Genomic DNA, 64,478 nt, shown 5'->3' with positions numbered 1-64,478 from the left:
GTGTCATGTGTTAGTGTACGCGTAGTGTGTGTCCGCGAGTGTTGTAAGTGTGTGCGTACGTATGTGTATGTCCCTCTACATTCGTGTACACGGTGTGTCGCTGTACGCGTGTGTGTGGGTGTGCCGCTAGGCGACCGACGTACGCCGCCTTGACGAACACTTATTTGTTGTGTGGTCCGAATTCGCCACGAAAACGTTAGCGCGTGCATGACACGAAAGTGTGCACGCGCGCACGCTCTCGCGAGCTATTCGAGCTGAGTTTTTCTTTTTGGTGTTTGCCGAAAAACGGAATTTTTTTGCTCTCTGTCGCGATGAAACGTCCTGCTTTCGTTCTCCACGCTTTTCACGACATCCATGCGGATTTCGAACGCGCGTTCTCGATCCTGCGTCAATCGTTAAGTGCGAACGATAGGGACGTTCCTCCACGCCACGTCTCTGTGTGTCGTCTTGTGCGCAACCTAGGACAGCAATGAATCAATCCGAAACTTCTCGTGTCGAAAGCGAACTTAGTAAAACGCCGGTAAAATGTACGAAAGGAATGTCCTCGTGTCGAAAGTGGTATAGACATTAAATATCGTAATGCGTGAAAGTAGGCAGGTTGGCGAGCTAAGACCTCTGTCTCAAGTTCTCCGGAATATCTGTGATTTCTGCGATTCGCCAAGTCGGAGTCTGCACGACTATCAGCGATGCTATTGTAACGAAAACCGTCTCTGTAACGGCGATCGAGCGACCTAATCGAGTCTTAATTTTATATTTGTCCGTAATCGATGCGCGATACAACCAAGATATTAATTATCGAATTTACTGTTGGCTGGATTTCGAACGAATCTGCCGAAAATCAAAGAATTGCTCGAAATTTCTCTTTAATTCTTTTATATTATCAACCATCGTCGTCTTTTGCTTAAGACGTTTCGTAACCAATTATCGATCGAACATTTCTACTAATCTTTCGCTAACGAAGCCTAATGTTCGTCGGAACTTTGTTTTAAAGGTATCTCGCGATTAAATCGCTCGACGTCAAACGAAATTTCCTGAAGATCTTGCAAGTGATGTTGAAAGGAGAGGAGACCAGTGATCTGTGTTATCTGTAAAGAACGTGACATTGCGTGGGATTCTTGAGAAGAGAACAGAGACAGAGGTACGAAGCATAAAATGTACTTGCGTGAGCAGGTTGCCTCGACTCGGCTCGATAAGCTCGAGCTCGGGCCGGAGCGCAGAAAAACAATTCCCACAATATTCTTTACAAGACGTTCCAGCTGACCGGGCATGATCGGCGTCGTCGTTCGTCGTCCCGCGTTTTCGTTTATTCTTTTTTTTTTTCCCTGTTGTCGACTATCGGATACACCTTTCGAAAAAAATATTTCTGCTCGAAAGTTTGTTTCCTCCGGGCCGCGCGTGCCGCTTCCACGATCGATCAGGCTTCGACGAAATTTAACGACTAACATTTATTTTTATCAAAGTATTGTCTGTCTTTGGCGTGATACTTTAAACACTATATAAACCCCTGATGCAAATCCCGGATCGACGAACGATGGCCGACTCGATGCCCAGTTTCGCGTCCCATTGTTTCACCTCAATCTGCGGAGGGTCTGCGCTTCTATAATATCTCTGAGGACTTCATTGGACTCAACGCGGCGATCTAGCTCACATCCTCACACATCAACGTAGGTATTTTTCTTTATATTTCGCTTTGTTTACTTGTTGTTTCGCTGCTACTGCTTGTATTCTGCTTCTGTTTCATTACTAAATAAGAGTTTCACCTCTTTCTTATTTCATCTTTTTTCTATTTTTTTTCTTCCTTCGCTTCTGTTTCTTTTCATTCCCTTCTATTAATTCATCTCCTTCATTTGTTCATGGTTCTGTTTTTCACACTTTTGTTCTGTTAGTTTTGTATTGTTTATTTGTTTTGTTATGTTTATGTTAATGTTTAGCTTAATAAACCTACGATTCCCTACTACGATAATACGTATAACCTAACACGACTTGCCGGTTGAGACGTATGCGCAAGTAATACATGCCAGGAATTACAGATATATTTAAACACAATTTCTCATCTATTCATCTCGTGTGTGTTCTTCTCGGGTACACGCACGTATCATTCAACCACCCTCTTCCGGTTCCTTGACTCATTCATAGACGAAGGATATCAGACGCAACGATAAATTAGAAGTTTCGGGACGTAACGTCGGTTTTTATATTCTCTTCCTTATTCTCCCTTTCTTCTTTTCTTCCCTTTCCTTTCGTTTCGTTGCCGTCAGATCGCCAGATAAGAATGATAAAACTCGGCAAAATCAGCGATGAAAGTCGGGGAAAGAATTTTCGCAACGGAATCGCCTGTTTGAAACCGCCTCTATCGGCGTTTCTTCTTTTTCCACTCGAAAATTCCAAGTTGTACGTTGCAACTGTAGACGACGAATCATATTCTTTCGAATAATTTCCCTGGTTCAATTTTTTTCCTCCCATTTTTCTCTTCCTTCGGACGATTTAATATATGACAGTTAGACGATAAGACAGAAGAAATAAAACAGAACGATTTATATATTCCGTTGCTGATCAACGCTTGTATAACAGAGGGATATAATTGACAGTTTGAAAAATACGTCGCAACGCGAAAACATCGACGAATGACGTTTCGCGAATGAAATTAAAACGGAGGGGTCGGAATGCGTTCCACTGGCAAGCAAGATCCGGTTAAGATTCACACTTTTCCGCTAGTCATTCGTTGCTCTCACACTCGGTGGCTGAAGGGTTGGATGGATCGTGACACTTTTAGTACCTGCCATTCTTGGTGCTTTGTGTGTATTGCCTGCCTCTTTGCAATCGATTATATCCTCCTCGATAGCGCTACTGAGTCGGACGACGGATCTGTAATGGGCCATTTAATCCCGTCCTCTCTCATTCCACTTTTACCTTTTTTCCATCCTTTTCTCTTATTTCATTCCTTTTTGTTTCCTCTTCCTTTTTTTCTTTTAAATAGATCTCTCTATCACTCGCACTCTCACCGTTGCTCTTTCTCTCCTTCTCTCGTTTCATCTATTCGCACGTAAACGCATGTAATTTCACATATTCACACGTAACAAGGCTTTTTCACGATCGCACTCTCGCTAGCGAAAGAATTGCCAAAAGTATCGTGCACGAAAAGGGTGGGGGGGAGAAAATTCCTCGTTTAACTTACACTTACAACTGGTCTAATAATTTCTTCTCTTTCCTCTCCTCTATTCTCGTCTTCTCTCCTAATTTTCTCTCTTCTTTCCGCTTTATCATTTACTAGTCTTTTTTTTTTTTTTTATATATATGCGGACCTCCCGGTAGGCAAGGAGGTCGGCTCTCTCTGTATAATTTTTTCTCATTTCTTTTTCTCTTTTCAATTTTTCTTCAACGCATTCATTCGAGTCATCCCGATCACCCCTCGCATCCGCTCGATTCTCCTTTCGTTCGCTGTCCTGTCGCCCGTCACCATTCTCTCGCTTTTTCTTTCTGTTACTCATCCGCTCTCACTCGTTCTCCCTTTCTCTTGCTCAACTAGGATCGGTTTGCGCCGAACGTCTATCGCCCGTGGCTCCGAACTCAGTTCCGAAATCGCAATTCGCTTGGATTTCTTCTCAGGCGTGACTTTTTTTCTCTCTGATTCCCCTTGATCTTTTACCGTTTCTAGACGCCTGTTGTCAGTCCTGATCGTACCTTTCCCCTTTCTATCTCATCTTATCTCCCTTTCACCTTCTCTCTTTATCTGTTCGAACCTTCCCGAAAAAAATCACCTGTTGAGATCGCGAGATTTCGTGGCTTCAACGACGGTCGCATCAAGGACACTTGGCTCCCTACACGCTTCTACACCATTCCCAAATTTCGTCGGTTTCCATCTCTATCCCCTTAAACCCCATCCCTTACATCCCTGACCCCACCCACCCACCCACCCTCCCGCCCAGATTCCCGACTTGAACGGATCCTCGATCGCGCGACGAATTCCGAGAGGTTCGGTTTGTTCGAGGCCTAACAGTATCCTACGTATATAGCCAGGCCTCGAGTCTCGTCGATTTAGAGTTCGAGAAACTGATCGATTCGAGGCGACGTGGAAATTTTTCGTTCATCGACTAGACGAGATCCGAAACTGGCGAGGAATCGCGTAACCGTGGGATCTAATCGTGCAGTTTGAGACATTTCGAGAGCTGGAGTATCAACAGCCTCTCGTTCTTCGTAATCTGTGTGCCTACTGAAAGGTGCGCGCTTGTTCCGTAGGAAAAGAAGGGAAGAAGGGATGGCGTAGGGGCGAGTCAACCCCTTGCAGGCGGTTTTAGGTCGCTGGGGGAGTGCCGTCAGTGGTTTTTATAATTCGAGGTAGTTCAACGGCAATTGATGTGGTCGTGTGGGACGGAGGGTTGTTTATTTAAAGCTGCTGGTCGACGTTCAGGCTAGAAGGCGAAGCGATAGGAACTTTAATTTAGAATTTTCGCTACCTCTACGAATTTTTTTCATATCACACTTGCTCGTTCTCTCTTTCGCGCGTCCTCTCGTCCCTTTCGCACCTTTAATCTTTCATTCTCTCCCTCCCTTTCACGCTTGTCCACGAAATAGATTTTTCAAAAATTGCGCCAAAGACATTAGAAACTAATTCTCTCGATCTTAGTCCCTTTTCATTTTTCCTTGTTCTTTTTTGCAAAATTTCTCACGTTGAATCTGTTCGTCGTCGCCCTTTAAACAAACAACCCCTGATCGAAAACGAGCGAAACGTTCTTCCGCGGTGAAACGCAAGCTATTGCACGATTAACGCGAAATCATGAACCGAGGAACGCGAAACGATTTACATCGACACAGAACCGAATCACGTGTTTTAATACTGCAGCCTGCAAGGGATCGAGTCTCTGTGCTCGAGGCAGGAGTATCCACTGCCTTTTCTACCGTTCTGTAAATGAAATCGAGAAAGATACAGTCTCGCATCTCGCTGTCCGGAACGAACAATTTTCCACGGTATATGTGACGCGTATTTACTCGCTAAATCAAAGAACTAATTGCTTAAGGTTAATTCGACGGCACCGGAGTAATCCACGGCATCGTCGAGTTCCCTGTAACCAATCGCAAAACGGAGAATCGATATTACGATACACGCGATGATATGTCCATTGTCGATAGTTGGATACCTTGTGTTTCCACCACCGACGAATTTTTCTCTTTCTCCTTTTTCTTATCCTTTTTTATTCTTCGGAAAGAAGTTCACCAAAATTCGGAAGTACCCGACACCTCTCGAAATTCTCGACCGTAGGGCTCGACGTTATCGTCTCCTTCGCCTCGCGTTAATTTCTCATTTCGTCCGACTTTTCATGTTTTTATGTTGATTTTTTAAATTTTTCTTAAAAAAGTTTTAGTCGCTCTCACCTAAAAATCCTCTACCGAAACGTATTGTAGACTTAACGTGCTACGTGTACTACGAGATTATCACACAGAAAGTTTGCTCACTCGGTGTCAACAATCAGTAATTTCTTCTCCTCTACCATCTTCTCCTCTAATCTTCTTCAATTATCTCTTTCCTTTGTTTCTTTTTACTTTTTTCTTTTTCTTTTTTTTTTTTTTAGTTTCCTTACGCACGCGCTCCCTTGCATTTAAAAACATAGCTTCTCGCACCGTTCTCTCGCGTCGCTAAATAATCTATCACTCTGTCCGCGTTTTCACTCGCTGTCTCTCTCCCCCTTCCTCCGTATGCTCTCCCACGTTCTCTCCCTCTCTTGCTCTCGCATTAACTTCAGTCGTACGCAACTCTTCTCGAAAAAACAAAAAACAAAAAAAAAAAAAAATAGAAAAAAGAAAAAAAACGAAGAAAGAAAGACAACACGAAATTTTCGTTTTCTTTCGTTCCTAGACTAATTTTTAATATCGCGCGCGTACTCCATATCCGCGGGAGGCGCGATTCGCGTGTTCGCGATATCGGACTCTACGGAGATAAAGAAAAAAAAGACACGATTTTATATATCTTCCCTACTTTATCTTTTTTCTCTTTGCTCTCTTACTCTCGCTCTATGCATTCTTTCGATCTATGTGTCGCGTGCGTTGCATTACGTCACGTAAATCTTTCGTAAACGCGTATTTCGTTATAATAAATATACCCTAATTACGCTCCTAATAGTTTGAGGAATTATTATTCTCGATGAACATACTTCGAAGTATTCACAGCTTCCCTCTCTCTCTCTCTCTCTCTCGATCTCTCTCTCTCTCTCTCTCTCTCTTTGCCTCTCTCTCTGTCTCTCTTTCTTTCTCTCGTCCCCACTGTCGTTCTAACTCTCTCGAGGTGTTCATTTCTCACTAACGTTCTCTCTTGCAACACGCACACCCAACGTTCTCGTTGTGCTCATTCTCTCTTACGCTCGGATTTAGCCCGCACTCTCTCACAGCTATTTCCTAATTTCTTACATTTTTTTTCCACATTTTTTATCACGACGATTCTCGAACTCGATAGTAATAATCGTAATAATAATATATAATCATATAATAATAATTAGTTTATTAGTGTGTGTGTGTAATCTGTTTTTTTAAGTATTTTTTTCGCTTCGCCCGCCCATTTCACGGAGCGGCTCACAATCCTCTTCCTCTGCAGCGTGATACGACCTTCCGCTCGGCTTGTCTTTTAGTATATTTACGTTTTCTTATTTTTCGCATTAATTACCGTTAGTTTAATCGTTTATATAATAATTAATAACTTGCAAGTGTTAACGTTAAATACTATTACTTAATTCTGCTTACACGTGTTCCTTAAAACTTACGCGTTTAGGTATGTGTACGTATGCTTATTATTCCATTTCCATCCTTTTACTTTTCATTTCATTAAAAACAATTCACTCGTTTCCTTCTCGCTTATTTATCTCTCGTATCTCGCACTTTCTCTTTCTCCTGCTTCAAGTCATCTCGTTTCGTCTCGTCTACTCGTTCTCCGTGCTACGGCCCCGCTGCACAAAACGTAATAACGGCGAGTCGATCGGCTTTCTTCTTTTTCTCCTCCGTTTCTCTTCCTTTTCTCACAGTCTCGCCATCCACATATTCGTACCTCGAACAGGAATCGCGCGGACTCTTTTGCCCGTGAAAGTTTCGTCGGCACAGGGAATCCCTTTCGTTCTCTTCAATTTCGAGCCCGCCTTAATTTCCTTCTCTTTCTCATTCTTCGTCTCTCGACGAGCCTCCGTGATAACGTCGAACGAACGTCCTCGTTGTCTAACGATCGATAACGACCCGAACGATCTAGCGACCCTTTCGAGATCACTTTCACGAATTCACGGTGCTCGATCGTTCTCGTACCGAACGGTCAAGGCCGCGATTTCGATCGTTCGGGCGGAGGAATTTCTTTCGCGAGAGACGAGAGAATGCAGCTGGTCACGGGTATCGGTTCCGTTTCGCTGTGTTTCTCGTCTTCGGACATCGAGCACGTGTTCGCGATTCGTTTGCGTGATCCGTGGCGGTTCGTCCTTCGCGCCGGGACCCTTGATCCTCGATCGACGGAGAAAGAAATCGAAAATCGCTTATCTGCTATTGCTTACGAGAATTAGGTTTCGACGTGTGCTTTCCTCGGTTTAACGGAGATGTATCGCTCTTGTTGCTTCTAGTACCCACTGCTTTTTTTCACTTTTTTTCTTTATTTTCAATATTTTTAATCAATTGTCTGCTTTTATCGTATATATTGTGTGTTTAACGTATCTAGATTTCCAGAACGCTCACAAACGACGTGGCGAGCCTCTGTCTGCGATGAGAAGGACGACTCGGGATTTTTCTATTTCGTTTTTGGAAATGGATTTTGTCCCGGTTTCGAACTGTCGGTCAACTGTTGGCATGCTTCTGTTTTTCTGTTTTAAGCGTGTGTGATTGGAAGGCTGGAGTTTTCGCTCCAGCCTTAAGCTTCTTTGGTTCTGTTTTCAGCTGTTTCAACGAATTACGTGCTATTGATCATTTGTTAATTTCTGTTTCCCTTAGGATATTACTTTCTATTGGCTGGCTGTTACCGTTTGTCGCAATAATGGCGGAGTATCAGGGTGCTTACTATTTTTACGCGGTTCCATTATAGATAAGTGTTTTCTTAATTTTAAGTTTTGCTTTCTGTTTTTTTTTTCTTTTTTTTTTGGCTAACGGTGTGTATGGCAGTTAAATGTTTTTTTTATGGTTACGAGGAGAATGCTCCGTTTTATTGGAGAAAGACGTTGACGCGTAGCTACGTGCAAGCGCAAAGTGCTATCTGCGAATATCGCGGTAGCGAGCTCAGTTTAATCCACGAATGCGTTTTGCGAATAAAATTATTTCCATGGGGATCTCCTACTAGTCTCCACGTGATCGGCTGATCGTCGATCTGCACGCGGATACAGTTAATAAGAGACAGAACTTTAAATAAATTTGTAAAAAAATAATCGATCTCCAGGATCCTTCGAAATTTTATACGTCGATAAATTTTTCTCCACCGTATTATAATTCGTTACGCAACGATCAATTCGCTTAACAATTACAGCGAATACTATCAGCTTTTCTCTCGCTTTGCCTAGTAGTAGATGTCTCGAATTTCCGTCGTAATCGGCTAGCAATACCTGTTAATGCAAAAAATCGAGTTATAGACGTTTAACGATCAAAGAGCGTGCGACGAAAAGTTTTGTCGGGCAAATTTCAACGAATCGACAAATGTGTTTGCGAGGCGCAAACGCGCGGGATTTGCGGCATGCGTTCGCCGTCCCGCTTTGATCGCTTCGCGCATTGGTAGATTAAATCTCCCTCGAGATTCACTGCTAAATTTCCCCTGGCGAATGATGATGTTGTCGCTGATCGCAGATGCGAGTAGAACGTAGGAACTGAGCATCGAACGAGCACGGGAATCGTGCGCGGACAACGTGGATCGTTCAGCCGGAAATCGCGATCTCGAGTCGCAGGTACGTGATCGTCGTTTCGAAAAATCCCCTAAAACGAATAATTTGTTAAATATTCAATCTTTGCAACACGTTTCATCCCCGCTCCGTTCCTTAGCTCCCCGAACGTAAACACTTTTTAGACCAAAATCTTAGGCCAACGCCGAAGGAGATGTGCTACATTAATTTTAGGCCACTGTCTAATCGTATCTAAGTATCGAAAGTTTCCATAAATTTACAATCAGCCCTTGTCTCATAAACGTCTTTTTCTGCGTTTTACTTTATGTAACCTCTTTTTATCATTTGCTAACTCTTCGTAGCGATTCGACTCGATCAACGTCGATTTCCAGCTTGAACACCATCACCGCAATGTTCATTTTCAGATATACGAGACTCGTTCGGTTTTCGGATTGAAGGTAGGCCGGGTATGCGGCAGTCGAATATGTTCGAAACGTCTGAGCTCGAGACAATTCGCCAGGTGTCGCATTCAAATCTACAATTTCGATGTGGGACTTGAAGAGAGATGGGAACAGGGAATGTAACGCGTGACGGTGGTTTATATTATAACGCTAAACAACAGTATGAAACGCGAAACGTAAAACGTGGCCGCGGTTAATGGTAAATAAAATAAAAGAAGACAAATCAGAGTCCAATGTGTCGTTTTTATTCCTCGTAAATAATAAATAAAATAATAATCAATAAATCGATCGTTAAAATTAAAATATTAGTGACTCGTGACTAGGTTAAGACTCACCGCTTACAGAAACGTGTGTGTATATGTATACGTGTACGTACGCGTGTCTCTTCTCTCTTTTCATTTTCTTCTTTTCTTTTTTTTTTTTTATTTGCTCCCTTTCTCTGTCGTGTACACTTGTATAAACTCATGCTTAATTGTAATGATAATCATAATAATGATAATAAGAATAATGATCGTCGTGATACAATAACTAAAATACACAATAATAACTAAAATGTCAAAACACAGACGAAAAGTATCGTTGAACGAACGTGGTACGGAAGAGTTTTGATAGAAGGGGTTTCGTCTTAACGTAAAAGGGAAAATGGAAATGCAAAAGGGAGACAGGAATTTACGAACAAGGGACATCGTGTCGTTCGGTGATACTTATGCGACGCGAAACTAGGGGTGAACTACAATGCCAAACAAATAAAATCAATGACTACCGCTGATCACCATCGTGATAATCGCGATTTAAACAAAAATCGTCGCATAATATACATAACATAACTGATAATAATAGTACTGATAATAATGATAATAATAATAGCAATAATAATAATAATAATAATAATAATATTAATAATAATAGTGCACATAATAGCGAGAATAATAGTGGTAGTAAAGGTGAGAAGGTAATTAGGTTAACTTACAAGAACTCGCTACCACCCGAGACATATGTATAATTATAATAATCATAATATATCGTACGATAAGTTATCTACAAAACCGTCTATACGTATATAGGGGAAAAAGAAAACAAACGTTCGTAGTAAGAGAACATGTGTAGACTCGGGCAATGAATTCTCGCGTGAAAATCCGCACTTGCCTCTGCGTATGCGTATATGTGTATAACGTGGTCTGTACAACGTTCGAAAACTGGTATCTAATACACCGCGTGATGTGTGTGTATGTGAATGTGTAAGTGTGTGAATGTGTATACGTGTGCTTGAATGTGTACGCGCGCGCGAGTGTCGTGTGCTATAGGTCGGATACAAGTGGAATAAGGGAGGCGTGGGTGGCTAACCCTTTGTCACACATTCCTTACGCAATTTTAATCGCGCCAACATCCGTCTTTCGTTTTATATGCCTATTATATATATACATATAATTTTATGTAATTATACATATATATATATATCTATGTATATCTTTTATACTTCAATTTTTCTCATATATATATAGGTATATATATATTTATACATGTGTGTATATATACATATATACGTTTTTAATATAATCTACTTTATATTAGTTTACGCACCGGCGTACGATTGTTTTTTTTTTGTTTTTGTTTTAGCCTCTTTTTAATCTATATCGACTTTCTCCTCCCTCCCCATTGTTACTCGATGATAATTGTTAGCTTTTCTTTTCCTCGTATATGCATGTTCGTTTGAATTAACTTTGCCGAATCTAAATGTCTACGACACGTTTTATTTATTTCTGAAAAATTAATCGCCGGTGCTGGATCGTTTTCGTTAAAATATCTCGTACGTTTACGCGTTCGTTCGCCCCTCCCTGTTGTCGTCCCTGTTACTCGTACTCCTGTCACTGCGACTAGCCTAACCTCGTTTATATTCTATCAATTAATCGTTAATAAAAACATCTCTCTACGTAATTTACTTTTGTTTTACGCGCAATATTATACGTGCACCGCGGACATTTTCTCTCCGTTTACAATCGCGTTTCGTTTTCGTTCTCTTGTTTTCGCGAGAGCGAACTTCGAACCGAGAAAAATACAACGACAGAGAATTTTTCTTCTTGCCAAGTTAAATCGACGTTTGTTTCGCGATCGCGAGCATCGCCGGGATCGCGTCCGCGATACGCTCGAGTTTTTCGACATTCGCGCGTCACGCTCGTCCGAATACGGAATCTTCGAGGCTTTCACCGGGTTAGGAATGTTCATCGTTGGTTATAATCTATCTTTTAATTTCCATCGAATAGAACCAAGCATATTCGCGACGATTTCCAACGTGTTCTTCGATTTTTCGTTTATTTCGACATGGTGCGATTACGAGACAAAAATCTTATGTACAACTTAAGAGAAGGGATTTTATATTGTTGCTAGCCTTCCTACGCAGGTTTTCCTGCGTGTTCCGGCCGTTTCTATCTTTCTTATGGAAAAATGTTACTTCCGTTGAAGAAAAGAACATCGGGTTTCGTTCCCGTCGATTCGGTACGAACCGCCATCCTAGCATTCTCGTTGGGAACAACGAATCATCCAGGCTCTCCCTGTGTCGGAGCCAGTCTGTTGCAGTGATCGCGCTATAGAAACTAATGCTACCGAGACGACGTTCGACAGGGGTGCGATCGAATCACGAGGTCCGCGCTTTGAGAAAAGAAAAAGAAAAAAAAAAAGAATGCCACGAGGTACGCAGCGTGACGAATGCCGAGTGAAACTGGCCATCGTTGTTCCATACCGTTTCGAAACGACTCGAAACGAAGGGTTTTGTTAGCCGTTTGTTGCGAGTCGTTTCCGGAAGATCCACGAGAAGGGTTCCTCTTCTGCCTCTCAACCGGAAGCTGCGGAGGATCCGTCCAGCGGAACTCGCTCCATCATCGGTAGATAATAAGTATCATCGGTTTCTCTAGAAACGTGGACAAATATAGCTATCGTCGTTTACACACCTCGTCAACGTTCGTTCGAACGAAAGCCACCCATCGGTCGTCGTCGCGGGTTATTACGCTCCTTAATGCCTACTCGGAGAAACGAGTGTCTTAAAATTAGGCGATATTCATCGGTGAACCGTATTATGTACGCAACAAATCGAAACAATAGGTACTCTCGACGCTCGAAGCTGTGTATTGTGTAATTCCTTGCCGTTCGTTGACCACGCTTTCGTCCTGTTTTCTTCCGCTTCCTCCAAAGACCGTCGATTTCGGTATCGGTGTTGTCCACGGTAAGGAAAGGGTGGATAGTTCGTGGCCTCGTTAGTAACTCACGGTGTCCCGATCGAGAGACGTTCGATCGGGTAATTAAAGGCACGAAGCGTATAATAATTATCCACCCATCTCGCGCGTAGACATTGTCTCGTGATTAGGTCACAGCCTGATCCTTCGTCGGCACTCCTCATCGTTCCTGCTGATGATCGATGCCTCCGTACGTCGCGTGTTCATTCGTTCCGTTCGTTCTTCCTGAACGTCGTGTGTACAATCTCCCTAACTCTCTCATGTTCTCTCTCTCTCTCTTTCTTTCTCTCCCTCTCACGTTCTCTCTCACGCTCGTTTTGCGATATGTTAGTTTAAGGATACCTGAACGCGCTTTACGCGAAGGACGTGTACCTCCTGGCGGATGCGATCCTTCTTCGCTGACCGTTCCTTCTTTCGCTATATATTTTTGGTTTCTTGGTTTTACCGGGAGCCGACGAGCGCTGATGAGCCCGCGCACCACGAAGAGCAAGAGCCACGCGACCTCCTGATTTAACCGAGCTGCTGCAGGAAGTTCGGGGTCTTGAAGTACTCCGGTACCGGGTCGTCCAGCCTCGAGATCACTTTGTAGATGGACTTTTTCCAGCTCTGTTCGGTGTCCTTGCCACCCTGAATCGCCTTGAAGAATTCTTTTAGCGTTTGTTCGACCACAAACCTGAAGTTGCTCGGCACCTGCAAATTCCAACGGAACATTAGCAATTTTGAAAAAAAGCAACGAGTCTGTTATCTCGTTGTATCTCTTTCTTACATGCCGCGAGAAATCGAGTCTGTTACTCAAGAACACGTTCGTGCTGAAAAAGTTCATCGACGAACGAAATTCGCGTCAAATGATCAATCGACACGCCGTTCATCCTCAACGACGAGGGAATCTCGAACGTGGTTAAGAGGACGGGGGGAAAAAAGTATACACATCTCCGGTAGAGACGAGAAAGATAATTTCACTGCGCTCATTACGATTCATCGAAGGAGTCGCGCGTATCCGAAGAATTAAAGCGATGTCACGCATGTATCGCTTAACGAGCACGAGGCGAGCGGGCGCGCAGGTTCGTCCGCGTTGCCTGAGCCGCGTGCTAAGAGTTTCCACTTATAATTAGTACGTTTGGGTTATTAACGAACACGAGTAATTAATTACGCGTCAAGGGGATGACGATTGTGGCCAGGCCCGGAAGAACGATGCCTCCAGGTTTCACCGGAGACTCGTTAAATAATATTAAATAGCTGCTTTACGCGTGCACGCGCGGCGTCGCGCAACCTGCTGCAAATACAATCAACGGTCGTTACGCTGTGGCGAAAGTAAATTGCGCCCCACAATGGGAAAGTAGAGACGTACGAGTGATTTGCCAGGTAACACCGGCTTTGCGACGTGTAACTTCGGATTCAACCTAACCGGTTCGAATTCGTTTAAAAGCGTTCCGCGAGATGAGAAAGACGGGGTAACGTGGCGCGGTCATGGCCGACCGCCGAATAATTGCACGGTCGCGCGCTGTCTCCGTGCTGGAAACGATCCGACTGCCGGCAATTTTGTCGCTTCTATCGAAATTTCGACTCTGACAGCTCGATTCCAGCGGCATGTCACGAGTTTGATTGGCGAATCATAGGACACGCAGGTGGTCGTGCATCGAAACCGTTTCTTTGTTTTTCTAACGACATTATGAGTGCTGCAACTTTTATCGTATTAAGGTATGGCGAATCGCGGTTCAACTTTACGAAAACTATACCTTCGTTTCTGAAAAATTCTATTCTCCAAAAACGTAATTAACGTTCATCTTTTTAAATAATCAATCACCTGCTTCTATAACTTTCAGTCGTTGCAAGAAGACGTCATAAATAATTGGAAAAGTGTAACGTAAATTTTCAAAAGTACTATTTCTTCCTTTTTTAATCCTTCATTATCGCGTAATTTTTCGGGCTTAATAAATGCGGCTGAAACGTCTCGTAGCAGAAGTCGACGTCAATCGGTATCAGTTAGTTTCAATTACCTCAATTTTGGAATTTCTTTTTCTTAAATAGAATTCGAAATGCATTTTTCATATATCTTCTTTTTACGGAATTCTTTTTTTCGGTCAATTTACCTCAATATGGTTATTTCTGTTGTAATGAAGGTTGAGAACTCGATAGATTTCCGAGTCACCTCCAACTCGTAGGTCATCTACGTTCTTCACGCCTTCCGAAACAGCTTGCCTCGCGTATTTCTCCATTTGGATGTAGTAGAACTCCCTGAAACAACAAAAGTAAATTAGTCGTCAGCCATACAACAATTTTAAACTACTACTTTGTTTTCGATTCTCCTCGAAATGATTTCAAATCTGCATTTAAAAAAGAAAGAAGCAATCTTTTCGTCAGATTTCAAATTAAACATTCGACAAATACATCGATATGAAATATACCGGAGCTTCGTCGTACAAAACCTCGTAATTTCCCCACCCGTTCAAAGGAACCTAACGAAGATATCAGAGATCCTCTTAATTCGCTGGTAGCTAGAAAACGACGAACCATGGTGGGGGGTAAAAATATATTTTCTCCTTCGAAAGTTAGCAAGCGCCATGCTTGACGTTGATTCTCGCGGAACGGAGAATGCTAATGCACTACCGATAATTAATTAAGGGTCGATACTAAAAGTGGTCTGACGCAAGCGGTAGAAGGTGAAGAAGGAAGAAGGGGAAAGAGTCGCAAAGAGTGTGTACAACTCCTCGTCGGCTGGCAAGCGACGCGGTTCAAAGAGACTATTAAGAACGTGTTACACTGTATCGTCCAAGAAGACCTCGACACCCTCGCAGAGGCAACCGCCGACGTTTACAGAAAAGCACGAACGAGTGTACGCGCGTACACTTACAAACGCCGCAGGATTGCGCGCGATACCGTCATTTTTTTTTTCTTTCTTTTCTCTGCACCGGCAAAGGAAAAAATCGAGTTCCCGACGTCAAGTTTGCCGTTTACGTTCATTAATTAACGCAGTTAAACAAGCACAAGTCACTAATTGGCGGGTAATTTGTATAGTAATAGTGACCCGAGCCTTCGCGTGGAGAAACCGAGAAGGGGCGGTACCAAGGGGTAGCTTCGCTTCGCTGGATCTCACCGAAAACTCGGGAAAGGAACGGTTACGAGGCGTCGTGCCGACACTGAAACGAAACACGCTACTTTGAACGCGAACCGGTTCTTTGTACGACGTCTTTGCGTACGCGACAACCGCTTCAATACGGCTGCCACTGATTAAGAAATTAATTATTTTTTCAACTGAAACGCCGACGGAATTACTTTCTATGCAACGCTTGCTCGTTCGTTTTCAAGATGAAGGGGTTGAACACGATCTCGCTAAGATGCGATTACGCAGCGACAATGAACAACCTTTGTCACTTTCGTTGCGTTTCACAAAATTTCTCACAGATTTTTCAAAATGTGTTTAATTAAGGCGGTAAGCGTTCGTTAGCTATTCCAATAAAACCTTAGAAAACTAATGTCGGGTTTCAAAGCATTACAAGTTTTTCATCACAGGAGGGTAGCGAAGTAAATGTCAGGGATGGAGTGAATATCACGTGTTACATGGTGTATTCTGAAAATAGATTTTCTCAAGGTTTGTAACATAGCAAATAGATCGTTAAAGACTAAGGATTAGTTTAACCATCGGTAGACGAACAGTTGATACAGCTGCAGTTCATATACTACAAGTTAACTGACTCCCTTCACTATCTATGACTTTTCCTTCATGTACGTACGTAATAAGAGTTGACGTTCAGATAACTGCACTCGATAGACTATAATTGATTAGTAACTATAATTGCAAAATTCAAAATTTATAAGAGTAAATAAATGACTTCTCGTGTCTTCTCCTACTTGTCATACGTTCACGTATCCAACGGAGTAACATGGAAGTTATCGCGACAGATAGAAGAAAACGGATGAAGAGAGGGAAAGACGTCGATGGCGACGAAGAAGGAAACCGCCGCCGCGTTTATCGATATCAGCAACGAGCAAGTCGAGCGAGGGAAACACAAAAATGACTTGACGCGACGACCGGAGCAGAGAGACAGAGAGAAGGAACGGGTAAGCGAAGGTTGCTACTTGTCCGGATATTTTTCCATTCTTTTCTCGATCTTTCTTTCCGAAGTCCCTATCCTCCTCACCCTTAAACGCACACAGAGAAGTGAGCGCTCGGTGGTGGAAGTATCCTAGAGTAGCAGGCCAGAATGGCAGCGAAAATAGCAGTCAGGTTGATCTTGCACTTTGGATCCCGAGGGGATGCAAAGAAGTACGGTTCAGCGGGAAAGCAACGAGTCGGTAGTGCCACTGCGGCTTGTATAACTCGAGGTCCCTGAATGCTCGACAATATGAGGCAACCGGTTCAAACCTTCGGGTCTTGGTCTTCGCTCGGTGCCTCTGGGAGCAATTTTTAAGATTGCTTCCGCCTGGCGGACTCGCGCGCAGCTCATGAAACAGGAGATCGACTAACATTTCCATACCCGTCGTCTCCGTCGTTTCCACCAAACCAAATGCATCTAGGAATATTCCATTATACGGCGTTTTCGTCCCTTCCTTTCTTCCGCTATAGTTTCCTGTTTACCTTTGAAACCAACCCTTTGAAGATGCTTTGTTCCTTCGTTCTTTGGAGTTAAGTAATTGCTCGGGAATCAGCGATTAATCGAATCTTTGAAATTGACGATTAAAATGGTCATACGACGAACGAAGGATTTTTTACAGTTTTTTTATAGTCTTACTACAGAGGTTCGGCAGAACAGAGTTCTTCGGTCTTTCTCTCTATTTTTTTTTATTTTATTTTCTCGACGATGTTGAAAACGTACATAGTAAAGATACCTCTCGACCTGGTAACTTCAACGATATCGGTAAGGGGCTAAAGTTTTAGGTAGACCTGAGTCATCGATAAGACCAGCAACCGCGGTTACGAGCGGATGATACTCGAAGTAACGAACAAGATGGCAAGATCGAGGATCGAGGAAACAAGATCGACGCAGCTACACTCGTCTATCGAACTCGTCTATTCGAACCAACGGAAGAAAACAATGGGATCCTTGGCGCGTCACGTTCCGATCTATCTCTTCAGCGACCAGAAGAAAGGGCGAGTAGAGGAGTCAGGTGGCGGAGACGCGAGAGCCACTTCTCATTCGATCACTCCAGATTGGCTCTCTCGCCAATTAAGACAATTTCGCGTGCTCTTATCAGCAGTCAGTCAGAGAAGGTTGTGCACACGAGAGAGGAGAATTGAAAGAGGAGTGTGTCTCTGTAGAATCGTGTCCCGAGTCCCTTCTCCCTCCCTTCGGTAGCTCGTTCGCGTTCACTTTCTCCCTTCGTGGTCGCTCTCCCTTTCGCACGCTCTCACGTGTGCGTTCCTCTCCTTCTCTCTTTCTCTTCCTATCTCGCGCTCCGTCTCTCTATTTCAACGTCTCCTTGAACCGTCAGCAGCACCCATCGGGGCCGAGCCACCCCCGACTTCAACCTCTCGGAGGTAACGTGTATGTGTCACCTGCGTCTATAATCCTTACTCAACCACCCATCAACCGCATTCAAGCTCGTCGGATCGCCGAGTATAGGTGGAATACGTACGGTAGGCAGACTGGGCTAGGTCTGGGCTGGGCTGGGCTCGGCTGGGTTATGTACCTACGTAATACCGCATGGTAGATACGTATATATATCCGCGAAGTGCCTAATTAAAACAGACACCAGGAGACAGAGAGAAAACGGGACGAGAGACGAGGCTGGTCGCATAATAGGGTGTAAGGGCGCGAGGGAGACGGCACTAGTTCCGTAGTCGGTTTGACAAAAAGCCCGAGTGCTAGAATTGCCACTCTTCGACTACCAAGTGCAGAGGAGAAGAGCAACGGTGAGCGAGAAGAAAGGAAAAGGAGCGAGAGGGAGGGACCACGAGGAACGAAGAGAAAAAGAGAACGTGCCACCACCGGGAGGAAAATAGTGAGAGCAAGGGCTAGAGGGTGAGCCGCGGAGTCATTCATTATAGTATTGTATAATTAGGATAATAATAAGCTCTTCAGGGGCTTGGGTTTTCTTGCGCCCCGTTGCAACGGGGCGACGGCGAAAGAGAGCGACAGAGACGCGAACGAGACAGAGGAAAAGAGCGTGATCCTCCTGGAGGGTGCTGATTATTAGCATCTAATTACGAGCTGCCTTTACCACCGAAAAAACAGAGGCAGAGAGAGAGAGAGAGAGAGAGAAAGCAGGAGGTGATGACTAGAAAGAAGGCGAAGATGCGGGGTGTCTTCGAGGAGGGAATAATTAACTCTTGCCGCGAACGGAAATCGTTACCTCGAGTTTTTCGCGATCCTTAGCATCGCGAGAGGCGCTTTCGAGGGAGAGAACTGCGTAGTTCTGCAAGTATCCTTCTTTCCCGTAATTTGTTCGTCCTTAACGGAACATGTTTGTAACACGTGTAATTTAATAGACCTTGACGCGTGTATCTCAGTTTTCGTCATTTACGTGAATACAATCGCGACCATTTTGTTCGCTTTCTTTCTTAGTTTTTTTAATTTTAGTATCTCCTTTCATGGTCGTTCGAACATTCGCGTTCACTTGTCACCTTTGAATGGAACGCTTCTGTCGTTGGAGAATTCCTCGAGTCGCAACCGATCCTTTTGGGCCGCGTTTTCATCAAGCACAAAGGCAACAGGGTGCACCGCGATAAACATAAATTCGTCGATTCCTTTTTCGTGACGATGGCGCGTACTGTGGCACAGGTGAAGCAATAATGCGAGCTGTAGAGGCGCCGCGTATTGAAGCGTTTAATGGCAATGATGGCTGTCGACGTGACGCCTCCTTCATACGCGATCTTCATCGTCGCGGGTTGCTGTTTCGACGCGTCGCTTTTGTAGCGGGTTGCACGCCGTATAGGCGAGAGCACCAATTAAAAGGGGGAACATCAGTACTTGCCCGTTTTTCTTTTTTTTTTTTTTTAATTTCACACCACTCTTTAACCACTATTTGGTCGATTCGCGAAAAAACTCGCGTCTCTTTCGAATTCCAATCGTCATTGTCCAAACATACTTTCGAGTAAGTTAAGAATTTTCACCGGCTTAAACATACATATACTTGGCCTTTCTTCTCTTCTTTTTATTATTTGCTTCCTTCTTAACGTCGCTTCCTTCTCTTCGCTTTGAAACGTAAGGGTGTCGTCGCAAGATGACTTGCTTCCCGCAGTTCTAAAGAGAAGCTATTTGCATTTGCATTCGGCAAACAGGGATGTAGAAAACAGGGGCGTGGAAAAGCGCGGCGAGAAATCGGCCGCGCGTTTCCAGACTGTAAAGTGACTCAGGGCGTAACGACGACTCGCGTCTTCTCGCCTTGTACTTGTCACTTATATTCCTCATCCCCGTCTCTATTCAAAGATCGTGCTTCTTAAGCCAGACAGCCGGCTCCCTTTTAACGGTTATGCCAAGTCGGTCGACCTTCGACAATGCCGAACACCTCGGCTCCCCAAGACCGGAGCTGACCCTTAAAGTCTCTCTCAACCCCTCGCGCGGCTTTCTTGCCAGAACTTTCCCACGGACGACTCCCTCTCGAAGGGGAGAAGACGCTCAAGGAACGGCCGACAATCCGCCAAGATTCGCAAAGTGTCGGCCGCGGGCTCGATCACCTTGGAACCTTTTTGTCCCCTCTGTGAAACAGCTGTTCTTGGATCGGCCCGAACAAACTTTTTACATTCTTTAAATCTATCTACCCTTGGCTAAAGTTCGACACCCGTTTATGGAATCAATTTCTACATTTATCTGTTGCTTATTGGCTCATCGATCGACGATAAACGCGACGATTTATAAACGTTTGTAGCGTGCGTCTATCTAACGTCTCTAGAATTATATAACAGAGATGTGAAATTAGCCGATGAACAAGAATTCGACCATATAAAATAATAATCTAGTTCGTGCAAGTGTTTGTATAAGACTAGTAAAAATATTTTTACGATAGAGTTAATACGATAAATGATATATCTAATTGTAAGCCTGTTTAATTTAATTGAGAATAAAATACTAGTTTGAAATTTTACTCAAGTAAACAGCGAGCGTTTTAAAACGTTTTTACATCGGAGCAACGGCTAAAACGCGGGCTTTTAAATATTTTGTAACGCGCGCGATCTTCATGAAAGGGACACTGTTAAAATAAGAGAGACTTTTAAGGTAGTTTACTCGCAGGAATCTTTAGGGCCCGTTTCAGGACAAACACGGCGTACAGGCCACAAAAACGCTAAATTTCGTTCGCTTAATCTTTGCCTGGATGGCTACTTCTCCGCGTCCTCCTAAACCGTGAGCCAAAAAACTCAAGTTCACGGCTCAGGAACGCTCGAGAGGAACGTTTAACCGGTGGCGCAAGGAAAAGGGACAACATTACCCTGGCGTTTCCTTACTACCGCGCGGCAGCTTTCTTTTCAGCTTATAATTATCAGCGGGCAGAAACGGGGTCCATTTACAGAATACCGGCGCGTTCAGCACAATTAACAGAGAAACATCGTGGGCGAAGTTGAATCGGCGCGTTCAACCGCCATCAGCAGAGATAAATTCACACGCAGCTGTTTTGTGCGGTGGCCGATGGCGTCACAGCCAGCTGGAAAAACCGTCTAGCGGACGCGCGAGACGAGAGGGTACGGAAGAAGAATTCGCAAAGAATTCGAGAGGAACGTCGTGCCACGCGCTACTTTATCCTCACGGGTAACGGGCACGAGGCGTGAAAGTGCATATAACGAGAGAACATTAAGCGTCTGCGCGCTCGTAACATAACGGTGGCCTGAGCGCGCGCGTGTTACGTGTTTGCGCGCGCGTTCCGGTTTCGTTCGTCTTGCTTGCATGCAGGGTTGGTAAGGTCGCGTCGTGTCGCGCCGCATCGTATCGCATCGTATCGCATCGAGTCACGCCGTGTCTCGGTTCTCACGCGCGTGCAACCGAGCACACCTCCCACAGATGCACGTCCTCTCTCTTTCCCTCTTTATGTGGACAGATCGCGTAGTACGCAGTGCGTATGTATATAGGTGTGTGCGTGGTTGCGTGGCTCATGAATGCGGATGGATGGGTGAGTACACGCGTTTGCCCGTCAGGGCGTAAGCGTCCATTCAGAGGGCGCGTTCAAAAAGGTGTCGCGCAGGGTCTTGATGCTGCACCCTGTGCACCCTCCTTAATTAGTAATTAACACTTTAACGCCATCTGTACTCAGACTTGGAGCGGCAAACGCGACGATGACGATCATCTAGGCTGCGATGCCGCTCTGCGTTGGTCGTCCCGACTTCGTCGTGGTCGTTGTCGACGACGGCGCGATCGCAGCCCGGAAAATCAAGTAATTAAAATACAAGTTAGCAAGTGATTACTTCATTCTGTCCCGTCACGGCCACCCAGCCAAGTATGACACGTTCCGTACGCTCGCGTGCTATTTCCGCAAGGGCTTAAGGGTCGCACGCTTGCTCTGTGTCGCCGGTGTTGTTGATTGCGACCGGCGAGGCGGTTTGTTGGGCTTACTGATGGGTGCTAGGCGGACGGAGTAATATCCGGTGCCGCTTTTCGGAAGGGGTGACGAGTCGTGGCTTGTGAACGATGAACTTTTTTCCACGGAACGTCCGAGAGCATGGGTGGGTGGGCAGGGGGGGTGAAGAGATACGCGAATTAGATCATTTTCTCGCGGCGATGCGCGCCACGCGTTTAAATTACGAGGGAACCGTAATTACGGTTTCTTTCAGGGTGTTGTAAGAAACTCTGAAAAGCATCGCCGTGGTGCATACCTTTTACAGCGAGACTCGAAGTAAATGACCGATCAATATCATTCGTGTTGCAGGAGTTTGCATTGTTGTGTATCGCGTTGAGTACTTTGTTCTTCTTGTACACTTAGAGATCAAGATGGATCAGACAGTTGCAGACTCTTTATAAATCTCTAATAAATAAATCTAACTCTAATCAATTTTCGACATGCGTGTCAATTAAAATTTCTATATCGCGATCTCGCGATTGTTTTAAGAAACAGGTTCTTAATGTTTTAAGGGACTCTTCGATACGTGCGAGAAATTATGCATCGTAACAACGAAATTTTCCTATTCTCTTTAAACCTAAAAAATCTTTCAACGTTTTCGTCGTCGACGACTCAAGTGACGCAACAGAGTCAAGAAACAATTATCCAAAATTCATTTTCGTTAGTAAGAATAATTCAGCCACATCGAATGACTTGTCTGCGAACCAAGACACGACGATCATTCAAATTATTAACGTGCAAATAGACATTTGCCAAAAGTTACATTGCTTCTACGAAAACAGTCGTCCTTCTGGTCATCCCCTCGAAGGGGGAACGTACGTTCGTATGGCCGCGTGCTTGGTCCGCCCGGCTGCTAAGCCACCTTTTTTCGACGAGGAGCAAGTTTCCTAAGCTTGCGAGACAATCGTTTGGCGATCGCGCAGCAGATGTGCCCCCGACAATGAGCTTCTGGGCCCTCGCCCTTCATAAAAGAGGGAACTCGAGAAACGGTGGCACGAAAAGGCAGAAGGGAGAAGGGGGCCCGGTTCTGAACACGGGGGTTCTACGACACAGGGCACAAACTTAGGCGAACGAAGGCTCCGCGTGCCGCACGCGCCGATCTTACAATGCACGCTCCTAGTGTGCCCCTTGCTTTTCGACTCCCCTTCCCGCTTCTTTTACTCTCTTCTCTCTCTTTTTACATCTGGCTGCCTTAGACCCCCTTCGACCCCCTTACTGCTCCCCTCGTTTTGAACCTCGGTCTTTCTCTCCTTGCTAACTCGTTTTCATTCTCTTAACGTTGGCCTCGGAGAACATCAACAGTGTGCCGACAGACAGATAGGCGGACGAATAACTTGGCCACTCGTGGCACACGCTTGCCTAATGTAAATCGCACGGCGGAGAGTCGAATTTATTATGCAAAGAGCATTAGAACGACCGAAGAAGACTCGGCGCGAGCCGGTGCTCATTGAAATCGAAAGACGCATTTGCATATTTTCTGGTAAGCGGTGTACCGGTAACCGATACTCGAGCGGATCCTTTTTATTTTCTGCACCTTTAGCTCGTTCGTATATGCAGTACCCCGTACTTTGTTGCTTGGACGCGTTTGTTCCCCTCGTCAAATAGTATTGCTCGATATGTTCGCGAGTCTGCGTCGAACTTGCGTTTACGACAAGTAAGCGAGATAAGAAAATAATCAAACGGAACGCGTTAATACAGAGTATTAAGCGGCGGGAATGCCAAGCAATTGTCCGATCTGGACCCACGCGACCCGTCTCTCATTCAGGAAGTTGTTCCATGACGGTCGCAATCGCGGTTCAACAAGCAGCCGCGCACCGAACCTGGTAAACGAGCATCGTGACGGACGGTTTGGTCGGAAAAACACGAACGAAGGATCGGGAATCGGAGAAATGTAATTCGGTTTCTTGCAGCACGGCTACACGACGGACTCTCGGAGCGCGGGGATTTTCGGCTTCCCTTAAGGGAAATCGGCGAGCAAGCAGACGAACGAGAGCGAGCGCGAACGAGAAGGAGAAAAAGAAAGCGGCTACACAGGGAGGAGGGGAGAGGGAGAGAGTGGCGATGCTGTAGGGCTCTACGATACGTTGGAGCGGAGAGGGGTGGTTTTCAAAGCTACGAGGAGTAAGAGAGAGTCGAGGTTCTGGGATCGGTGGGCGCACAGGCCGAAGCGGGCGAGGATCAGGGGGCGAGGAGGAGGGTGAAAGGTTGGACGAGAGAGGGGGCGGGGGCAGCTGCTTTGAGCGGTTTCACTCTTCAATGGTCCCGGACTATCCCTCCTTCTGCTACCGTACTAAGCCCCCGTCCGCCTTCACCACCACCCCTCCTTCAACCCCGCCGGCGTCCTCGTCCTCCTCGTCCTCGTCCTCCTCCACCTCCACTGGCTGCTATCGGCCGCGATTCGCGTCCTCGTCACACGTCGGCATCGGCCAAGCATTTTTTATTCGATCGATTTTTCCCCGGCGTCCGAGCAGCCGCCACCGATGCACCGGCCGCTGTTGCACTATGCATGTGCAGCCTCGCGTGCATAAGGTGCGAAAGCTGAATTAGACTATTTGGGTGTACGGTGTTCCAAAAAGACCGAGCTCTAACGTGGATGCACTTTCAGCCAGGCTGGTTGCCGCTGCTGTTACTGCCGCTGGCGGCTGTTGCCTTGCTGCAACGACGGCAGCCTGCTACGATCATCGGGGTAGGGGATGTCAGACGCGAAGCCACACTGTTCGATCACTTTGCTTTAAACGCATTCTTTGATTAAGGGATCGAGCGAATTTTTAATGGTTCAATTACCGGGTTCCGGTACGATGCATTCTTGAGCGTCTTACTTGATCGTGGAACACCGGATCCATTCCGGCGGCAATTCGAGCCCAGGGTCTTTGACCTTCTTCGACTGGCCGTTCGAAAGCTTGTCCGAGCGTTAATCGTCGAATGGTCTTCGATTGATATACATATGTGTAATAACTGGTTGGTTTCGGAAACGTTACTTATCGATTCTCTGTCCTGGTGTTCGTACCTATGCAAGATGTATCTATGTAATCTGTCTACGAAGGATGCAAAACGTTGCAAGTTTTTGTAAGTTTTTTTTTAAGTTTTCTTAAATTTTCGTTCACCGATTGTTAAATTAGCGACGCTTTTCAGCTTGCTTATTGTACGATGTAACTGATTCTTTCATGAATAGTTACACGCTTCTGTTACGAACAATGCGGGTCTTTACGTGTCGAACAAATCTGATGATGGTATCGATGATACGTGTACGTTACGAAAGTTCGCTAAAGTACAACAGTTGGATTTGCTATCTATAAACAGGTATTAGGTATACGTTCTTATGAATGGGCTTCGGATGTTTCATTCGTCGGAAGTAGTTCGGGAATAGTTCGTCCAAGTCGTCAAATATACGTAAAGTAGGTATTTTTTATATTTGATAGCAAAATATGTATGAGATCTTGAGAATAAGGAGGTAATTATTCTCTAAATTATCAAACTCGTCAAGGGATTAACCCACGACCATAATCATATTTTCCGACCATAATCTGTTACCCAAAGGTATCAATTGACCGATTACTCTGCGAAACGCCGTATTTACCGATTTAATTTGAAGAAATTCGTGGGTCATCGACTTCCTATTCATTGGTGGAAAGCGAGGGGAGAGCGTTATTGCGAGAAGCAAGGAAGAGGCTGAGCGAAGCTTGGGTCTCGACGTCAGTGACGATTTCTCTGGTATTCTAACCTTAAATTTTGCACATCTGTCCCGAAGCTCCGATGCCTGTTGGGACGACAATAAGGCAGTTAAGTCCTCGGTGCATCGGCTGAGTACACACGGCGTGTGGGCAGCGAGAGACGAAAAAGAGGGGAAAGAGGACAGGCGGAAGAGAGAGAGAGAGAGAGAGAGAGAAAGAGAGAGGAAAAGAGAAAGAGAAGGAGAGGGCGAACCCCCGGCACACACGTCGACACAGGGGCAAGAGTAGAACCACTGAGAGTCCGGGTGGCACACGGAAACACGTACACATGCGACAGAAGCGTAGGAGAAGGGTTACCTAGGTTAGGGACTTGGAAAACATCCTTTGTCGAATACCCTACCGGGACCGCTTCAGCCGCCCAGCAACTCGTTCAACCCGCTCAAAAAAAATCAATAATTCTTTGTCGTCAAGTTTACCTCCTGTCATGCCACGCTAAACCACATTACGGGCACGTTTCCGCAGCTTGAAAGAGCTGTAACGCGGAACAGAGCCACGGGTCTAGGTCGCGTTTTTCAAGGGAGCCTCCGCGTTCCCGCGGGCTTCTCGTTTCTTTATTTTCCTTCCTCCCTCTAACGTTTAGAATCTTCGGTAAAAGATTATGGTAATTTTGCCTCTGATAATATAGTTTGGTAATTCCTATCGTACTGTTCTGATAGAACACGTTGGTACACAGCGAAAAGTAGAGACGTCCTAAATGTCTAGGAGGAGTATATTAGGATCCTGTGTGATATAATTAAAATTTACACGATTCTTTGTAGCTAAATTCGTTTAATATTAATATTTGGTAGAAATCGAATGCTTCTCGTTGCTTTCGCCTATATGCCTGTATACCTCGTAAAGTAAAGTTTGTCCGAATTTTGTCCACTAAATACGACAAGTAACTGCCTTAGCGAGTACTTATGACTCAATGGATAATTCTTCGAACGTGGAAAGAGAGTTCGATGCGTCGACAGCCAACAAATTAGCCAATACCTTGGGAAGAACTTCGATCGATACTTGGTATTTGTTGATTCGAAACGATTATCAAGCGTAACCGAAGAACTACGTACGGAAGGGGCCCGATAGGAATAAAGGGGACGATTTCCGAGGTATGAGAAACCTTGAAAAACAGTCGCCCTTCGCTCGTCCCATAGAAAATGACGAATATCGTGAGATCATCGCGTGATCCGATCTGTGAAGGACCGTTGCGTGTATGCGGAAAGATGGCGACGTAACACGAAGGGGGAAGGGGATGGTAAGAGAAAAAAGCAAAAGCTCTATCACGGAAAGAGTGGCAAAGGGAGATGGAGACCGTGTGAAAGGTTGCAAAGGAAAGAAAGAGATACGACAGACTCTTTCAGGGGTGAGACTCATGGCAGTAGGGCAGTAGGTTAGCTAGGGGTGATAGGCACCCTCCCAGCATCTCTAGTGCACATAGACCATTGGGTAACAGTAAATAGGATTTACTAGACAACTGTCGACCACCCGGGATAGGAGAAGCTGCCGTAAATATTCGACCGGCTTAGGTTTATGGGTCTTAAACGATACCATTTCCGTCGATCCCAGGTATATGACACCTTCGTGTCTTTTATCGCGAAAGAAACGTTGGATTAGCAAATTGTTGTAGGACACGAACCGAGCAGGTGACTCTTCACTTTTCGATAGTTTAAGTTGATTGGTCTTGTAATTAGTACTACGATCTTCGTATATTTCAATTAATAATATTAATGTGATAGAAGAATTTATTTTAAGGTTCAAGAATTCATTCAAGGAACATCGAGAATTTTCTTAAAGCTTTCCTAGAGCTTTCTTCTAACATAATACACGAAATAAGCATTTCTAACGTTGTACCGGTAATAGCTTAGTGGTATCTAGAATTCTCCATGAATCTAACGCGTCACTTCTTGTAATAAATTCGATAAACCTATCAACGAAATGAAACACAAGATCTTTGACTTATTCAAGGAAAACTGAAATCCATAAAATTAGTTTGCACGGTATTTAGGAAAACGATCTGAACAGTATTCATTTTACGCGAGACTTTCCATTCGTCTATACCGTGAGGTCTATATCGAGCAAAGAATGTATCCGATCGGTGAACGAAAGCGGTCAAAACCTTCATGTTTCTTTGTAGACACGTCCGAGGTTGCTACTCCTTTAACGACACCGGCCTACTTGTCGCCCGTATGTCGTGTCGTAAGATAGTCGTGCTTGGCGTGCTTCGTTTGCCCGCATGCTTATGGTGTGCTCAAGAGAATTGACTCGGCATATGGGCGATTTACATACGACGCCAATAAGAGTCCCGTTCGGCGGCCATTGCCCAGGTTTCGCGGCCTCTGCGCCCGCTTCGAATGAGTTCTTTTGGAGGAGCGCCAAATTAAAGGTAGCATTAACGGACTCGTTTTCGGAACGAACTTTACGAAGCTGCTACGACGGCGCAGTCAACGAAACTTTCTCGTCTCTTCGGAAACGATATTAGCAACGTTGCGTGGAAAAGTGCGTTCATAATGTAACAAGAACGACGCGTTCACAACGCAACAAGAAGAACGCGTTCGATGAAAAAAGATTAGAGGAGAAACGGAATAATATCGCCAGACCCACGTGCGTGATGTCATTTTTGCGATATAGATTACCCGATAAAACTAATCTCTGAGCATCTCTAAATTTATTGCGCACTCTCGCGCGCCCCTTTTACCGTCGAAAGGCACTCCATCGACGCCCGACTGCCGGATACGAACGAGAAAGTGCACCCTGGCTACCGATGAGGGAAGAGTAATATCCAGGGACGAACACTGTTTGATCTGGCTCGGAGCCACGGTGTAAAGGACAGATGCAATTTGCCTGATATCGTTTTACTGACAAAAATATCGAATGACGTGGCGCCGGGACCAGTGACACCGACCCTCTACCCCGTCTTCGAGTGGACGATGGATATTATCGGTTGGGCCGTTCGTTGTTGAATTTCCTACGAATCTTTCTCTTTTTCCCTTTTTCTTTTTTCTCTTCCTATTTTCCTCTTTTTTCTTTCTTTTTATTTTGCTTTTTTCTTTTTTTTTTTTTGGAGTTTTTAAACTAGGCTTTTCATTTCATCTCTCATCCAGTTTCACGAACCCCGGTTTATTTTGCTCCTAGCTTGGTATCATCGAGTCATTCGCGTTCATTGATCTCTTTGTTCCGCATAAGGTTCATTGATTACCAGCCTTCATGGACGGGGTTCGTTGAATTTTGAACTAACCGCGTTGCTCTATTATTTTGCAATTCGCTCTTTTGATGTGCCGCTGGTCGTAGCGTTTTACATTATATCGATGATCGACGGCTTCTAACTTTCCAGCCAACTTTTCTACCTGCGCTCGATCGTGAAAATGATGAACAATAGCGAGAACTTTAGCCGATTCTTGGCCCGTGAACACGTATTCATTGAAATCATTATTACCTAAATTTTAGGCAAAATTATCGTATTCCTTTAAGCAAAGAATATTACGAAATTGCATAATTCTCCTCGTATATTAAGAATTATTATTTATTGCTACAGCTATTACATAATTTTACGATATACGATCTTCGTTAAGTTCGAAACACGTTCATCATACGATACGAGGAACTTGAAAGAAAATTTTGTTACGTTCCACAATCTCTGTTTTCTAAATTTTTTTTTATATAAAATAATTTTCCGAACACTGAATGAATCGTTTACCATCAAAAAGGACAAAAGAAAACAGCGATAATTCCTAACGTCCTCAGAGTTTCATCATTTTTGTCTGCTATTGCCAATCGAAATAGATAATCGAATACGATAAATTCGAAAATCGTAGGAAATTTGAAAAGAGCAAACAAAAGGAAACGATCAGACGCGCGTCGTTTTAAACTTGAAAGTTACCAGAATTGTTTAGCCAGCGTGGGGGTAATGTCCAAGAGTTGCGAGAGTTGCGCGGTGGAAAAAACAACGCGCGTGAAACGTATGGCGGTCCGCGTGACGACCGCGGAATCGTGGCGGGTGGTGCGCATTGTTTCGCAATCGGTGGCGAAATTGCAGAAATTTCGAAGGGGCACGCATCGGGAAATAGCGTCGCTGGTTATTGATTGCAGCATCACTTTCTCCGGCTCGTGTGTCACGTTACCCTGGCTAATGAGTCCTCTCCCTCTCTCTCCTTTATCCATCGCCCCCCCCCCCCCTTCTACCACCTCCTCATATCAGTGCTTGTCTTTTTTCTCCATTTCGAAGCTGGACACGCAGATGCGACCGGTAGAAAATGGCGCGGATCGAAATGCATTTCGCCCTGGTCTCAGTATGTAGGCGTCAGAGACCCGGACGAGATTCGAAAACGAAGAGAGGGAGGAAAAGAGGGAGAAAGAGGGCGGCAGATAGAGATAGAGATAGATGGATAGAGAGAGAAAGAGAGAGAGAGAGAGGGAGAGGGAGAGAAGAGAAAGGCGAGGGTAGCGAACAACGATCCTGGATGAGAGGGAAAGAGAGATGGGGAGAAAGGGGAAGAGTGAGTGGCGGACGTAGAAGAGGTAGAAGGGAGGATGGGGGATGGGATTTCAAACGAAATCAATTCAGAGTCGCTGTCCAGTCGAACGTTACCCCCGCGAGCGCCGGAGTAAATGTTGGCCGAAACAGTAATTTTACGCTCGGTCCATGCCGATTTCGAATCCTGATTCGCTTTGCCGCGAACCGTCACAAGAGGCATCGGACCGATTCCCCGTGGGATTAGCGGGAAATTTAAAGTTGCACCGAACGAGCCGCGATCGTTTTACTCGTCGGGTCACGCATGATCGTCATTTCCCCGAAACCTCTTTCTCGTCGATAATTCGTTCGAGATCTGAAACGGATATCGATATGTACGTAACTACGTAACTGGATGACCGAATCTATTTGCGATTGTCGTCGCGACGATGCAATCGGCGTGTGACAACGATAAGAATCGGCAGTAAAGCGAAGATTAGCGTAAGGGGGAAAGGTGTCAGATTCCGGAAAGGTAGAAAATTAAGTCGGTGTTTATCCGACGAGTAATAAAAGAAACCGCCAAAGAAAGACGTAGTGTAATAAATGGCAGAGGTATATAAGTACTCGCACGAGCTAAGAGGTTTTATTAAAAAATACTTAAGTGCCGTTTTAGGAGCGGTGAATAAATGATGCGCCGCGAGATAGAGGTAGAAGAATGGACATGTAGAGCCGAGAGAAAGAGGGAAGCAGGAGGGTGGAGAGGGAGACTAATTCGACGGTATAACGAAGTCGACGGTAATCCATGCACGGACAATTTCATTTCTGCCGTCGTGAACCCTCTTTCTATCCCGCACCCCCTTTTCCTCCGGCATCTCCTCCACCACCTCTACCGCCTCCTCCTCCTGGTCCGCTGTTTCCCACTCTTTTCTCTTTCTCTCTCTTTTCTTCCATCGTTTTATCTCTGCCTCTCGGCACGGTCGGAGCCTGCGCGGTAACTTTTTTGATAAACTGTTTTCCGCGTTTTTCGCCGGTGGATGTAAATTAAATCCTCCATGGAGGCCGGAGAAGGCTTGCATCTCTCCCAGCTGCCCCCAGGATCCAACTGCCACCTCCCTCGTTCCGTGCCTATGCCGCACGGCTTGCAGTACCCCGGTCCACCAGCCATCACGGTGGATACAAAGCCGATTAGGGCGGGATACCGGCTACATTATCATTTCACGTTTTTCGTGCGGAGCACAAAAACGAGAAGAGTCTCCGGGCAACGAGCGCCCGGTATCTCGACGACTGACGCGCGAGCACGCCAGATCCTGCGCGTACTCAGCGCAGGAGAGGATGGACGTAGACGAATGCGCGCGTTTTTCCGTGGAAATCCTTCGAACATGGATAGCAAATAACGCTCGATAACCGGACCGCGTGACGCGACTACCGAGACACGCGGAATAACGAATTACCCTACCCGTGATTTAAAACTCGAGTAGACTTCCTCCGGATGTTAGGATCGTACAGTCGAGATATCCGATTTAATTATGTTTTTAAAAGAATCGAAAAAAATTGCGAGAGAATTCAAGGGATTTTGTGTACACCTACTTTTGCGGATATTTCCCGGATTTTTGAAGTACCATGTATGGCGGCAACTTTTTTATGTTACAATACTTATTCCTTGGTAGAAAAAAATCAATTAACGAATTACATCGTAGTAAATTATATCATCTAAATTCTTTCTATTCTACGATTTACGTACCTTGTTAAGCTTATAACGCAATCTAATATTTTTATATAATTGGTAAAATGAAATTAACACTTCAAAATTATAAAACCTAATTGTCTGTGAAAGGATTTTCAAATTTTCTCTACGTAGTTACAATATAATAGATACTTCTTTGGTATAGCAATATTTATATATTTCTAATAATATGTAGGTATAATATTTTTCCCATTACTTTCGCAAACACGTGTTTGCAATATGATTGACTACGATATTTTCGATGGATCGAAATGAGCGAACGCGCTAAGTACAACCACTTTAAGAAACGGTTAAACGCGGTATTATATCGAAAGTGGCCCCGCACTTGTCTTAACGATCTCGCGCTAGGATTAATTCGCTTAAAAACACATACAGGTCCTTTTTTCGTGGCGGTCGCGTTAGTAGTCAGCCTTAGTTCTAAAAGTTCCTCTCTCTTCTAACCGCGTCTGAAAAGCACGCGACTGCCTGTTCCACGGAAAACAATTACGTCGGAGTGGTGGTAGTATTTAAACGTGTAGAGAGAAAGAAGAACGCGAAGGGGTTCAAGGAGTGGAATCAGTGTCGCGAGAAAACCGAGGCCGTCTCGTTAATGACTCCACTAGTCTCGTCTTAAGGCAAGAAAAGAAGATATTCGTGTCAGTTGGCCTCTCCCGGCCGCAAACGAAACAAAAGAGATCGCAAAGGAGAACGATCAATATTTAGTTAGACCGGGACGCGGTCAATATCGTATTTTAATTCCGTGGCGTCTCTTTTATCTGTATATATGTGTGTAGGATGTGGTGGGTATGCGTGTGTCAACGATGGCGAAGGCGATCACAGCGCACGGTTTGCAAAGAAACAAACCGAAAAAGGAGGAGAAAGGGATAAGCGAAAGAAAGAGAGGAAAGAAAAAGAAGATAAAAAGTAAGCACTCGCATTTAGAAACGGCACATTCATCGTGGACGATGAATTTTCTAGGTCTCCTTGCTCGTGCAAGCTCGGCCGCTCGCTTGCACTTGCTAGCTAAGTAATGCATCGGCAAGTAGCGCAACCGGAGCAAAGCCGCCGAGAGCGAACTGGGCAGCGTGCCAAGTGTTTCCTTCGCGGATCGGCCAACTATTTCCGATATTTCTTAGGTAGAGGGGCTGATATTGTACGGTAGCCGGCAGATGTTTCGGCGTAATTTGCGCCCGACAGGAATGCACTCGGTGAACAATAGAAATACGGATAACGAGCCCTCGGACCTAGCTCATACGGCCCGGACAATAAAATTCTTTAGAACGTCACAAGCATTTTTCTCGAGGTATTAAATACCCCCGGAATGACAAGACTCCGAGACTTTACGTAATCAGGCCACCGTGCAATATCCTGTTCAGTATCATCGACCTCGCGGATCTAATCAATCGTCCTACCTACTTCGTTTCCTCTCATTCGCATCGATACGGGTTATCTGGTAAAAAAAAAACCGAATCATAATTGGACCATTCTACTACAAATATCGTTGTTTTTCTCTCGATCCTCCAAATTAATCGAATCTGGAGAATGATCGACGAGAACATGTACGGGAACGTTAACATCTTCTGAACTTTAATCTGGTCGAAATCGTGGGTCGAAATCATCGAGTGTCTTTGAAGTCGCAACATCTTACGAAAGACGAGGATCTCACGAGATCTTTCGGCGCAATATCCTCGCTGGCAGGGTCAATGAACCAGTTCGTTCTACCAACAAGAAGAAAGATGACTGCCCAAGGGGGCATCGTGAGTTTGGAGGAGGGAGAAGGTGGTAGGGAAAAGAATCTTTGGCAGGGAGTGTACCGTACTCATGCTGCAAGTAGCAGCTCATAGCGACGGATTAGCCTTGCAGTGGCGATGCTTACATCCCCTATAAAGTCCCCTGGCATCACCCTCCGCCACCCCCTTCTCCCCCCTGCTCCTCTTCCTTTTCTCTCCCCGCGCAGAGGCTCGCTCCCATCGAAACCCCGTCAGCTAGCCCCCGCCTCCTTCGTTGTTCCTCCCGCGATAACCCTGCGGCCACCGCATTGTCTGCCGCCCAGCCAATACCCGTCGTGTTTCTCGTACTTGTGTTCATTATCAAAAAATTCGAAAAGGAATGATGCTGCTGCTGCCACGGCTGCCGCCTGACTGGTTGCCTGCTGCAACGCCAGCAGGAACCCCTTATGTTACGGCACTGACATATCGCGAGGGTGGTAAGCTCGTTCGCTCTCTTCCTCGTCTGTCTGATCAGGACTCCTATTTTTTCTGATCGTTCGCGGGGGCGAATTGCGCGGCGAAGGTGTTGTCAGAAGGGGGGTTGGTTTCCACCGTTTAGAATATCGAGATTCTTCTTTTTCCTTACCGAGGATCGATCGATTTTAATACGCGTTTGTTACGATATCAAACGACATTCAGACGATAGCGGAACAGAAATGGAATCGATGAAGATCGCATTAATAAAAATTCAACATCGAACGGCATAAACGAACGACTTCACTTCGTTTCATCCTCGTTCAGCCGGCGTTTCTCTTGGATTATCAGTACGAGCGACGAGAGGAAAAACGAGAAAGAAGAAGCGGGAGCTTCTGCTTGTTTGCTGGTATATAGCATTGGAGTTTCAAAGATGACTCCGGAGTCGTGTACTCGGCAACAAAGGGGTAATCCCTGCGGAAGCCAGGTGACGGGGCGCGGAGAGGGCGGCGAAGGGTCGGCAGTGCGTGAAAACCGCGAAGAAAACCGAATAAGAAGAGAAATAACGTTAACCGGAAGTTTACGGCGCTTCGGGTAACTCGTTGCTAGTCTGACTTCCGGAGAGCAGGGAAAGAAAAGGGTGAAGAGAGGGACAGAGAAATGGAAATAGACAGAGAGAGAAAGAGAGAGAGAGAGAGGGAGAGCAGAGGGTGTTGGATTGTTGGCGGGTGGCAAGGTGGATGCGGGGGTTGGCGGTAATACCGAGCGGCGGAAGAGAGAAGAAGAATGCAAACCAAGACAGAGATTTCGCTGCCGGCTGGTTGTGAACGGAGTGTAGAAGGAGGGTGTAAGAGGAGATGGAGGAGGCAGCTAACGGTCGAGGAAGGCGAGAGAGGGTTGAAGGAGGTCGTGGTGTGGGCGGGCTGGCTGAGCGCGCGAAAGAGAGAAAGAAGGTGGCAGCAGTGCCTAGGTAGCGAAGGCGTACGGGCGAGAGAGAGCCAAGCGCCACTAATTAGTGCCAAGAACGTAATTAAGTAATTTTTAATTAAGTGACTGCCGTTTACGCGCACAACCACCACGTACGAGGTAAGCTGACTGGATGCAGGGTGCTTCATCCCGGCTGCATCGCCGTAAGCCGGATTACCCTTCTTCCGAAAAATTCGCTTCCTCGCGGGAATTCGGGCGATAACCGACGAGTTTCACTTACTCTGCGAAGATACTTGCCCGCGGTATGCGTAAATGTAGGAAACGATCGTTCGATCGAGAATATCGGATACTCGCAATTCGTACGTTGGAGTTAAAAAAAAAAAAAAAATGAAAGCGGATGGATCATTTGCGTTTCAAAGATGCGCAAACAATGCGTGCGTGTTCGTACATTTGCAAAGATACGTACGTGTACGATACAAACGACACGACAAAGTCGCGTGAACGTAGCAATTAAAGAACCGATCGATTCGGCAAATAATAAAATCGCTCGCGCGATGAACCGAGGCTGATTATTTGGTGGAGGAATGAGGCACCCTGACCACCTCAGTAAGGAAGTAAAAGTCTGGTGGTTAGGGTAGGTCGGTATTGTAGGAACCTGTCTACAGAAGGCCAGCGTCAGCAACGGTGGTGGTAGCGGCAGCACAGCGGTAGCAAGTAGCGGTACCCAAAGAGTTGCCACTCCATTGTGCCGTACACTGAGTTTTTAATTAAGGAGCTGGCGCGAATTTCTCGAGATCTCGCTCGACTACCTATATAACTCGTTCGCTCGTGGTTTGCCATTACGTCCGTGCGTGTACGTCTTTGGCAGACGGCCGCGTGCAGGACGCGCGTGCATCTGTGTAGCACAGAGACACGAAAGAGAACACGAGGAACGAAAGAGGGCTCCTTTGTGAACTTCAAGGGCCTTGCGGCGGCCGAAGAGATCACCGGCGTCTTCTTCTTTTCCATTCCTTCGTTTTCTACCCTTCGGAGAAGCAGGTATAGCCGTCAGCAAGGCCGCGGCCCGAAAGTCAAAGACCAAAGTTTCCTTCTTTTCATTAGAGGGTCCTGGCTACGGAACTGCCACGATACATTCTCTCCCGTCTCTTCCTACCCCTTTCTTTTCTTACCGCCACCCCCTCCGTCATCGTCTTCTCCTTTCCCTCCCTTTTCTACTCCTACCACTTCTTACTGTTGCTGCTGTTTCTGCCACCCCCGACTCTTTCTCGTGTTCGATGTATTACCTCTGGCCCTAGACCACCTTTCTCTCTCCCTCTCTCCTTCTCTCTGCTTCTCTACGCTTTGGCTTTTGTCTCAAAGAATTCGTACTTGCTCATTTCGACCAGAATCCTTTCTTCCTCTCGACGACCGGACTCTCCTGCATGCGAAATGAGAAGGAAATCCAGAGAGGACTTTGCACAGAAGCGAATCGGAATCCTCGGGGAAAAGAGACGGAGCCGAAGCTTCCGATGTCAACGATCTCGAGGACATGCTTCGTTTTTCTCGGAGAAGTCAGACGCTCGCATCTTCGTTTCGTTTCTTGCTACAAATCAACGTTGCTTGAACTCGAGTGAGAACGACAAAAAAATAAAAAAGAAAAGACGAAAGACATAGGAGAGAGGGGAAACGACACACAATGAAGCGAACCTGGAAACAAGCGTTTTAAAAATTAAGGCCTCTATACTAGAACTTCTTCCCCGCGGTAAACCGCAACGTGTTTCATGTAAAAAATAAGCGAAATCTCGTCTTGCTCGGAAACTCAACGAACCAGGAAACGAGCCCAATTACAAGCATCGTGCGGTACACTGTTACATACATATACCGCGCACATGTCGCGTGTCCAAAAACCATAGCGACCAGCGGGAAAGGACGAAGAAGAGAAAGGAAGGCTCGTGAAACAACGAGACCAGCAAGCAGGAAGCAGCCAACGAATTGAAAGAAGAACACGCCGGAAGAAGAGTCGGATGGGGATACATAGGTGGAAGTAGAAAAGATTACGAGAGCATAGTAATTACAAGGCTCGTGTTCCTCCGGCTCTATCCCGTAGCTCGGGATACAGAGAACAGGCCACTACCTACGAACGTAAGCACGCGTTCGCTTCGCCTCCTGCACGTTACCTACGAACGTTTGCATACGACGTACGGATTTCCATCTTTCTCTCTCTTCTCTGTCACAGTTGCTCCCGGTGTGTCTACTACCTCAAGGCTCGAATTTTCTCCGACTACCCACCCTCTTTCTCTTCCCTCGGTTGCAGCCAGCTTATTCCTCACAATAAGAGAAAACCGGGGCTCGGTCGTCATCGTTCGCGTATGGGTGCACACGCGTACATACGTGCAAGAGCACGCGTGACGACGCTCGTGTCTAGCTTTCTCGCTAAATGGCCCTCGCCTGCTCTCGCCTGTTTACCACGCAGCCGCCCACGCACGCCTTCTACCGCCAACCTATCCCTCGACTCCATCCACCGTCAGCCCTATGTCTCGCACTTCTCTCCTTCTACGAAGCATGCACAATCTTGTGGGATTAAAACACAAGCCGCCGCGCACGCCGAGGAGCAGCGAACACTCGCGCGGTCCCGCGCCTCCAGGTTTCCTACAGTCTCTCGGCCCGTTTGTAGTCGTCAAGATTTCGGCGAACACACGGATTACCGCTTTTTCGCCTTTAATTTCAATTTTCTGCCGCTTATTGTCCCTTTGTCGTTCGCACGTGTTCCATTTCGTATTACATGTCGATGTAACATAACATGTTCTGACAAATTTTTGGTTGTCATAGTTTCGGGAGCGATTTTTTCAATATAGAAGTACGTTGCATTTGTTGAATATCATAATTAGACCGCAAACGTTGAGGCAATTTATGAAAAATAGGTATTTTCAAGATATTCTAATGCGCATTTATCATAGATATTACGTCGCTCGGAAAATTCGTAGTAAAAGTTAAGACATATTGGAATGAAAAGATAGTTAAGAATTAAACATTGTGCCATCTGTAATTTTATGAAATATAAATAGACATTTATGCATGTAGGGTTTGAAATGTCTTTTTTAAGTTTGTTTTCTGTTTAGTATAATTATTTGAAAGCTGCTCTTATTGAAGAGGTATTCGTTTCTTTTTTAATTTGTAAAACGATATCGACGTTTCATGAGAGTAGAAATCTGTAATTGGCTTAATTTCTTTTCCGATCGTATTTTAAATAGCTGAGAATCGAAGATTAACTCCACAAACTAGCTATCCAAAGAAAATCGTGTCTTTCTATAATTGATAGAATCCGCGCAAATGAAAATCCTCGCATATTATTATCAACATGAACGTGATCGAATAGCTGTCCGCTTAATTTTACTTTTTCTCTAAATAAGAAACGACGTACACTCAAACCGTGGTGATCATATTAAAGACAGGAAACACGATAATAATGAAAAAAAGCTGTGATTTCGTATCGGCTAATTCATCAACGATCCATCGATTGTAATCATTTTCCGTTGAAAAAGATTTTATGCTATCTAAGGACGCTAAAACGAGAAAACAACCATTATGTCGACCGTCCACGTTGAGAAACGTTTTTGCTGCCGAGTAATCTGCTTCGATCAAACCTGCTCGAAAAAAGCGGGAAAAAGAAACGGAAAATCAGTCAAGAGAAATATCATAAAAATAACAACTAAAATCTCTTAACTTATTTGAATGAAAATAATAAAATACAAAACTTGCGGCAATTCTCAATATGACCGATAAAATTATTTTAACCTACAGTTTTTTACAATCCAAATAAATAATCCGATTTTCTCTTTAACGGTAGAATCAAGAACTATCGAAGAACATCGCGGTTTGCAGAAATAGCGTGGAGGCGAAGGAAAGTGGTCGCTAACGACCGGTCACGTGCTCGTGTCCGGCAGATAGGGGTTGGAAAAGGAAATTCCTGTTTAGAAAATTACCGCGTCATTACCCTAACCATCGTGGTCAGCGGGGACAGGGTGGAGAACCGACTGGCAATGTCCACAGCAAAGTAGATCGTCGGTTGATAAGAACGAGGCGAAGGAGAAATTAGAAAGAGAGACGCGAACAGGCACCCTCGTTGAAGAATTATCGAGGATTTCGAGACGATAAGCAACCCCTCGAAAGCGTGACTGGGTAAATTCATCGTCGACTTCATTATTCGACTGCTCGAGAGCTTTCGATTCTTCGTTTACAACGAACACTTCCTCTTCTTATTACTTTACTCGCGTTCCAGACACTTTGCTAGCTTAATCGTTAACCCCCGCGTTTATGTTTATCCAGTTACGTTTTCGCGTCTTTTTTTTTTTCATAGACAGAACGTTGTCCTTTCGTCTGGATTTATCTCCGTCTGATCGTAACGATTGGAGTATTGTAAGAAGTTAACGAGCATGGAATTACCAATTTTGCCACGAGTTTTCACAACAGACTGTTCTAATAAGAATTTTAATAAGTATGTTTTATTTGTAAATTGTGAAGTATACGAAAACTGTTATCTGTGATTACATGTATACAATGCGTACACATACGTATATAATAAATAGAAAATTTTTCTTAGCAGATACCAAACAGATCTTTAAGTAGCAATCGATAATTATTGATCAAGACATATTTGTTTAAAAAAGATATAAATGTAATATAGATCGTGCTCTACCATTGATATTAGCTATCATTCAAATCTTCGAAAATGCAAGATTTCACCGTTTAACGGACGTTTCCGAAGAAATCTGTTCCTCGATAATTCTAATTTCTTATTCTCTAAACAAAAAATCATCTTTGTATAATATTATCGCGGTTTGACGTCAAATTTCCGAAGTACATCTTCTCGACGCGATCTATTTTTCACCCTTGCCTCCTACGAATTCTAAATTAGTTCGTAGCAAACGAAGCGATCGGTGAAAACATGGCAAAAAAATGTGAGTTCAGGGAAAAAAAGGTCTGCCGATATAAAAGAAACAAGAGGAGGAATCGCGGTGGCCTTTTATTCGCTACCGAGAAGTCGTGCGGCTCCACGCGACGCAGATCCATCGCGACGCCCCGTCTCTGTGTCGTGTACGAGCGTTGTCCATTATACGACATAAAATTCCTTCCATCCGTACGATAAGATCTCTCTGGCCGAGTCGCGTGTCCTACCGTGAGATCTGATAACGAACTAACCCGAGTCCGCGCGCATCTCACCCTTTCTTTCTCTCGTTCTGTCTACCCTCCTTTTTTCCTCCCTTATTTCGCGCACAAACAGACGAACGGAGGCAGAGATGCAGCCAGATATAGAGAAAGAGAGCTAGAGAGAGAGAGCGGGACACGAACGCGACACACGTTCGAGGCGCACACAGGCGTCGCAACACTGTCATCGACGACCCCAATCATCCCCCCCGGCAAGCTTCATCGAACGAAGGCTGTCAATATCGTCGTCGGTATAAGCAGATCCGATGATGTACGCTCGACGTCAACGAGTCTCCGTAAGATATCGGACGTGCTTTCGATTCGACGTGCGCGTGAGAAAATAGGGTGCGAAGAATCGCTTTGTGAAAGCTCGTCCCTCTCTTTCTCGCCTGATCTCCTTTCGCTCCTCGCCTCGCGCTTTCCACGACGCTCAACACCGGATCCTCTTTCTCCCCCTTAAGTCTTGTCGCTTCGGGACCGATTTTCTCGCCGCGCGAACGTCTAAAGGAAATATCCTTGTGCGTGGCGTTCGTGTTGCGGAACAGTTTATTAATTATTATTTTAATAATTAAAATTGGAAATTTGAAATATTTCGTCAAATAGAATATATGATCGAATGCATATATGTGTGTTTGATTATGAGTTTCAAGCGTGATTGCTTTTTGATTATAATGTTCGGGGTGATTAATGAAAGACAGATTATCGCGTGTCGGTATTTAATTATTTAATAAAAAGGGTGTTGCATGCTTTTGGAGTATTGAAGAACGTCGTAGTTACATGACGCGTTTATTTCTTCTTTTTATCGTTGTAATATGAACAAATTACGATTCTCTGGATCAAAACGATTCTATCAAGCAGAAAGTTCAAGAAAATCTGCCGACTAAATTTATATGTATTCGATTAAATTTGAAGAAAGGTTTCCGAACGATTGCAAAGTACGTAAAATTTCCATGCGTACTTCTTATCGATCGCATCGATCGATTCCTCGAACGTTCTCCTATTGTTGGTTCGATAAAGCCAAAAATTCATCACCTTGACAGCTTCTTATCTGAATCTTGCCTGTAATTCACTCGGGTCGTAAGCGATTCGATTGAACCAAGGGGTAGATCGATCGATCATAGCAACCCCTTAAATTGATTCGAACGTTCTTTTCCCCGATGAAAATCGGTCGAAGCTGACCGGGAAGATTGAAAAAGCGTGGACGATGGCAACGGAACACGACTCGGTTCTCGTGACAAAAGTATAACGTCGGCAGGGTGGCGAAGGGTGACGGGTGGTCGGAGTACACGTAGCAGCGTAGAATAATGTGGCGAAGCATTTCCGCATAGGAAGCCGTGCATTAGGCTATCAGATCGAGCACGCTCGACAACGACTGCCGTAGAGCCAGGAGGAAAAAGTGTCCGGGGTAAACCCTTACGTGATTAGTCGTCAAAGGAGAGGGTTCGTAGGGTGAAAGTGTGCCTAATGAGCCGCGAGATTGGCACCTTCGTGTCGTCCTTTAATCGCCATTTTACGGGAAACTTGTACGAAACTAATATGCAAGGATTATCAAGAGGAAAGTTGTCAATTTCTCCCTTTTACGATCGTTAGGGTGGCCGTCGGGGTAGACGCGGTAATTATTTATGGACACGGCCAGGCTAGAAACATTGAGATTATAACCGGCACCGTCCGAAGGGTGGATCTTTTTTCCCTCGCGATTAATTCTCTCCATCAACCGCAATAGTTTATCTGTCGCGGACGGTCCGCCTCGAACGCGTTAATTTTATCACCCGACTTCGGGTTAATTGCACATCGTCGTTCGCTCGCGTTCCCCTCCGACCCGTTTCAGAAGACGGTTTCGATCTTTCGATCGTTTCGTTGCGTCGTTGATTATCGTTGAAGTCGAGAACGAAGGAAAAAAGAGAAAGAAGAAAGGAGTTTGCGGTTCAAGATCGAGATCCCCTTTGATTTTCGCGAACATCGCGTAGGACGAAATTCGACGAGCTAAAGAAACAACAAGGGGTGAACGGAGAAATATAGCTATCGGTTTCGTCGATCGTCGTTGAAAGAGATTCCGAAAGAACCCTTGTCGTGTTTCGCTCGTTCCTCGTCTGGTTCGTCATCGGGAATAGTAGCTGCATGAGACAGCGAAGAAGAAAAAGGAAAGAACGAGGTTGGGGAGGTACATAGGTTGAAGAAGAGAGACCAAAGACCCCTCCGGCCCCGACACGACGAAATGTACCGAAATATATTCAGTCGGTAATTAGCTTTGTGCTTAACGGCGGAAGCCGACCTCCGATGCAATTTTTACTGGACGTTTGAAACTTTTGCAAACACACTCCGTTCCTGCCCGTTCTCTCTTATCAACCACTCTAGCCGATTCTCTTTTTCGCTGCCTTCGATGAAAATGTTTCGGGTGAACGAAACAGGGCCACGAGGGGATGAGATCGCAGGGGTGCGGAACACAAGAGCATAGGCACGAGGAACAACTTCCTCGGTACAACTGCGATTCGCCATTCGTCGTGCCCTTCGCTTTACTTTTTTTATTTCACAGTCGACAAACGCGACGACGACTCGCTTTTTCCTTTTTTTTTCGTATGTTTTCGGTATTCCGAATTTCGTCGCTTCGTTTTCTGATCAGTGACTCGCGATAGATCACAGATGACTCCGGAATTACGTTCGTGGTTTCGGCGAACAGGCATTTGACCGCACACGTCGTTTTTACGGAATAAAATTTCGAACAACTTTTTTTTTCGCTCATTTTCCCCGACGGAATTTTAAGTGTACCCTTTCCTCATTTCCATGGGACTAGCTTTTTTAATGGACCTTTTCCTGCGTTAATTAAATTTCGCGGCCGGTCTCCCCCGTTCGCTCGAGTGCCTCGAATATTTCGTACGAGATCGACGAAACGATGCGCGATGATGGACATTGAATTTCGATGATGAAATTGATTGCCACGTATTTTAAAGCGTATAGCCTGCGTGAACATTTTCATTGCTGATTTCAATGGAATTCAACGATTCACGATCACCCGTGTAAGAGACAATTTATTCACGTTTTGTTTCACGTGTGACAGTTGAATTCGTAATCGCTGGTAATAAATAAAATCGTAACATAATCTTTAGACGTTCTACCAGATTAGAGTCATTTTCTGGATTGATATTATCGAATCTTGCGATAAACGCAATTAGCAGCGTTTATCGTATAAATTACAGAATACAAACTTGTTCGACTTAAAGTTAAGACACGAGTCATATTATATTAGTTGATGATTACAGCATACGAATTTTGTTATTAAAAGAACTGAATTTTATAATAATTTTACTAAAAATATAAAAATACTTGCGATGATTATAAGACAAAAATTTATCATAGATCATTTCGCCCATAATTATTGAATCTCATAAAAAATAATCTAGTGTCCGAATACTCCTGAACGATAGTGTAATTCTAAATCCCTCACCCTCGAATAAGTCACGAAACGAGCAAGCAACCCTCCCTTCAGGAATAGAGCCGCAAACGCGTTGAATGTCGGAGGTCGAGCGAAAACTTATGGTCTCCAAGAGGATGGGCGTCTCTCGCGATAAGAAAGCGGCAATAATGTAGGGACACGGGCACGCGTTTCTCGACCGCCTTATATCTCGGATCTGTACTGTACTCAGCCTAATTATAATCAGCCTAATGCCTGCTGTGGCCGGTACGCGCCGGTACCCGCGCTGACTCCTACGCTCTTCATACCTGGCCGCAATGTAGCCGCTGTTACTTATTCCCGACCGAAGAGAGGGTAATTAAGATTCGGACACACCCATCGTGACTCTCGTCTCTTGGGCTCTGACCGCTTCTACACAGGGAGTGGTCGATCACTTGAAAAGCTCGTTCTCGTTTGCATACACGGAACAGGACTCGCGTACCTCAAACATCTTCCACGATCGCGTTTCTTTTCCCGACTGCGACACGGAAACTCTAGCTAGGGAGTGGCAACACGATGTCAATCGAGAACGATGTTCCTCGTTGATTCCCGGATTTGCGAGTTCCAAGACGACGATATCTCATATCGACGATCGGCCCTTACAGCAGAGTCGTTCTTGTCGTCGGGGAATGTTATGCAAATTCATTCGCTACCGATGATCGGCACTCTCTTTTGGTAAATAACGAGCATGCAATCGTTGATCGAAGGATCGTTCCCGTACATTATCTTTGAGGCTTGAATGAAAATTTGTTCATTTCTTCTTACATACGATAGTATTATTTTTTATGACTTCGGTATATTTTAAATAAACGTTCAAATCGTCTATGTTATCGCGTAACAAATTTATATGATTCATGTACGTGCAAATTAATCCAACTACGATTAAGAGTCCATTCTTACGTAACGTATGTAAGATCCTTAATCGATGTTCGTAATTCGTTAAATTTCTATACTGGTAAATCTGAACATGCACGTGTTAAAACGCACGAAGAAGATATCGTGGTTATACAATGTCTCAGCGTCATATGCTACGGAATCTTAACCGTTACTCGAACTTTGGAACAATCCTTCGACTTCCGTGGTTAACCGTAAATTCTCGATACAATGTCGCTGTACTCACCGGAAGTTGGAGAACCACTTGACCAGCTGCGCTGTGTTGTTCTTATTGAACCTGATGTCGGGGAAGTACATCTTGAGGATGGACGAGGACGGGTACCTGACCCAGAAGAACATCAGCTTCGCCTTCCTCAGATGTATCGGTGTCAGCATTGACGAGTTCACCGTGGTTAAGGAAATACTCTTTTGCTTGTCAAACGACCATTGAAATGAATTTTTAACACGTTTCGAACATATTTCGTCGATTCTATCACAATTCGTGTCCTATCTCTCTATCAAGAGAAAGGAAGAGGCATGGATTTTGATAAAGGCGTAAGTAATGTCGTCGATCCGAAGAATGGACGTTCTGTACGGCAATCTGTTCCTATGTACGCAAATATCTCAAACTTAATCGTGTTTCCTTCGTATCAAATTGGATTAGAAATCGTACAAGCTGTGGATGTCGCGAGGGTAGTAGGGCTCGAACGTTCTCACCGAGGTTGACCCACGATTGGCCGTATCCTCAACGGAAGCCTTACCGACTCCTTATCGGTAATAGGATCTCTTCATGTGGTTTCATCGCATTCTTATTTGGTTAATCCGTGTGTTCGATCTGCCGCAGTTCGTCCATCCCTTAAGGCACGCTTCTCGAAGAAATCCATCCCCTATCGAACAAACCGAAAATTCGTCTCTTGTTTGTTCCTTAACCGAGACGAGTACAATTGAAAGTTAATGCGAATAAATTCATCGTCAAAGACATTATCAACGAAGACAGCCCTATAACGAACTTGTTTCTTACTATCAGGTGAAATTTGTGCAACGTTTTTCTCGGATACTCGATCCGCTGAAAGCCATCTAATTCCGCGAGTAGACGGGAAAAGCGCGGAACGTTTACAATTTTCACGGACGTCTATCGTCATTGGTGTTACCGTCAGCGTGCGAACTCTCAGCGTGTACAAGCGAAGTCGTTCCGTTCACGAGCGAACGAGTCGACAAGTGTAGCCGTACGCATCAAACGTGCACGCGTGGTGCGCGTCGCATTTTGCGCTTGCGGTAACGTCGATGAGCGATAACGAGATGCCAGACAGTAATAAGGGTTATTCCGGCGTGTAGCCACCCCTGGATTAGTCGAGCTGGTCCTCTCAACGCGCGGCCCGCACCTACGTGTCTCGTGCTTATTATGCTATGTAATCGGCACACCTCGAACACTGAAAAGGAAAGACGGGGAAAGAAAGCGAGCGATATAGCGTTTATAGGTACATGTTGTCGAGGTGGATGACGATTAAGTCACCGGTGATTTTTGATCGACGGAAGATCCACGTGAGATTTGATTTTAACGAATCGTTCCAGTGGGATACATCGAGAAAATATAAAAACGAATATGATGGAAAGAAGATCTATGAATACAAAGGAAATTATCGATATAACGTCATTACGAATCGATGTGAAGACGAATGGTAATACGTATTCACTCGCTATCGTATGGAATGGAAGAAACTGTCTTAAAATTATTTACAATTACTCGAATTCAGGCATTCTTGCCAGTTTCGCACATCACCCACTACCATGAACATATACGTTATGTTAATTTTTTATAGAAGAAAATTCGATAATCGACAATTTCTTTGCCAAGCCTGTATACCGAAACGTTTGTCTACCCTATCGTCGCACTCACCAGCCCCGGCGATGAGCGTTCACCAACGTTCACCAACACGTTCGGCCGTGAACGTAGCTCGCCCAAGAAAGTCGAGCAGCGTGAAAAGCATATTTGGATACGTCGAAGGCCGGTAGGAACAGCAACAGACAAGGGTGAATCCAGAGGCGAGTGGTGAACAGCAGGTTGCGCCGCGGTCATGCGCTCGACCTACCCCAAGAGGAGGGAGTGAAAAAAATGCGCCATTGATTTTACATCAAAGGCCGACTAAAAAGGCGGCAAAGAACGCCGCGCTGCCGATCGAACGACCCGGACCAACACACGCCGATGCAGTTCTAGCGACGTTGCATCGTTGCCGACGCGTTTACCGCACGCCCCCGCGCGACTTCTTTTTTTCCTGGTTAACGCGAGGTCCCTTCGATATATTTGCCAGTGCTTTCGGTAAGTGTGAGAGCAGCAATGGCCACAGCGAGGAGCTACCTTACCCGGCTGGGTCATGCGTGATAATCTAGCTGCTGAACTTTTCGCGCCTGTTGATCACGCTTTCAGACGATCGTAGAGAACGATGTGTCTTAACTTCGTCCGTTCGCCGGCTATTTTTACGAAGTCAAAGCGTACTACGAGGTCACCGATGCCTCCCCGCTCTGTAGATGCGTACATCTCTGGCTGTTTTGCGTGACCGGTTTTCCATCGAAGGGAACGCGTCCAAGTGTTCTTTTCTTATCCTTCGTCGAGCGCGTGACACTACGAGCGTCGATGATCGATGGAACAGAGAAACGGCAGAAAGAAGACAAAGAGAAAACGAAAGGATATTCGAAGAACATTTGCGAAGAACGATCGACTCGATTGGATAAAAGGCGGGAAAATGACGAGATATGCGAAAACCATATGGTTTAATTGACAATTCGATATTGGACGATCTAGCGTAAGGAATATAGTTGGAGGCAAGTTGACCCTGTAGAAATGGAGTTTCTACGGTGAATTCTCTCATACGGTCGGAGAAGTAGTAGAAGTGGCTTATCTACGATAAGTTGAGGAGACGTTAGCGAGGAGAAGTTGGCGGACCGCCTTCTCTCTCTCTCTCTTTCTCTCTCTCTCTCTCGCTCTCTCTTTCTCGTTTCCGCGGTTAAATTCCGAAATTGCGGGACAGATTATTGGCTTGCGAAGTTGGGTGAGTCTCGAGGCCGAGGGTGGGCCGAGTAGGCAAAGAACTTTCGACCTCGCGCGTTGTTGCCGGACAAACTCTACTCGTAGGTGCAGCCAACATTAGCCTAACTCCGTGGCAAACTAATCTAACATTCGTCTGAGCCTCCCCGTGGCCACCCACTCTTCCTTCTACTCTCTATCTGCCGATTTCCTTCTCCTTGTTGGCGGGTCTGCCTTTTTCTCTCGTAGAAATCCGCGTTGTTTTCCAAAGTTTCCAACCTCTCTCTCTCTCTCTCTCACGCGCCCGTGTTCCCTTCTACAGAGGCAAAGAAGAAAAAAGGTACACGGAGAAAAGAAACGAAAAAAACACATTCCTAAGCATCGTCATCAACTCTTTCGCCTTCCTACCACTTTTTGACGCTCGTTTTTTCGCTCGTCTCTTTATACAGCTCTTTAAAAGCGCGGTCCTGACCGTACGCTACTTGCCGATTTAATATCGAAAGTTCCGTCGTACTTTCTTTGGAGAACGTTCAGACTCGCTGTCCCTTCGCGATATTACCAGAGGTACAAAGTCGACGGAGATTCCGCGCGTGTTGTTGTTGCTCCAACAAACAGAGAGATATCCGTTTTCGAGCGGAAACTTCGACAGTTCGCTAACTATTACACAAATGGCCTACCCCTCGTGTTTGAGGCACGTCGTTCTGGACGTTCTCCAACTCTCGTCTACCAAAGGCATCGAGACGAACGTTTTTTTTTTATTTGCTTTTCTGGTTTTCGTTCTTTCTTTTTCTTTCTCGACGACGTTGTATTAGAAAAGGATATTGTAGGCTGAATCCCGTCGTAACTGATGTCGTCGGAGTTGCAGTCGTTGGGCCGGTCGTTGCTGTCCATCCTGAGATGTCCATAGTCTGGACTGCCATGCTGGGCAGCCGCCAATAAGGCAGGATGCAATATAGATGGCGGATGGGGCAGTGGAGGCGAATCCCTGACATCTACACCTCCACCAGGAGGACTCGCGGGTAAGTGATGTGGCCCCGGAGGTGGTACCTGGCCTGGGTGACCCGCATGAGGGTTGAAGAACGGTGAATACGGCGAGAACACTTGACTTTCGTGAAGACTCGGGTTTGGTATCGCTACGCTGGTTGGCAGGGACACTGGCAGCATCGGTGGTGGCGGATGATACGATCTCGGTGGAGGCGGGGGCGGTGGACTTTCGCTGCCTCCTTGCGAACCGCCACCTTCCTGGGCCAGGATTCTCGACACCGTCCTCGGCGTCAGCCTCGTGTCCGTCACCTGTGGAGGGAAATACTAATTGATGCCTCGATTTTACCATTGTGCAATTCAGTCTCTTATCCTACTTAAAACTAATAAATATTCACTGACGAACGGAATTATGCTTTCTTTTTATGCTTGATGCTATTTTGCATCAAGTATACAAAGTCAACGTTACCATTCATAATTTGGAAGTATTCGTCAGTGAAATTTAGTTTCTAATACTACTTAATATCAAGTATGCAATGCATCGATGAATAAAATTACTGTCGTGAACTATAGATGTGACATATTCCTCGATGAAATTCAGTCTCTTGTTCTACGTTATATTAAGCATTCAATGATATCGACGAACAAAATTATTACAAATTTATAAATGCAAATTATAAATTTGAAATATGTATCGGTGAAATTCATTTCTTTTCTTTTCTTCTGTTTAATATTAACAATACTTATACATTCTCATTGACGAACAAACTTGGCGGTACAGATAGTAAATTTGAAATACTCGTCGATGAAATTATATTCTTCTACTACTTAATATCGCGTGTACGATAGTATCGACGAATGAAATAATCGATATAAATTGTACATTTGGAATCCAAAGCAGTGGTAATTCAGTTTTTTATCTTCTTTATCGATATTAACGAACATACAATGTTAACATAATAAATAACAAAATTTGAAATTTTCGTCAGTGAAATTGTTTTACTTGTTCTACTTGATACTACAGATATAAATACGTACGTAATAATATTATCGATAAATAGAAATTTACTGCATAAATTATGGGTTTAAAATATTTTCATTGATGCATCGTACTTTATAGAATACTCTTTGGAATTATATTGAGTTGTAATAACAATCGATATAATCGATTATAGATCAAAGACTCGAGCTTTTATCAAGGAAGCAACAAGTGAATTTACTTGTACGAACGGTCGTCTATGACATATCGGTATTTTTATCGAAGATAGAAAGTAGATAATTACCTTATGACGTTTCTTTTTCGGTGTCATTACGAGGGAGAGCGCCTCGTTCTGTTCTGAGTCCCTGCTTTCTCTCTCGTCGCCCCTCAAGTTACAATATTTCTCGCGTTGTTGCTGTTCTCTCTGCTGATGTTCGCGTTGCTGTTGGTGTTGCTGTTGTTGCTGTTGCTGCTGTGCCTGCATAGAGGCCATGCTGTACATCGTTGGCGGTTTTGGCGTCTGAAACATCCTGCCACACGACCTCACGTGCGAGGGCAGTTGATTCATTTGGTTAAGATTGTTTTCCGTGGGGCCAGAATGTGGGCCATGAGGACCACCACCCATGGACCCGATTTGTGGGAAACCCGTAGACTGTGGAGGTGGGGGCCCGCCATTGTGGGGCCCCCGTGGCCCGTTTGGGCCACCGGGTGGTTGCGGTGCTCCTCTATCTACTACTTTCGTCCTGGGTGATTTTCTTTCGAGTATTTGGCTGGCCAACAAAAGGTCCTTGTTTAATTGCTCGGCAGCGACTTGCGCCGCCTCGCTTTGATTTCCAAGATACCTCCTCTGTTGCATGAACCTTGTTACCACTTTGTCGATTAAATTCGTCAAGTACGAGGTGATCTCTGCTTTCAACGTATCCGACAAACTTTGTAGATCTTCGTCGGTTATGTGAGGACCCGACGAGCTAGCTGCGGCCGCTGTACTTCTAAAAACATTTATCCTTTCCTGGAATTCTTTATGTTGAAGAGGCGTACTGGCTGGCTGCATTTGTGGTGTTTGCGGCGTGGACGGGCCGGTATTGCTTTGACTCTGTTGCTGTGCTTGACTCGGAGGCGGTGGTGGAGAACTTTGTCGTTGATGCTGCTGTTGCTGTTGTTGATGCTGCTGCTGTTGCCTGACAGTAGCTTCCTGATGCTGCTTCATTCTCTCCAGAGCAGCTTGTTGCTGTTCGAGGTAGAGTTTCTGTCCCATGTGATACATAGCGGCTGCCGCGGCGTGTGGGTGTTCGGTTGGGAGGGCCGGGAGTCCGTTGTACGGCGGTGGATGAGGTTGCGGTGGTTTGAGCGGTGGCTGAGGACTTAAGGGAGCACCGATGCTTTCGCTCGCGTCCGAATCGATTCTACTCGTAAGCTCATTGTACTTTTGCTGCATCACGGCTAATTGTTCGTGCAACTTTTTCAGCTGCGTCTGGAGGTTATCCTTTTCCTCGCGTTTTTGCCTGATCGTCGAAGGATCCTCCTCCTCCTCGCTCTCTTCTTCGTCGTCCATCATGGTATCGTTAACACCGTGCTGGAGGACGTGATGCACCGTTTGTTGCTGGGGTTGGTAGAGTTTACGTTTCTTGCAACCGTTCACAGTGGCAGTTTGAAGCGCTGGACTGCTACGCATCGTGCTGACGATATTCTCGACGCGAGCGCGCTTCGTTTCCGTGGTTGGCGAGCTGGTCTCCGTTTTGGGCACGATCGGACAAGGAGAGTGACTGGGACTGCGTTTGATGTTTAACGAGTCCTGTATCTCCTCCTTGACGGAAACGGACCCCGACCTTGGTTGCGTGGGACTGGGAGGTAAACTCTGTTCGCAATCGGATCCATCGAGGTTGGCTCCGGGCTCCATACCAGCTTCGGCGAACGCCTCTTCCATAGCACGTGCGGCTGCGGCTGCGTCCTCGGCGCTATCCTCGGCATCGCCCGGCATCACCGTATCACGATCACTGTGATTCGCGTTATTCACGACGTTATTTCCATCACCACTTTCCTCTCCACCACTCTGCACTGTTCCACTACGTGCACTATCACTGTTTTGTTGTTGATGCTGTTGAGGGCTCTGATGATGTTGTTGTTGAGATTTAAGTAGATCCGCTGTGGTGTTGTTGTTGTTACTGTGTATGCTGTTGTTGTTGTTTGGCTGTTCTTGCAGCGCGAGCGCGGAGATTTTGCGCCCTTGGAGTATATCGCGGAGCATGTGCTGCGTGAGCTCGGCGGTGGCGGGATCGTCGCAATTAACTACAGCACCGGATTGCAAATTAGCAGCGGGGTCCATGCCGGCACCAGTCATTCCGTGGCCGCCCTCTGGCGGTGAGCCACCAGCGTCACTGGCCTGTTTGACCTGTCGTCCGAGTAGCTCGTTCAACATCTTGGCGGGGCCGTAACCCGGTGCCCCGAAAAAGCCAAAAGCCGCGTGGGCGGAATGCTGCTGAGTGCTAGGACCCGTGGTAGCTGTGCTTAAATGACCTTGACTGCTTGCCGCTCCAGCTTGAGGCTGCTGAAGCTGTTGTTGTTGTTGTTGTTGTTGTTGCGCTTGCGACTGATGATGTTGTTGCGACTGTGGCTGTTGTTGTTGCTGGTGCGTTGGTCCGCTGCCGCCGAAGATAGAACCGTACAGACCACCGCTGTGGAAGGATGGCCGGGAGGTGAAGTGCGGTATACTCGAGTAGTTGTTGCGCGGCTCGCCGGCGTCCACGCGCTGTCTGGTGCGCTTCTGCTTCTTCTGGAGTCGCTGTTGCTTGCTTTCCGTAGTTGCTCCGTAGGGGGCGAAATACTCGGTCTCCTCCCCCGATGACATCATCGGCCGTCTGGTTGGTCGGCCCCCCGAAGGCCTCCGCGTCCCCTCCCCGCCAGGGTTCCTTGTCACCCCTCCCCTTCTCGCTCGAATAGCCCCTCGTGGCTCAGCGCGCTGCCTCCGTTTCTCTACTCTATTCTCGCCGTTTCCCCTACCACAGCCGTCTTTTCTCCTTGTTCCTTCTACTACCTTGTCCTCCCCACTCTGATCGCCGGCACTCTCCCCTCTCGAATTTCTTCGTCTTTGCCGTCTCCTTCTCCTTCTCTTCCTTTTCCTCCTCCACCTCCTTCTCCTCCGTCGCGCTTCCGCCGCCGCCGCCTCCTCTTCTTCTTTCTCCTCCTCCTTCTCTGCCGCCGCCGCCGCCTCCTCCTCCTCTTCCTCCTCCTCCTCCTCTTCCTCCTCTTCCTCCTCTTCCTCCTCCTCCTCCTCCTCCGCCGCCGCCGCCGACGACGACGACGTCGGCACCCTTCTCCTTCCTGACGAACTCTTGCTTCCTCCTCTTCACCTTTTTCTCCTTCTCTCGCGCCTCCTCTTCCTCTTCTTCCGTCGTTCCTCGGTTTTTCTCTACTTTCTTTTCACTATTCCTCGCCCCGCTCCTTCCGCCTTGGAGCTGACGCCAACAGCTGGGGCTTCTCGATGACTCGGTGTCGGCGACTCGTCCTCGTCTCACAATGACGATTTCTTTTAAGGAGACGCGGCTCGTTCTCGGGACTGTTTCTACTTTTCCTTAAGTCTCTACCGCTATTCGTACCAGGTCCGTCGTTTTCGTTACAATGTCTACCGTTGCCGTTACGTTTCTTCGTGACAGTCGATACGATGTTACTTCCGTTGATGATCACGAGAACTGAGGCCGGTGATCTCGCGGGCGGAATTCTCGTGCTCCCGCCTGGGAGCTGCATCCTTCGAGCTCGCCAAAGGGCTCGGTGCCCCTCGCTCCCTCGTCTCGATTTTCCTTCCCGCGGTTCTTCTTATTCGTCTGCAACACAAACACACCAAGATATGCATTACTTATCTTGCCCCTACAAAAAAGAAAAAGAAAAACACCAAGCTCGATCACGCTTGTACATAGTGATACACGATCGATACTCCATACTTAGAGAAGTTACGATCGTGAATCGTATTTTAGCTTAAACGCCTTCCGTATATAGGCTCTCTACTTCCGTAGATAAAAACGTCTGAGACTCTATATACGATTGCCGTTCACTTCATTTTACGACATAGACCGACTTAATTACGAGGAAAGGATGATTTCGTTGTAAGTAGAGAAAATCGAGAAAAAGATGGAGAAAATTTCAGAGAGGAAATATTTAACACGTACTAAATTTTAAATTTCTAAAGAAGTAAAAGCGTAATTGTCATTTTATCAAAAAAAAAAAAACTTATTTATCTCTCATTGTGAATCTTATCTTGATTTCGTTGATAAGGTATTTCGGAATTATATTCGTTTCATCTTACGTACTAGATGATTTATAATTCATCAGCGTTTTATATAGCCATCGAAATCGTACAGATTTACATAGGAAGTAGCATTCTTTCCTCTGTCAGGTCTCGTATATTTGGGATAAGTATACCGGTTCAATGCACGATCATGTCACGTAACCGTAAGAGAATGTTCACGGGGAGAATAGCAAGTGTTACCAGTTAAAAATACTAGTAATCGATCATGACTACAAGACGAGGAATAGAGCGGTAGCGGGAACGGTATGGTTTAACTTTGTCTGCCGAAGTCTTCTGCCGAGAGTTCTAGCGAGAAAAACTGCAAGTACAGCGAACTGCAGGATTTGTCGAAGACGAGGATGGCCGTGGAAAGACCATAAGAAAATTACTTGTATTGAATTTCTTATTCAGAACGTAGTCAGTTCCGGCAAGTCGACTCTTTCTCAATTACACCCTGTCGTTGATCGATAGTTGAAGACAAAGATGCACAAAAAAGTAATTGACAGTAATCCTCCGTCATAAACTGGATGCGTTGTCTGTTTTAATCGAACTTAAGAATAAAAAGTTGTGCAGAAACTATATTATTAGAAAATTCTATTCCTCTAATTGATTTAATAGACAAATTGTATCCAAAGCTTTGTTTCCTTAATGATTCAAATATGCTTACATTCTTTTAGAAATGATTTTGCGTCTTAAACTATTAGTTGTCCATTCGAACGTTTCTGTAGATCCTTTCAGATTCTTTTTTTAGATTGTATCTATCTAGAAGTGTATCGTTCATCCGCCGTATAATTTATATAAAATTGACTATCGATTTATGATGTTCTTTTGTTTCGTATATCTGTGTAGGTATCTTTTATTTGAGATACTATATTCTCGTTGCTACGATATAACGAATACACACGAATTTCGAGTTATTTATGAGTTAAGACTTAATGTTGTTTAGGATGTCACTATTTCTTTTTTTATCCGTGAATATTTTATAAAAGCGTAAAACAATAATATTTCTCGAAAGCAACACGAGTACGTATTCCGATTAGTAAGTTTCGACGATAAGTAAAGGTAGACCTGGTAAAACGTTAACGCGAACGTTCTTCGCTCCAAACAAGGGTAAATTATTTCCACGACATCGTTCTCAGGAAACGACTTCGTCGATGGATGATAATCGACGGTTGTTCAACGAATTCATTGAGCGACGACGGTGCTCGCGGCGAGGCGAGGGCCCGATCGTTTCACCATTCAATTGCCGATACGCATAAGTGCGTGGGTGAACACGTGAGTCGGTTCAGCGTTTGCACGCACGCGGATGGCCGATACGGTACGATGCTTAGTGTGCACCAATATCAACGTGATACACAGCCGCGCGAATGTACATGAGATTCGAAGCAACAGCTGAGCAGCTTAAAGCACCTGCGCTCAATAGGCTGACATATTCCATAGTTTGCCTACGCACGAGCCGCCTGCGTTCGAGGACACGAGCACTCGCCCCTATACGTATATTGACGAAGAGAGACTAGACGTATATATACGCGTGGCTCACGAAGCGACAAGAAGGCTCAAAGAGAGGAATACGTATATAGCAACACGTGGCAAAAGCGGCGAATTGGTGAAAGCATGGAATCGTTGTACTTTTTCCCCTCGGCCGGTACGAGCAGAACTCGTATGCGGGCGCGCGAGCGCGAACGCTCGTTTCCAGTTCTACTGTTCTCTCGTGTTCGCGCGATCGCGCAAGGAGGGTTGGAAATCAGCAGCTTAGAATTCATCGATTATTCGTTTGCCTCGTCGATGCATCTAATTGAATAACGATTATCCACTGTTTCTGTTTACCCCGTCGAATCGATACAAAGGACTTGGAGCCGAATGAAAATTGAATTAGGACTTGCCACTTCTGGCATCGCCAGAGATTACTTCCATCGCGTGTTCCTTTCCCACTTTTGCTATTTTTTTCTCACTTGTCTTTTATCACGATGGTGTTCCGCGAACGTTTATATACGTCGAGGACTGTCTATTCCAAAATTTCATTATCACGTACGTTTAACAAAGTTGAATCATTCGCTTTAAACGAAAAGATGCATCTCGTTTGCAATTGGAAAATTTAACATTTTCGTTCACTATCTAGCGAATTTGCGTCGTAACTAGTGTCTGCGTCATTCCTAACGCATTTTCGTTCATAAGCAAATGCATAAATAAGTAAAAAAGTCCAATAATAGAAACTTGTTCTTGTTCTTATGCGTATAAGATCGCGAACATCAATGAGAATGAAATGCAACGAAGATGGTCAAACAGTTAGAATTCTGCTTTCGCAGATTATTTTTTTACAATCTCTATATCTTGTTCTGTGTATCGAAAATGCAATGTGTATCGAAAATATTTCTTATTAAACGCTTTGTATCGACATGTGGCAGAATAACGTATACGATTGTACTAGCTAAGCATATTTTCGAGTGTATTTCTCGTGAAAAAAAGACATTTTGTTCCGGGATACTATTTCCCGGCAATAATTATCTTACTCTTATTGGTTGAAAGAGTGACATATGGTCTCAAGCTCGATAACGTCTACGATCGTACCTGCCTCGAAGAACGTAACGCTTCGAGGGGGGTCAGTAAAGTCTGTTCTTCCTACGTTTGATCGCCACTTCCCTCCTGTGCCGTCACGCGTGGGACGCTCAGAATAAAAAGGTGCTCCGGCCGGAAATGGTTTTAGGAACTCTCCCACCAACTCGATTCGGAAGTAGACACGCCGGGCTAATTACACGCGAGAACCGTGTATACGTGGCGATGTGTTCGAGAAGCTTTCGTGACCCCATTGTCGATATATGTTATATCGAGCAGATGCGCTTCGTTCGATTCGCAAGTAAATTACTTTCTGTTACTTCGACGCGGTCTCCAGAAAATAATTTCTTAATGGATGATCATCAAAATGCGTATAATTTGCAAAACTATATATAAAATATTCAAGGTATAGTACCGACTAATTATCGTTTAACGACTGAATAAGTTCTCTGGCCAGGCTGTATTTTTTACTTGTACAAATACGTGGAATTTATATAAACATTCACGATCTATAATTATTACCGATGAAACGTTATTAATAAACCATCGCTTAACGAAGAAATTGTCCGAAAAAGTGTGCACGTTAGAAAAATCATCGATCCTTTATTTATCATTCGCAAATATCGGCAAGTAAAGACATCTATTAAATTTGATAAATATATCACGTTGCTGACAAAACGAACGAATTGAAATCGTTTTGTTTGCGCGTTCGATTTTATAATTCCTCCCGAAATGTGACGAAATGATGAAGCACGTACGAGTTTACAAAACACGTCAGCCAGAGAGTAACGAACGTGACTTTGTCATTACAAAACCCTGTATTTCCATGGGCAATGACACTCGCATCGATCATCTTCGAGCGAGACGAAAACAGTCTGATGAACCACCAACAGCCATTTCCTGTGCGTCATGCGATATTTACCGTTTAAGCAGGTGACTTGATTTGAAGGGGTGATTGCAGGTCATGCCGGTGGGGTTGCGATACAAGATTAGAAAATCGCTGGTTGGAACCGACTTGTCTGGCTCGTTACTCGTTCAATACTCTGTCCTGGATTTCAACGATATTAATAAACGTAATCTTGAAGGAAGAATTGTGAAGAAAAAAGCATAGAAGAATATGGATGAGACGCAACCAGGTAAATTAAAAACGAACAATATAAAGTGCGAGTTAGCAAGGTATCTATATCACATTAAAAATTAACTATCGATTATAAGAGAAAGTTAACGAAAGACCGGCTTTGTAATCTCGTGAACTTTTCCCGAAGATTTTTCATCGAGAAAGGGTTAGAATCTAAGGTAGCCATTGTTTCGAACTATCGACGCAGATAACTTCCACCTATAGCTCGGGTAATTAAGGAAGAGACCGGAACACAAAAGAGCCCGGGGCGAGGAAAGCGTTCGTTAATCTCCTACCGTCCATTACGTGGTTTCTATCGACCTTGTATGAAATTTCAAAGGGAATACCGCGAATCGAAATTTTTTAATGAATCCATCGATGAAAAGAAAGAGGGCATATCTCCTCTGTTACAGCGCCGATTCTTTCGCGTTGACTGCACTGTCCTACCACGGAATGACAACCAAATACACTGTTGGAATCGATATAAGACGAACAAACTCGCGGTATCGGCGTAGCTTATACTTGAAACAAAATTTCTTTCTTACTGTCTTATCGGGCAAAGATCTTCGATGTTTCGAGCAGATCTTTTCTTCACGATGAAAATAATACTTGGAAGATCAATAGATGGAAAGAGGAAAAGGACATCGGAACGGTACGAATCGATCTTTTTTCCTCGATGCTTCCATTCGATTTCGAAAGTCTCCTGTCGACGAGCCAGAAACCGTTGGTTTCGATACTGGCCGATCGTTGCGCGAAACAAAGGGATCCACCGGCACGGAACCCGTTGCGAAAACGAAACAATACTACTTATACTTTGCGATTGGCAACGACTTCCTTCCGGCATGAAGCCGCGAACCACGAGCGCAAGCAGGTTTACCAAGTTCCTACTTGCTGAATATCACATGGTGCGCGTACCCCACATGGTGTTGTCGAGGTGACGCAGCAATGGCATGTGTATCGGAATTCCACCCCCTGTAGGTGTCATGTGGCCGTAGTGTTCGCAGGGGGTTGTGCATGGGAACCCGGCTATGGTCATCAGTCCATGTCCATCGTGGTGCTCTACGTGTACACCACGCACGCATCGCTATGCATCGCTCTCCCTCTCGATATACATAGTAAATTATTGTAACATTCGTTTCGTTATTATCCACTACCCGGGACGAAGGTAGCAACCCCTTTGGTGACAGGAATTCGCAAACATGCAAACGCATCAGCGTTTCATGACGCCTAATCGTCAATGTGTATTTACACGTATGTACATGACTAGCAGACAGACGGACAGGCAGACAGTCGCGGAGATCACGAGACGGAATAACACATGGACATAGGAAGCTGCAGGAGAGAGAGAGAGAGAGAGAGAGAGAGAGAGGCAGCTATTCTGTTCTATATAGAGAATGATACACGCATACAAAAGCAGAAGCATGGTGACTCGTATGTGTATATACACGGCTCACACGCGTTCTGCATATTATCGGGTTGCTCCGATGCAACAAGTTGACCGGGTGTCAATTGATGTGTTATTAATTGGAGGTTAATTGCGTTAATGCGCTGCCGACCCCGCCCTCCTCCCCCGTCCACCCGACGTCACACCCGCGGCGCCGTACACCCTCCACTGTTTTATTATTATTTTGCATTCGAATCGTTTCGATTCATTGGCACGCGCCCAAACCAAACTTCGCAAGCGCGAGAGAGCCAGACAACGTGGAGAGAATCGGCACGCGAGAGAGGAAAAGAGAGACAGAGAGAGAGAGAGAGAGAGGGAGAGAGAGAAAGAGCATTTAAAAGCGGCGGCCTGTCACCGATTTTCATAATTCACAGCTCGTTAAATTTGTTTCGCTTTTTACCTCGCTTTCCGCGCACGGTTACGCGACCCAGGACCATTAATCTACCTTCGGTCGTTTCCAATGAGTTTAATCGCGTTTCAAAAACAATGTGGGTCAACGCCACGGCCACCGTGTTATTCCTGGCACGCGAGCATGACCTTTCCTGCGTTTTCATTTCGATTTCGGTCGCCATTCATGCTGCGTTACAGATAATACGAGCGATAATGAGCGCGCCACTTTTACGAGCCGCGGACTCGATGATGCTGGAATTTTTTGGTTTAGCGGGATGAATGGGAATACCGGTCCGATTTGTCCGTGACATTGCTACGCCGTTATACCACGTACCGGATTTTGCAAATTACGAAAAGCAGAGGAGAAAGATCAGCGAACATCTCGCGAATTAAAGGGCGAGCGTCGAGTGTTGAAATTTGTCGTCGAACGAAATTCTACGTATTTCGTTCGTTCGAACGTATTTCCTTCGTCTAAATCGTCGCTTTATGCGACGATCGATCGAAATATCGTTGTTTTTCATGGGAAAAAATTACGAACAAGATAGATCGAATTTTTGATACAACAGTCACGAAAAATACACTAAAGCACGAAATATCTAAGGAAGGGACCGTACGAATTTAAGGTTGGGACGTCAAAGAAAGAGAAAAATTTAAACGCACATTGAACGTCCTTTATACGGGGAATTCTTCCCAAGGTGCAATCGCAAATCTCCTCTGAAGAATTTCCACGAGACGTTCTGCGGCCTTTCGTTCAATGTGTTCCCATGACTTCTCTCTGTGGGAAACGCTAACGTCTAATATTGAAAGTTACAAAAAAAATCCTACGGCGCCCTTCGTCCTCCCTCTGGAAAGGAAGTAGGAACAACGGTCCTTGCCCTCAACAGCGTAGACGCTACCCTGTCGCTGTGACGGTCGTTGAAATCTCGTGGGACATTTAAACTTACGATTTCGATTGGATTTGTAAACGTTTCTTGTATCGCCTTGACTTTTAGTCATCGTAAATTTATAAACTACAATCGAAAATACTTTAATTTTTTAAATTAATGACATTTTTGTTACTCTGGCTCATATTTTTGTTTCAGTTGAAATGATTAAAATTGCAAAGAATCTCGTGCCATTTATTCATTCATTGAACATTCAACTTTCACGCCACTTTTTAAACATTCCGTTACTTTAATTTTTCAAACGAATCGGATATATTTATGAAACGAGATACGAATCTTCACGTGAATAACACGCGCTTCAAAACTTTTAAGATGTTTAATATATTAACGTAATATTTATAAAATGCAGTAGATTTAATGCAAATTCTAGGGAAATATTATTGACAACCAAAAGATCCTCTTTTGTACGTGTGATCTTTCGTTAGAATTGTTCTCGAAACGAGAGCAACGTTAAAATATAAAGATCCGAATGATCTCAGCAGAATCAAGGAAACATAATCGACTCGTGAGAAACAGCCCTTAAATTCTACGCCACTGCAAGATCAAGAAGGCCCCCTTGCTAGTATTCAGGTGGTTCCGCCGGGTGGTGTCCCCCGATTTAAATGTCTAGGTATCCCCAACTGGATTCAGGTAAGGTAACTTCTCGAGACTGGCTTCCCCTCTTAGTTTGGTTCCCCAGCGTGCGCTCAAGACTTAAGGCGGAGAAGGGCGAAGAAGACAGAAGGAAAGGTCTCCTTAGGAATTGGAAGGAGCGCGTGCCAGCTGCCGTTGACGAGCAGTAACCGACGTTTTGGCTTCTTGTTACCATTATTCGAACCCCTGACGAGGTCGCTCTAACGTCTTGGAGCACAAACGAACCCCTACTTTTTCAACGTCTTAAGAATCACGCGACTCGGTCGGTTGACTCGTGCCTGGGTGGAGTAACGGTCTAGCTGTTTCCTTTCGACGACACCATGTTATTCTGTTCGATCCGATACGCTCGAGATAAGGGTGCTCGGAACACCGTTTCGTCTTAGGGTTGCTAATAATTACACGAAGCAGCGTACGTTGGATCGCTTAGCAGGGGAGAAACATCTTGAGCGTTAAGTAGCGTTTAAATGTTTACTATTTCGAAGAATTAACGGGATACAGCAACTTGGTGATTTAGAAATCTTTTGAAAATTTTCATTTTACGAAAATGTTCAATACGTCCTTAAGTTTCGTGCGTGCAGAATATTGTAGCGACTCGAATTTTTCAGGTTCGAATAACTCGACGATGTTACGTAGAATTGAAAAAGGACGATGACGTTAGATCAGGACAAGTGCCAATTTAAAAGCTTTTATCACGTTTTATCAGTTTTCCAAAACTTGTTTCGAAAATCACGATTTTTAATTTAGAAGATATCGAGCAGATTTTGACAACTACGTATTTGTCTAATTATACTTTAAATTTTAGTTTAAGTTAGGATCCTTCTGCTATCGTAAACGTTGCTCGATTTTTGTGTAGGGATTGTTTTACATATTGTTACGTTTATAGATTCTGCACTTTAGTTCTGAAATTTCGAAAGCAAAAACAAGTATTATGGAAAAAACGCCGCGTTACATCATTGATTTCTAGAAAAAAATTAGTGGGAAAGTTTCAAGGGGAACCGGTTGCTAGAAAATTGCTGTGTATTTGAATAGACTAAGTAAATGGTTGAACACGAGAATGGATTCTTACAAAGAAGTAGGAAGAAATACATTGGAAAGATAGAAATTATTTCCATAGTTGTAAATGGAAATCGCATACAAATAGAGTACATATGTAATGATAATTAAGGAACGAAATAGCTTGCATTTATTGGAATAATTCGAAGTGTACGAATGTGTTTCTTTAGAATTAGTGTAGAAACCTACACTAATATCTTTGGAATTCTACTGCAGAAATGTAAATTTTTTAATTTCCTTTTTCCTGTTTTCTTGTAACTGTCAATTACTATATATCATTACACCAACAACGTTCATTCGTAAACGGGAGAATCAAATGCCAAGAACCAAAAATAGCGAGATATCGACACACGAAAATTACCCATTACCAATGCTCGAAAGCAATTGCTATTTTATATGCATCGTAAAACTTCACTCCTACGTAGTTGGAAAAAAAGGAAGATAATACGTAAAACAAGATATAAGAGGAAAAAAGTTATACGGAAAGCTAATTTCAACGTTCAGTCGACGAGTTTCGATCAGAATGTAAATAATCTCCAATAGTTCCCAGCCAATAATTTCCACCTCGCCACGATTCGGTGGAAAACAACTGGCCAGGCTGGTCCACCCCTGTGGAATATGGAGTTTTCGGCATAAGAGTTCCACCTCCTTCGTTCTCCGATGCCAAGCAAGAGTCCCAGATTCGCGAGTCGAGTAATCAGCGGTGAAGCAGATCGAGGAGGCTTAACGACAGATTCCCGGTCTTTCCCTGTTTGCATTTTATTGGCCACGGGCTACTTTTCGAGGCAGTTACGTAGATACGTCCGCAGCATATTGGCAAGCAGGAGCCTGCAGGATTATCGGCGTTATTGTCGTTGGCATTTCGAGGCGAGGCCTCCTTATGGCAGTCGGCCAACCTGCCCTCCAGTTTTTGCCGCGCCGGCTTTTTCCTGTCGTCCAACCATCTCCACGATATCGTACCGAGATTACTTAATTATATTCAATTGCCAAAGTTACCGTGCTCGCGGCGTTTGGCTCGGACCAACGATCATCGTACTACCTATCCTCACTGTCTCGAAGTCACGGCAATTTCGAAAAGTATGCCAACGAACGAAGCGACGATTCCGCTTCTTCTAGCCGTTATTCGCGAATTATATCGTCATCTCGAAATAACGGGAATAAAAGAAAGATACATTGCGCCGTGGCTGACGAAAGTCTCGATACGAGCTGCTGCAAATATCTGTCTGCTATTGTCCAGCCGGAGAAAAACGAGAAAAAGAAACGGCTATGTTTCAAGTCGTTAAGGTGCTCGTGCACGATCGCTCGCCACGAGCCCGATTACGAGAGAGATACGAACCACGGACGCAGAGCGATACTCGTTCGTCTTTTTCGACACAGTTCTCTGATAATCTGCCTGGAAATGGTTGAATAAAAAATATAATGGGAGTATAAGAGAGATAGAGAGATTGGGAAGATAGATCAAACTGGAGATGGAAAGTCACCTTTCGAATCTAGCGGAACAGATGTGAGAATAGATAGACTCGAAATGGGGTCTGCGTAGTTTAGAGTGTGCCGTGGATCTTTTGTTGCAGCTGGACCTTGGTCTACATTCGTGGTTCTAGAAATGGAGTGCATGGGACACACCTTTGATCGTTCTCGAAATCGGAAACACCTGGTTACTGCGCTTCGATTTATCGGACGGATGCTAACGAATTAGGAGACTGACGAACCTGTAAGGTTCTCTTAATTACGATTGGATTGTTGAAAAAGAGAATGATATTGACTCTAAGCGTTTCGAGAAGAAGAAGAAGAAAAGCAAATGTTTCCTAGGTGAATCAGATATTACCTGCTCTAAATGAATTGAACTAATTCCAGATCTTAAATCCATATAACGATACTAACACTCGCAATTTGATTGCTTTCATTGTAAATTTTCGTTCTTATATATCAAGGAAACGGTAACGATATCGTTTTCCTCCAACTATACAAAAGTTTTACTGGAATGTCAGAAGATCGCAGATGCCTTTGTCTAAGTAAACGAGAGAAAAATGAACGGGAAGAGGAAACTCGAGGGCGATGAGAAGCGGTCCAGAGCAGGATCTTTCCTTCTTGACGTTACGAAACTCAACGCGGCACGTCCGCGCGAATCTCCGTGGAACGACGCGCGGCGAGCGGTGGTCCGATCGTTTGAGCCAATCACGCCGTGATTGAGTATAATGGACTTGCGTCTTGTTCCCCAGGCCAGTGGTTCTCGCGGCTTACTGGAACGATCCAGTGTTCACCCTACCGATCGTCGGACGCTGGAGTAGCTCGCACTTGGGTTGGTCACCCGCGAACCGTAAGTGACTAGGGCACAGGATGAAGGCTGTGCCCGAGTGAGCGAGCGAGCCTGTTGGTATGATAATGAGGAAGGTGACTTCCGACGATCCATATATCGCGGAGAGCAGCCCAAGGGAGCGAGAAAGACCGCCCGGTCGGGCGCAACGACGATAAAAGACAAAGCTAGTCGGGGGACACGGAGAAACAGAGAACACAGAGCATCGAGGCCGATGGAGGTGGAGGAGGTTGCATTTGTATTACTCATATATACGCATGGGGTCCACGGTTAGCCAAGGAACG

The 64,478-nt window shown here is 45.1% G+C and overlaps 1 protein-coding gene across 2 annotated transcripts; it reads right to left on the bottom strand.

Moving 5' to 3' along the window:
- Positions 1–11,414: 11,414 nt before the first annotated feature.
- On the bottom strand, positions 11,415–52,553 carry LOC117232471 (homeobox protein prospero). Of its 2 annotated transcripts, none has more exons than XM_033491821.1 (5): positions 49,772–52,553; positions 48,330–48,815; positions 44,733–44,887; positions 14,598–14,742; positions 11,415–13,197 (listed from the first exon to the last, which is right to left on the bottom strand). In XM_033491821.1, exons 1-5 carry the CDS (start codon positions 52,313–52,315, stop codon positions 13,018–13,020), a joined length of 3,510 nt encoding a protein of 1,169 aa, XP_033347712.1. In that variant the 5' UTR covers positions 52,316–52,553; the 3' UTR covers positions 11,415–13,017. The 2 variants fall into 2 exon arrangements, with proteins under 2 accessions (XP_033347712.1, XP_033347713.1); XM_033491822.1 differs by having other exon boundaries at positions 48,330–48,800.
- Between the last annotated feature and the right edge of the window lie 11,925 nt (positions 52,554–64,478).

Source organism: Bombus vosnesenskii, unplaced genomic scaffold, assembly GCF_011952255.1.
Source record: "Bombus vosnesenskii isolate JDL3184/JDL3185 unplaced genomic scaffold, Bvos_JDL3184-5_v1.1 scf7180000013289, whole genome shotgun sequence".
Taxonomy (NCBI): Eukaryota; Metazoa; Arthropoda; class Insecta; order Hymenoptera; family Apidae; genus Bombus; species Bombus vosnesenskii.
Note: the sequence above shows the minus strand (reverse complement) of the source record. Positions and strands in the feature narration are given on the sequence as shown.

Excerpts from the sequence above, each read along its gene's own strand:
- LOC117232471 (XM_033491821.1), bottom strand. The coding sequence starts at position 52,315 with ATGATGTCATCGGGGGAGGAGACCGAGTATTTCGCCCCCTACGGAGCA. Across the intron at positions 44,888-48,329 it reads ACGACGGGATTCAGCCTACA|TCGTCAATGCTGACACCGAT; the intron begins ATATCCTTTTCT and ends ACCACGGTGAAC. Across the intron at positions 14,743-44,732 it reads AAGTGGTTCTCCAACTTCCG|GGAGTTCTACTACATCCAAA; the intron begins GTGAGTACAGCG and ends TTGTTGTTTCAG.